Genomic DNA, 72,089 nt, shown 5'->3' with positions numbered 1-72,089 from the left:
TGTTGCAATTGAACTCTGAACTCTCAGTGCACCTGCGTATCCACTGCAATCTTTCATTTAATGATTTTTTATTGACCATTCAAAATACATCTTTCAAAGAACTCATCCATGCACCCTAACTTTCTGTTTTCAGCAATCAAAATCCACCAATCACTGTTACTGCTTCATTAACACAGAAACTCCACAGTTTTTTTCATTTTAAACTCTCATTTTTTCAACTGCCATTTCATTGCCACACTTCATCTGACTGCAGCAGAACCTTCTCTCACCATGTTTTCTGTCTGGATTGTTGGACATAGTTATATCCACTGGGCTCACAGGTATGCTAAGAACAGAAATTTACCTAACCTCAATTTACAAGATGTGGAAACTAAGTGGTTTGGCCACAGAGGATTAAAATGTCACCAATTGATACCATTGGTGAAAACCTTTATGCATTTGCCAAAACCTGACCTGTTAATTGTGCACTGTGGAGGTAATGATTTGGGCACTTTGACTGGGGTAGGTCTGGAAATGCTTTTAAAGGACACCTTTGAGCAATTGATGGCACTTTTTCCTCAAACTGCCTTGGTATATTCAAATATATGCCAAAGACAGAAATGGAGGTGGTCAAACCAATTTTGTCCACAAATTGAGAAGTCGAGGAAGCATGTAAACAAATCTGTTTCAGCTTACATGAGAGACCATGGAATGGGCTCCATGTACAACAATAACTTGCGTTACTACATGCAAGATATCTACAGAGGAGATGGAGTTCACTTCTCAGATGAGGGCAACAGAATTTTCATTCTGAATTTAAGACTGTGCATTGGTACCTACTTATAAGTACCTAAATGTACCATAAACCCAAAAGCTCTTCTCAGAGCTACCCTACATCTGATCACTCACAATTATTATTTTACTGTAACATTTTTCACTAATTTTCAACAAAGTACCTCCCTCTTTTTTTTTTATTTTTTTTTTTTCGCACATATAAGCCTCCTTAGCCACTCTCAGAAAACCTAGGGGGTCAAAATAAGTCTACCGTGCCCCCTTCTACCCATTCTGAACATTATTTGCCCTCCATCTTGTATCTTAATTCGACCGAAACACAAAATGGTGGACTCCCGTAACGCTTAAGGTTCGCGAACCGGGGCGCTCAACAGTTCGCGTACCGGGTCGCTCCCTGGGAAGCGCACCATCAAAAAAGGTGGGAAAGTAGTTTACAGAAAATCGACTGGAGACAATTTCACCAAATATAGATTAGCTCATACTACATACCAATCCCTACCATTTTCACAAATTTGATTGGAATTCCATTTAGCCATTTAGCCTGTAGACCTCTCTAAATACCCTGAGGTAAATTACTTCTCAAAACACATCTGAAGTGTTGGAATTGACAACCAATTAAAATGTTACTTTCATTTTCTACTTTTTTTACCTGACATTTGATTGGTTATGTACCTGAATATATATATATAAAGAAAGAGAGAGAAACACAGCCATTTTGACTACTACTTCCTGAACTATATTGCAAGATCATTTTCACTCACAACTTAAACTTGTTTTTAGAAGGTGAGATATTATTTTATAAATTTGAAAACATTTTCAGATAGTTATATACTATCCCTCTGTAAGAGTTAGACCTTGAGAAAGGCTTCTTTATTATAATTATGGATTGATTTAGGTTTCTGTGGTATAATTATGAATTTACTTAGGCTTCTTCACAGGCACTTTTTAATAGTACTACTTCACGCCTGAAACCATACAGTGCCCATAGATTACTTCTCTGTTATAAACTCACAAGTACCTGTCTGAACTTAAACCCAACATTGCCCTATCTCTACTGATATATTTATTTTTTATGCAAATTACAGCAATAAAATGGAAGGTGAGCAGAATGTTTCCTTCGAAATTGTTCTGGACAGCAACAATGAACAAGTTATGGAACCCATTGATGACTTAGAATTCATGGATGAGTCACGGGACTATGAATTACTTCAATGTGTAGAATCTGTCGATCATTTACTCCATTATGATGACAGTCAAATGTGGGAACTTATGTTCACTCAACAAGAGGACATATCGGACAGTCAAATGCTAGACGTTCTATTAAATTTTGAAAAACAATCTGAAAAATAAAATTGTATGTAATATTAAAAAATTGTTTGAGTCTTTAATCATTTTTATATGTAATTCATAAACTAGTTAAATGTTAGAAATGTTATTAAATTTTGAAACACAATCACAATAATAAATAATTGCTTAAAAAATAAAAAAATAAATAAATAATCAACTAAACCAACAATCAATTAACATACAGTATTTGAAAAGTCTATCATTCATTTTTCATTATAGTACGCTGCCCAGAACGCTTCCCGGTTCGCGAACCGGGCGCTACCCACGCAAAAAAAACAATTTTTTTTTAGTTTTTTTTTTGCCCCGCGGGGCCCTTTTAAAGCCTCCACATTAAACCTAGGGGGTCAGGGAGGATATACTATGCCCCCTTATGGTCATTTCCCCCTTTGTTTTGGCCTCCTCTTGTCTCTCAATCCTACCGAGAGACAAGATGGCGGCCGCTCCGGACTGTTTAGAATGTTGCCAGACACCGGAGAGCCAATCAGCTTCGCTACGCGAAGTTCCGGTACGCGTAAAGTCCGCGAACCGGAGCGCTGCCCGGTCCGCTGTTACAGATATATATCTTTTTTTGAACATTAATTTCTCAAAATCCACTGAAGCACATATATTGAGACCTAGCAAAGGCACATCGGGCTACCAGTCCCTACAATTTTGCCAAGTTTCGTGCAAATCCATTCAGCCGTTCGGGCTAAAAGTGAGGCCAACCGCCCTATGGAAAACTCAATGTTAAAAACACGTTTTGGGACCCCCCTTTTTTCTCGGCCCCCCCTTGACGATCCCCCCCCAAATTTCCAGGGGCTGCTCAGAAACAAAATGTTCCATTTTCCTGAAAATTACAGCCAATTCCGTCCACAAACGCCAAAGTTATTAGACATAGAATTTTCAAAAATCCCATATGGAAAAAATCCTAACTATATATACCTACTGGCGACCGCCAGTAGGTAATATATATATATATATAAAAGCTTTGAAATTCACTGAAAAAAACATAGGTTTCAGAGACATTATAGTTAAAAATTAGCATTTTAAGACACCTTAGAAACTCACAGAAAAAAACATAGGTTTCAGGGGTGTTATAGTTAGCTGGACATTTCACTCATACAAAACCATAGAAATTCCTCCGTTATAGTTAGTTCTGCTAACTATAACTCACGCACCCAGCAATGCACTGCTGATGATGTCACATATTACATCATTAATGATATGGTCAGTGGCATCACTGATGACATCACTGATGACATCACTGATGACACCATCCAGTGAATGTGGTTTAGTTTGAAATTTAAATATGTATTAGATATATACCAATCTGTTTCGAAGATTGAGTGGATATATAACTGTCTGGATGGAGGATTTACTAGCTGTCTGACTTAAGTGAAATGCCTGGTGGAGCTTTCCTATGCAGCTATAGAGGAGTCTGGCCCCTTGGCCGCCATCTACCCAGCCGGTTATCTGACATTGTCTTTCCTTGTCTCCCAATTTGTGTCTCTTTCCCTCCCCCTTCGAGGACCGCAAAACAGTTTTTACCTACCCCAGAGCCCGAGCAACCTTGGCCGATGCCCGGTGGAGCTGTCCTATAGAGCTATAGAGGAGTTCTGGCCCCTTGGCCGTCACCTACCCAGCCGGTCATCTGACATTGCTTTTCCTCGTCTCCCCGTTCGTGTCTCCTTCCCTCCCCCTCCTCCTCCTCCTCCCCCGTGATTCTTTGATTCAAATTGATGTAACTATTTAACCTGTAACTCGCTGATTCAACTGATATAACTATGTATCCTGTAACTCGCTGATCCTCATGTAAAGCGCTCTGATACCTCCGGGTCTAGCCAGCACTATATAAAACATTGCAAATAAATAAATGAATACATGGATTAGTAACTAAACTATGTAAATGTGTCCATCACTGTCTCTGTTGTTGTATAACATGCCGCATCAGTTGGTCACTAACTACATGAGTGTGTATATTAGTTATTGATTAGTTGGGTGAATATTTGTATGGGACACTGAGTTTGTATGTGGTTGGATGGGATGTGTGTAACTCTATGCATAGATGTGTGAATGGTTGATTGACTAGGTGTAAGGGTTTTAGAGTGCATGTGGAAACAGTTGTTTGGGTGACTGAGTGTATTTATTTGTGTGATGGTGAGCGAATATATGTTTTAGTTGTACCTCTTCAACAAAGTAAAAAAAATAAAAGGCATTGTATGTGAGAGTTGGTGTATATAAATAAGTATATGTAAGAGTCAGTGATTGTGAGAGTAACTATATGAATGACTGTATAATTGTAATGGTGATATTTTAACATATTACTATGAGTTACTATGTGTTTGAATAAATGAGGTGTTGTGTGTATAATTGTGTAAGTGAGTAAATGTAAGTGTGATACATTTTTTTCATGAGTAAGATGACTGCGTGTCCGACTAAGATGACTGCTGATTTGTCAATGCCTATATATGTGTATAAGTGCATTTGATAGTGTTCTATTAATTAGTGACTGCATGTATAAGTGATTCTGTTGTTGAATTTGTAGTTGTGTGGGTAGACTAGAATCAGTGAGTGGGTTTGTAGTAACTGGTATTGGTGTGTCAATGAGTTCAAATATGGTACCCTGTATTTTACAGTGAGTGATGAAAGATTATACTAGTGTGTGATGAAGTGTATCAAATTGTCACGTGGATGATGTCATCAGTGATGTCATCAGTGATGTCACTGACCATATCATAAATAATGTAATATGTGACATCATCAGCAGTGCACTGCGGGGGTGCGAGTTATAGTTAGCAGAACTAACCATAACGGAGGAATTTCTATGGCTTTGTACGAGTGAAATGCCCGCTAACAATAACTCCCCTAAAACCTATGTTTTTTTCTTTGAATTTCCAAGGTTTTTTAAATGCTAATTTCTAACTTTATAAATATTTTATTCATTAAATAACATTATATATTTTTCTGAAAATTGCAAAATTTTGTTTTAAAAAAAAATTCTAACTGAAATATTGTTGAATTTTTTTGTTTTATTTTTTTATTTTTATATATTTATATTATTTTCCTTTTTTTCCAAATTTTTATCGGATTCACGCACCCACTTCATGGTGGGTGTGCGGATTCTAGCTGCAGTTTTAGAAAAGTCGTGAAGGATCCGCGTACGGTGTGCGACGGCTGCATGTTTTTCAGTTACTTCATATACATTTAATATTACATGATGTGTGGGATTGGTATGCGACCAGTCCGTGACTCCTGCTTCCGCGCATTTGCAACACATGCGTATTACAGTACGCAGATCCTGCGTGACGTCATATACGTGCTGGAGCGCTCTGGGTGAGGGACTCTCGCAAAACATTTTTATGTTCTAAAATGATGTTTCTTTAATATACTTATTAGGGCAAGAGATTATCTAAGATATTCATAAAAATAATATATTTGTTCTTATAATAAACATATCATTTTAAAATATATTTTCGGGAAGTCACGTTGGGTGCCTGCTTCCTGAGCGCAGAAAGCACGGATCCCATGTGACCTAAAAAAAAAGATTTAATTGGTTCATAACATTTCCCACTGTAACTATTGAAGGACCCCAGCCATTTTATTCATTCTTGTTGGAGCATTTTTAGAGAGACATCTCTTTTCCTACAAGAACCCTTTTTGCTTGTTTTAAAAAAAAATATATAACAAAATGGTGACTGGACAGCAGCAGCAGCAGGAGGAAGTATATTCTGAAGAAGAATTCTTGCAGGAGGCACCACGTACACAGAGGCCGGAATCTGTTATGTGGAAATTCTTCACTTTTCCACCTGGAGAGTGGAGAGAAGACAGTAAATGCGAGAAAAGTAACGTGCAAAATTTGTGACCGAGTCTTGTCAAGAGGCAGTGAAAAAATTACTCTTGTGGCACTGCTTCTATGTACAAGCATCTCCGGACCACACATCCTCTGATTCTTGCCCAGGAGGAAATGAGGCGAGCTGCTTTGAACCCCTCACCTGCTGTGTCAAGTACACCTGGAGTGTCCTCAGGAACATCAGCAATGGACATTAGGCCAGAATTCCCCTTTCTCAAGCAACACTGCTTGAAGTGTAAGAAACTTATATGCTTCGGTGAGCAGTCGGTGAATGCAGTTTGTGCTGCGCAACGCAACCATCGTTGTTATTTTTTTGTGTTATTTTTGGAATGATAAGTAATTCCAAAAGTTTCCTGTTTTATTCGTTCTTATTTTTGTTTATTTTTTGAAAAAACACCCAAAAAATACAAAATTGTTAAAAAAAATACAAAAGAAAAAAAAGTTCTTATCAGAACTACCTTATCTGGTTAAAGAAAGAACTATAATTGCGAGGAAATGTGTGAATGTTTGGTTGAATATATGTATACAGCATGATTGACTGAAAGAATGCATTAGTAGTATATGGTGAATTTATAGGTGAAGATTTATGAGGAAGTACTGCAGCGTGACACTCTTTAGCTGCACTGCACTGTGGCACTTCTGAAGCACAGGATCTGACATTTGTACATGAATATGTTGCAACTCTCTGCTTCCCTCTGCACTGCTGCACAAACTGCAGCTATGCGGTGACACAGGAACCCTTGCACCATGGTACAAGGATGTCTGTGTCGTGCAGAGATTGTTTTTGTGGAGGAAGGGACACCTTCCTGCACAAAATCAATCATTAAAGGCATTTCTTCTTTCAATGTATGCTGTGGAATGCAGCATGCATTGAAAGAGGAAATAATGAGGAGAAATGAAAACAATTCTTCTTGTTGCGCCTTGCTACACCAACACTAGAATGGTGCAGCATTCACACACATCTCCTGATTTACGATTCCTCATAAATCTGGAGATGTGTCTTGTTCTATGGGTGTTGTGTGGGAACACCCAAAGCAACACCTCTGAAATGCCCCTTCAACGCAAAGTTCTGTGTATGAAGGGGTCGTATTTACAAAGAGAGTGAAAAACATGCAGGGTGGCTCTTCCTCTCCTTGTAAATATGAAGGAGTGCCTGGCGCCATGACTACGTTACAAAAAGTGATGTACTGGTGGCGCAGGGTGCTTGTAAATCTGCCCCATAAGTGCTTAGGTATTGGCAGACTGATACAATAAGAACATAGTGCTGGTTGGGTGATTGAAACATTGCATGAGACTGACAGGAGGTATCCTACGCTGCATGGGGACTACTTCAGTATTTAATGGAGTGGATCAATAGTATGTGTCTGCTTAGAGATTTGTAGGGAATATGCACAGAATAGTTTATGTGTACTTGTGTTGGTGCCTAGGTCATTTTATAAGAATACCACTAGTAACTAGAATGATGACAGTGCTGCAAACAGAGTGAACACTTAATTTATAAGTGCTTACATATTGGTGGAGTGATAGATTAGTAGATAATGGTAGATAAGTGATTAAAGAAGTGCATGGGACAGACTGGACGATTCCTACACTGCATGAGTACTAGCTGGGTATTTAGAAGAGTGAATCAATAGTATGCATCTAGTTAAAGGTCTGCTTGGATAGTGCACACAATATTATAGCTGTACTTGTGTTAGTAGCTAGGCCATTCCATAAGTTCATGACTAGTACCTAGAATAATTACAGTATTACAAACAGAGTGTATAGTGAATTTATAAGTGCTTAGGTATTGGTGGTGTAATAGGATAAGTAGATAGTGCTGGATGGGTGATTGGAGAAATGCATGGGACAGACAGTAGGATTACCACACTGCATAGGTACTAACTGGGTATTTAGAAGAGCGTATCAATAGCTTGTAGCTGCTTAGAGGTGTGCATGCATAGTGTACAAAATATTGTACCTGCACTTGTGTTATTGACTACGCCATTCCTTAAATATATGACTAATAACTGGAGTAATTTCAGGGTTGCAAAGAAAGTGCGTGCTGAATTTATAAGTGCTTAGGTATTGGTGGAGTGATAGGATACGTAGATAGTGCTGAATGGGTGAATGGAGAAGTGCATGGGACAGACAGTAGGATTCTTAGACTGCATAGGTACTAACTGGGTATTTAGAAGAGCGTATCAATAGTATGTAGCTGGTTAGAGGTCTGCATGCACAGTGCACGGAATATTGTAGTTGTACTAGTATTGGTTCAGATGATCATGTGGATGATGTCATCAGTGATGTCATTTGAGATGTCATCAGTGATGTCATTGACCATGTCATGAGTGATGTAATATGTGACCTCTTCAGCAGTGCATTGCGAGGGCGTGAGTTACAGTTAGTACAACTAACTATAACGGCCGACTTTCTCTTGTTTTGTACGAGTGAAATGTCCAACAAACTATGACGTCCCTGAAACTTGTGTTTTTTTCAGTGAATTTTATATATATGTATTTAATCTACTCTTACTCTTACAAGGAAGGAATAAGCACCCAGGTTGTAGTTTGGAAGCATTTAATCTGCAAAGGACGTGATCCACGTGTGTTGGCTTGTCCGAACCTTGATAACGATAGAAGACATCATTGTAGCATCCTTATTTAAAAATACAAATGCCTAAAGTTGCCAACATTAACAAATGACTACATATTACTTTAATCCAAAAAGCAGGCGGCCATATTGGCCTGGTCACAATGTGAACATTCAGAATTGATACAATAAAGAAAAAAAAACCAAGTGTTACTATGCACACAATGTCATTTCAGCATATCTTGCCCCGTGACTGCCATACTGTATGTTCGTCAACATGACTTATTCATAATAAACATACTTAGGATTGCAAACATCAACATAAACAATGGACTACACATTACTTTAAATTGAAAGGCTATCTGCCATATTAATCTGGGCACATTACGTATTATAATTGTTCTTACACAAAAGAAAAGAAAAAAAGGGGTGTTAATATACACACACTATCCCTCAATAAAGTTCTAGTGATTATAGTTCCATTCCATTCACAGCTCATTTGAGATGTCATGAGTGATGTAACTGATCATGCCATGAATGATGTAATGTCTGAGGTTATTACCAGTACATTGCGGGGGCGTAAGTTATAGTTAGCTCAGGTAAGTATAACTGCTGAATGTCACAGGTTGTGTAGGAGTGAAATCTGAGTCTAACTATACCGTCAAATTTCTAGTTTTTTAACGTTAAGTAAGATGCATATCACAATGGATGGTGGGGGATTGGAAGGAGTGCCTGGCATTGTGTTGCCCCATCCATGCTTGCTGCTCCTGCCTTCCCTCCTCCTAGCCATCCAATGTCCAAGTCCATGTCCCTGCTCTCTTATTATAGCCCCGTGTGGCCGTTGTTCTGCCACTGGCCTTCCCTCCTTCTTTAAACACTCAGATTGCTGCCCCATCCACCTCCTCCCTATCCTCTGTTGTCTGAATCCATGGACTAGACTCCTCCCTCCTGCCATGCATGGAATGATGTGCTGCCACTGCCTTCCATTGAGCATGATGTACCAGTCCACTCTTCCTGCCCGGATGTAGGTTGTTACAATGCATGCTTTTACTACGCATGCCTTTACAATGCAGGTTTTTCAACGGAAGTCGTTACAATGACTTGCGTTGGGGGTGCTGGATAGTGAATAGTTTAATTTACTATTCCAACTCCAGTCTCCGTGGATAGTATGGAAGGTGTTGGATAGTAAATTAAACTATTACCTATCCTAGAGCGCCCCCCAGCGCAATTGGTTGTAATGACTTGCGTTGAAAAACCTGAATTGTAAAGGCACTGCGTGGTAAAAGTTGCGTCGTAAAGGATGTTTCCCTTCCTGCCCTCCATTGCCCAATTCTATGCTCCATCATTGACCTCCTGCTTAGCCTCTGTGCTTAACTTGCTGTCCTATTCCCCTTCCCCCTGCCCTACGATGTCTGTGTGCAAGCCCCTGCTCCATCCTTTTTGCCCACCATGTTCAATGGACCTGCCACTCCTATCTACTCTTTGTGTTCTGTTGAGCTGCCACTCCCCTCCCACCTGCCTAGCATTGCCAGATGACTGTAACCTGTCCCTGCCACCTCCACCTTGCCTGTCCACATTGCATGCCCCTATCACCTTCCTCCTGTCCTCCATTGTCCATTTTACTGCCACACTCTTCTGCCCTCCCTGGCCTGTTGTGCTGTAACTGCTCCTCCTGCCTGCCCCACGTGGTATGTTGTGAGGCCCCTTCCCCCAAACTCTCTTGTCTGTGCCAAGGTCCTGACCCTCCCTTCTATCCTCCATGGTCCTTTGTGCATGCCCCTGCATCCTCCTTCTTGCCCATCATAGCCATTGTGCTGCCACTAACCCTCCGGCTTGCCATTCATGGTCTTCTGTGCTGCCACGGCCCCTCCCACCTTCCCTGTATGGTCAGCTAGCTGCCCCTGACTCCCTCCCACCTTCCCTCTGTGGTCTGTGAGTATGCCGTTATAGTCTCACTGTTGCTCTCCATTTTGTGTCTTGCTTCTAGTGCCCATCTTGCCAGACCTCCATGGTCATCTTGCTGCTCCTGCCCTACCCCCTTGCCCCCAGCCCTCTGTTTCCATGTGCAGACCCCTAATCCCTCCCTCCTGGCTTGTCTGTTCCATTGTAGTGCCCCTGATCCGTCCCTCCTGCCCTTTATGGTCCGTTATGCTGCAGCTTTCTATCTTGTCTGTCCATTATGATCAGCTAGCTACCATTGCCTCTTTCCCCTCTGTTCTCTGTTGTCCATGTGCATGGTCCTGTCCCTCCCTATTGCTTTCTATGGATTGTTGTTCTGCACTCCCATCCCACATGCCCTGTGTGATGTATTGTGCTGCTGCAAACACTGATGCCTGCCCTGTAGGGTCAGTTTGGTGCACCTCTCCATGTCCCTCCTGTCCTCTGTTATCCAAGCCAATGTCCCTACCCCTATTCCCCCTGCCTTCCATGATCCAATGTACCATACTTGCTAACATTTTGAACTTGGTAAGAGGGAGATTTTGAAAAAAACTGGGGTATTGATTTTCCCCTTTGACTTACATTGAAAAAGAGGAGATTGTAGACAGGAGACAGATCAAATAAAGCCCATTTGGGCTTAAAAACATTGGATGTTTCCAGGCTGAATCGGGTCTGTTGGCATGTATGGTGGTACTACCACTGCCTCTCCCTCTGCCCACAATGGTCTATTATATTGCCACAGCCTCTCTTGCCAGTCCAGTATTGTTGTTTGGTTGTCCCTGCCCCCTTTCCACTGCCCTCCATAGTCTGTTGTGCTGCCACTGCCCTTCCTGCCGGCCCAGTGTGGTCAAAGTGTTGCCTCTGCACCCTCCTACCTGCCTTCAATTTTCAGAGTCTGTGCCCCTGGCCTCTGCCTCTCAACAGTATCCTAATGAACAAATAGATTGCTAACATTCTATATTTATTAAATGTGGAAGGTCTGACGTCATCTTGATGTAATCACAGCTGAAATACCTAGAGCATTTCCTTTATAAATTACATATATGGTAGTGTCTTATTTGCATGAAAAGTATGGTTAGTGCACTAAAAAATAAAACGAGGGCATATTTTCTGAGTTTTCAAATAGCGACAAAGCACTTTTAAATTATTTGTTATCTTATTGTTTTTTATCCAGTTGACCACTTGATTAAATGTTGAACTTAGGGGAGAGGATGTGGTGTTACTTCCAGAGCTGCAGACTTTGCAACTGGGGAACCAGGTTGGAGTTTCTGCTTCAGCTCGACATTCTATGATTCTGGTCAATTCACTTAATCTCCCCATGTCTAAAACCAAAATGAATTTTTTCTTGTGTGATGTAACCAATGCTCATGTAAACACTCCAATACCTGACAAGTCTACCCTATATAAAACTGCAAAATCACAAAAAATAAAAAGTGTTTTGCACACTTCTGTCATTGGGCAACATGTGGGCTACATCTGGGTGGTATGCGTGCTACATTTGGACTCTTTTGTCTCTAGTGGCCATCTTGGGAGATTTATTTGTTTTGAAATTTCCTAATTCCCTCATTTACTGCAGTCTCCTCAGTAGGGGAATGCTTTCAGTTTTTTACTTTGATTCCATCAAGAAGGTATTCAGATATGTCACACATTTGCCATGAATTCTGAATGTTAGCACTCTAGTTGCTCATTAGATCACTGTAGTAAGGCTACTGCTCACCACAGAAGTCTGCTGCTGGTATTAAAAGTGCATGTTACAGTCTGCATGTCAGAATTTTTTAATGAAATGGAAGAGGATCTGAGAAGTCACTCAAAATGTGCCCTAATTTTTCTTTCTTCATCACTAAATATAATTTTTACGGCAAAATGAACCCCCTCATTTTGTTCCTTTTAAAATAAAATGTTTTCAGTGTTACCAGTTTATTCCAATCAAGATGGCTCCAGGGGTGCCATACGTTTGTCATAAATAACACAGTAAGCGCTCTAGTTGTTCTTAAGAACACTCTGGAATATTCTGTGATTGGGCTACAAATGGGCTACATCTAGATGATATGTGTGCCACATTTGAGCTCTTCTGTCTCTGGTGGTTATCTTGGGAGACTTATTTGTTATGGAGTGTCCTAATTTCCTCATTTACTACAGTCTCCTCGGTAGGAAATAAGTTCAGTTTTTTACTTTGATTCCATCAAGAAGGCATTCAGAGGTGTCACACATTTGCCATGAATTCAGAATGTTTGCACTCTAGTTGCTTATTAGATAACTGTAGTAAAGCTACTGCTCACCAGGGAAGTCTGCTGCTGGTATTGAAAATACTTCTTTCAGTCTGCATGTCTGAATTGTTTAATGAAATAGAAGAGGATTTGAGAAGTCACTCAAAATGTGCCCTCATGTTTCATTCTGCAGCACTAATCATACTTTCAATGGCAAAACAAACCCCCTCATTTTTTTCCTTTGTAAATTAAATGTTTTAAGAGTTACCACTTTATTCCAATCAAGATGGCTTCAGGTGTGCAATCCGTTTGTCATAAGTAGGACTGTTAGCGCTCTAGTTGCTCTTTACAACACTCTAAGAAGCTACAGTAGAACACAAAGGAATCAACTCACAGTCTCTGCCCTTGTTGGATATACATGTTTTACTGAGAATGTCAGTCTTCATTCTCACATGACTGAGAAAGATAATGTGAATTTACAGAAAATATGCTCTCAGTTTAGCTTATAGATCACCTTCCAAACCTCTGTGGGAAAAGTATGAGAAAATAGTTTTCTCCCAAACATGATTCTTGATATCGCAGCAGAAGGCTTTTTCACATGGTAAAATCACCTTAGAACACATCACAGTTCCTAAAATGAGTATGGTACCATCAACAAATTATTTATAATATAACTAAAGTCTTAAAACCTTCTATTAACTGCAATGCTTTTTAATGGCTGCCAACACTTCTTGGATGAAGTGCTGACAGGCATCAGGTCTTACAGTGAGATGTGTGCTTAGGATCCGCCCAGATATATATATTTATTTTTCTATTAATATTTAAAAAACTACAGAATGGATTTACACCATTTAACAAAAAGGGCTCTTTCTGAACCAAGAGCTACCTTTATGGCAAATTTGGTGTAATTCCGTTCAGCAGTTTGGGCTGCAGCCTTGTCTAAAGTTTCCTATGGAAAATTGCAAGGAGAAAACACATTTTTGAACCCCCTTTTTTCTCGTCCCCCGCTTACCGAATCACCACAAAACTTTCAAAATAGGAGCAGACCAAAGTGGGTCATAAGTTTTGAAAATTTCACGAACATTCGTCAATCAGCGCTAAAGTTATTGGGAATAGAATATTGCGATTTTCCTATGATAAGTAGGTCCTAACTATGACTACCTACTGGCGACCGCCAGTAGGATATATATATATATATATCATCAGTGATGTCATTAGTGATGTCACTGACCATGTCATGAGTGATGTAATATGTGACGTCATCAACAGTGCATTACGGGCGCGCACGTTATAGTTAGCTGAACTAACTAAAACGGGGGAATTTCAAAGGTTTTGTATGAGTGAAATGTCCAGCTAACTATAACATTTGTGAAACCTATGGTTTTTTCAATGAAGATGCAAGGTTTTTTATATGCTAATTCCTAACTATAACGTATGTGAAACCTATGGTTTTTTCAGTGAATTTGCAAGGTTTTTAAAATGCTAATTCCTAACTATAATGTGTGTGAAACCTATGGTTTTTTCAGTGAATTTCAAAGGTTTTGTAACAGAAAATGTTTAAATGTAATAATTGTTATATTACTTACTTTTCATACTAATTTCTTACATTTTTAATATGAATATTTATATTTATTTTATTTTGTAAATGATATTTCATATTCTTATTGTAAAATAATAACAAAACTAAATTGCACATTATTTTTTTGATTATTTTTTTTTCAATATATTAAAATTGAATTCTATTTAATTCCTTTTTCATTGTTTTTTTTTTGTAATTGTACCGTACGCGTATGGTAACGGAATCACACCAAATTTGGCAGCGAGGTAGAGTTCAGTTCACAGATTGTGCTTTTTGTTAAATGGTGTAAATCCGTTCAGTAGTTCTTGAGAAAACCCCTATAGACTATGCATGTAGTGTTCTATGCACCGGGAAACTTGTCTTTTATATCTTCAATTCCCCAATCTGTATCCTTACACCTCCAGTAAACACTATCACACTTCTGTTTCAGTAGTGTAGTGACCATACAGCACTATGTGTTTATCTATACACTGTTATAAAAGAATCCATTCACTACATTAAAACACTAATCAGCAGATGTACAATAAGTGGTACATCCCCAGAGATATGCCAGTTATTGTGTACTGTGATATCACCTCCTTCTGGCGCATGGCTTTATAATGTGATGCACCTTCCAGATGTGTCACATTGTAAATACTACACACCATGGCACATCATTTGCACCAACAGTGCATCACAAAAGTGACGCAACAGCTGTGTTAAAAGAGGCACAAGGGGGTTGTAAATCCACCCATAACACATAGAAATCCATCCAGGCAGTTTCACCAGCAGTGCAAATTGAAGCATAGACTTGTACCATATTTATGTGCATATGTTACATTCAAGTGCTTCGGAGGTACTACAGTATACTATATGTAAACTGCTTATAGATTTATGCTGTAGCAGTTCCTTATAGTTCTGCACTTTCACATTCACCGTACACTATTAATGTATTCATTCATTCATTTATGAACTACACATTCATTCTGAGAAACTTGTATACACTAACATAGAAATATAGTTCTTTCTTTGACCAGTGAAGGTAGTTCTAAAAAGAACAGTTTTTTTTGTGTTTTTAGTTTTCTATTTTTCACATTAAAATTCCCTTTTGACAGGAGTTTCGCAACTCAGTTTACGGTGATCAATCAAATGTCCTTTTGTTTGCTTCACCAAACATCCTTCAGGAGCAATCACGGCATATCGAGCAACAGCAATGGAATTGTCTGCAACGTATTGAAAATACTTTGACGTATACAAACAGAGTGCAATTGAAGTTGTGAACTCTGATGGCCGCAATGTTTATACAAGGTAAGCACAGCGGCCTAGATATACAAGGCCTCCTATTAAATGCATTAGAAATAAATCAGCGTATTTACAATCCCGTTGTACCACTTTTGTGTCAGTAACGCAGTAGGCACTTCCATATAGACACCACTTGAACGCGAGACTATAACAGAAGTGAAAACATACTTTAAAAAAAATTTAAAAAATTAAAACCCCAAGGGGTTGGCGTTCCCTGGGGCTGCGGGGGCCTTACAAGCCCCCCATTATGGAAAAATATTGCCCCTAGGATTTGGCCCGAGGGGGCTAATTAGGAATAAAACGGACTTCTAGTTTTTTTTTCCTTTTCCACCGCGTACGATACGCGTACCCCGTGATTTCTTATTTTTAAAAAAAAACATTTTGGGCCTAAAGGTCCATGTGGGAACCCCTGAGCAGGCCTAGAGGGTCAGGATGTTTCTACCCTGCCCCCTTTCCTTATTTTTCAACTTTGTTTTACTGTTTTCTTGTGACTTGGTTCTACCGAGGCACAAGATGGCTGCCAACACTTCCTCGTTTGCAGTTTTGACAGACAGTTGACATCCAATCAACATGCAGCTCGTGCTCATAATTGTACGGATTTCCGTACGCATACAGTACTTCATCTCTAGATATCACTATGATTTTTGGTGTAATTCCATTCAGCCGTTCGGGCTGTAGCCCTGGCTAAAGGTCCCTATGGAAAATTGCACGTTGAAAACACATTTTGTGACCCCCCTTTTTTCTCGGCCCCCACTTGACGAATCACCCCCAAACTTTCAGCAGAGCGGCGCAGGCCATTTTCTTGGGGAAATTCACTAGGATACGTCCACCGGCGCCAAAGTTATTCCAAATAGAATGTTGTGAATTTCCTATGGAAAGAAGGTCCTAACTATAACTACCTACTGGAGACCGCCAGTAGGTAATATATATATATATATATATTCACTGAAAAAACCATAGGTTATAGACCATATATAGTTAGGAATTAGCATTTAAAAAACCTTATTTTACTCACACAAAACCAATGAAATTCCATATATAGTTAGTTGTACTAACTATATATCACGCACCCGCAATCCACTGCTGATGATGTCACATATTACATCATTCATGACATGGTCAGTGACATCACTGATGACATCACTGATGACATCTCAAATGACATCACTGATGACATCACTGATGACAACATCCAGTGACTGTATTTTTCTGTAAAGTTAAAATATGTCTTACATATTTAAGAATGAGTGGATGTATAAGTGTCTGGATGAAGGATTTAGTAGGTGCATGACTGACTGTATGAGTGAGTGGTTAAATGTGTCTCACTGAGTGCATGGGTTAGTGACTAAACTGTCTTAATTTGTGCATCATTATGTCTGTTGTTCTGTAAACTGCTGCATGTGTTGATCAGTAGCTATATGAGTAACTATATGGGTTATTGATTGGTTGCCCAAGCATTTGTATGGGAGACTGAGTGTGTGTGTGGGTGGCTGGGAGGTGTATGACTCTGTGCATAGATGTATGGGTTCAAAAGTGCATGTGGAAACAGCTGTATGGGCGGTTGACTGTGTGCATGACTGTATTGGTGAGTGAATGGATATCTCAGTGCTACATGTCGAAGTAAGTACATATGTAAAATACAGTACATGTGAGAGTTGACATATATAAATAACTGTGCATAAGAGCCAGTGAATGTGTGAGTGGCTGTATGGATCATTGTGCTCTTGTATCCAGGATTGTATAAGTGAGTAAATATGTTTTAGTATATGTTTGAATAAGTAAGGTGTGTATAACTGTATAGTTGTGAAAATGGAGGTGTGATTGATTCTTTGCATGACTGACTAGGTGTGTAAGTAACTCCATGGATGAGTGACAGTCTGTGAGTGTCTGTTTACACTGAGTGTATCTAAGGTTATATTAGAGTCTGAAGAGGTTCATCGTATTATCACATGAATGATGTCATCAGTGATGTGATCAGTAATGTCAAATGAGATGTCATCAGTGATGTCATCAGTGATGTCATTTGAGATGTCATCAGTGATGTCATCAGTGATGTCATTTGAGATGTCATCTGTGATGTCATCAGTGATGTCATTTGAGATGTCATCAGTGATGTCATCAGTGATGTCACTGACCATGTCATGAATGATGTAATATGTGACATCATCAGCAGTGGATTGCGGGTGCATGATATATAGTTAGTACAACTAACTATATATGGAATTTCATTGGTTTTGTGTGAGTAAAATAAGGTTTTTTAAATGCTAATTCCTAACTATATATGGTCTATAACCTATGGTTTTTTCAGTGAATTTTCAAGGTTTTGTAAATGCTAATTCCTAACTATATATGGTTTATAACCTATGGTTTTTTCAGTGAATTTCAATGTTTTTTTAATAGCAAATATCTATAGCTGTAAAATGTATTCTTATTTAAATCCAAAAATATATTTTATATGTTTATTAATAATTTTTTTTAAATATTTTTTTGTTTCGCTCCCGGTCCGCGAACCGGGAAGCTTCCCGTTAGCTCAATTTGATGCCGCGACCCGGTCCGCGAACCGGTAAAAAATCAACATAGTGACGGTATCGCGTTGCCGCGTAATGCGTCTTGTGACGTACCGCGTTAGCGCACCCGGATGTGTCCCGGGGCGCGGACCGAGGCGCGAAGCTTAGCGACCCGGAAGCTAACCGGGGCGCGTTCCGCAGCGCGTAACATGAGCGTGAGAGGTCATGTGACTTGTTAATAAAACTTTTCATTGGTTCATTTCACTTTTGGTTTCATAATGATGTAAGGCTAGGTCAGGTGACCTAAAAATAACACTTTTCATTGGTTGAGAAGTATTGTTTTTCCCAAATGATGAAAACCCCTCCTTCTTTCCTCACTCTGACTTTCATCATTGTGAGAGGAAGACCTATTTTGCTTGTTGGAAAATGGCTTCATTGGTAGCTTCAGCTGGTGGACCCCCACCACCACCATCACCTCCTCATGGGAAGAGAGGACCACCTCCCCAGGTCCTGACCAACACTGAGGAGGAAGAGGAAGAAATGGATGAGGAGGGAGAAGAACCACAGTTCTTAGAAGAGGTGCCCCGTGTTTCCAGAAAGAAAGCCAGTTTCATCTGGCAGTTTTATTCGATCCCTCGTGGCCAAAAAAAAGTCAATGCGAGGTATGTCACCTGCCTCATATGCAAAGAACAATTGTCCAGAGGGACGGACAAGAAATATAGTTACGGAAATCACACAATGCACAGGCACATGACAAGGAAGCATCCGCTCAATTACAGCCGGGCGGAAATAAGGGATTTACAGGACAATCCAAGACCAACTCCTGTGGCCAGACCAAGAATACAAATTTCATTAACACCAGAAGAGGCACGGGAAACTGTGCCAAATATTCAAGAACATTTTGGGCACATGATTCACTCTTGTATGCACTGTCGTGCATTGTTAGCTTGTGGCAACATGAGCATCAATGCTATAAACCTGGCGTATGAACACCATGATTGCCCTAACCGCCCCCAGTAATTTTTTTTTTGCTCCTGTTGAGCCCTTTTCAACGCCTGTTTTTTGTTGTTTCCCCCCCCCAAAAAAACCCCCAAAAATATAAAATTGTTCAAAAAATACAAAAAAAACAACAACAAAAAATAAAATAAAAAGAAAATATAAAACAACAAAAATATTTAAAAAAAGGTCTTTTCAGAACTACCTTCCCTTTCAAAAAAAATTGCTAGAATGTTTAGCACTCTGGCAAGCTCTATTTCTTTTGGTTCGCTCCCGGGTTAGCTTCCCGGTACGCGGACCGGGAGCTAACCCAAAAAAATTAAAAAAAAAAAAAAAGTGTAAGTATAAGGAAAGTAAACAGAGAGTGATGTTAAAAGAAAGACAGCTATAGGGAGTAAAGAAGAGATACTGTTTAATAGATCTATTTACCGAAGAAAAGACGGAAGAGGGTATAATTGTGAAAAACAAAATAGATAACGAAGTGAAAGAAAAAAAAAGAGAGTATAACATTAACAAAGAAGAGTTTCTTGGAGAATGTGAGTGAATGTTCAAAATAAGATTAAAACATGAGGAATAACAGAGAGAAAAAATAGAAAACAGAAAACAAAAAATAACAGAAAAAGATTAATTGAAACAGCAAAGAAATGTAAGTAACATAGAGCCATATCATCAACATAGGCAATACAAGTTTTGCAGCTTTTATTGGCAGAAATGTGTCGCTAAAGCTGCTTTTAGCGGCAGAAAACTGCCGCTAAAACCACTTTTGCACCAGTTTTCTGCCAATAAAAAGAGCAATAATTTTATTGGCTGTATTCATAATATGCCCCTTAGTGTGCTTCAACTACACAGAGAAAGCATTATGAACAAGTAGTGATAGAGTGATCAGTCAAAGACACTAAGAGTAATAGAGACGGAGTGAGTGAACAAGAGTGAGGAACTATGAGAAGAGAGGGACTGAGAAAAAGAGTGGAAGGAGTTGAGTAAGTAGGTAATAGAGAAAGGAATGAGGGAAGTAGCAAAGGCAGGAAACTGAGGATTAAAGAAATGAAGCAGTGGAACTAATAGTAGGTGAATGTGATAGAAATGTAACGAAAAGAGTACAAAGCATTTACCTTATAATTGTCGTTAAATTACTCACTGTTTGTTTTTATACTTTCAATCTGTGAAAGAGAGAACAAACATTTCAAAAATATTAAAACATGTATTTAAAAATTACAAAAGACAAGGGAAAAGATTGAAGGACAAACAGTTTTTCAACAACTTTGACACTTACAGAAGCTTCTGCTTCTCCAGGCCCCCTACACAGTCCTAAAGATATACATTTTAAACTAACAGTATCTTGATGCAGATGAAGTGAGGCCTATCTTAAAACATGGTGCATCTTTTGCATTGCTGTTGTCTCAGAAAAGTGTCGCAAGACACTAAAATTTTAAATAATTGCTTCAGGATGCCAATAAGATGTGTCCTATCCAGAGGTTTGTTTGAGGTGAGGCCTACTCAGGGTTGCAGATGAAATTTCGAGTTGTTGAAGAGAATAGAGGACATAATACATGTAAAGGTCTACCAATGAAGTGAGTCATGTCCACTGCACTCTTGAACAAAGTCCAAACCTCCTATGTTTCCCTGGACAGACCTAAACTTGATCTGCACAATGTGATTCGTAATGATAGGAAACACAGGTGATGTAATTGAAATACGTGCAATTTATTTTGCTAATTTCACAATCACATCACTTGTGTTTCCTTTGCTTAGGTATCTCATTGTGCAGATGTAGTCTAGCATATGAAAGAATACGCAGAAGTGCAGCACTGCATGCAACAACTTTGACACTTACAGAAGCCTCACCTTCTCCATGCCTCCTACACAGTTCTACATATACATCATAAATGCAAACAGTACAGAATTAATTATACATGTTAAATGGTTTATTTTTGCTGTTCTCAGAATGTATCAAAATTCACTAAAAACAGTGACTTGAAGGTATTCATCATATAACAGCGGGGAAAAAAGAAACACAATCAAAATGATTGTGTTTAAAAAACCCATACAACATAAGAAATCAGAATTCAGAACTCCTTAAAGTTAACTTACTTTCCATGACGTCGAAGGATGTCCTATGAACAGCTTACACTCTGTTGTGCTGTTATTACTTTCAGCCCGCCACTTTCTGAAAGAAAACCTCCATCGTTTTTAAAAACATGTTACATGCAATAAATGACTTCTTGCTCTCTACCACAAGTTTCCACAAGGCCAAATCTTGTCAGACCCATTTATAACTCTTGGATTTCTTGTAAGCCAATCCCGTCATTTGGCATTTCCGCAACTTTCAGAATTAAAATGTTGAAGATCATTTTCACAATCCTGGAATAGTAATATCTTCCCCTTCTTGCTCAGTCATGTTCTACATTTCCTATGACACTGATACTGCTTACTATGAAGCAGACTTACACTAACTCTATGACTACTACAATTATTTAATTCTCTACATCACTTTCAATCACAAAGCAATGTAAAACAGTAGACAGCGTTGCAGACTTACATTCCCTCTACTCTATGTTTTGATTGGCTGCTTCAATTAGCTTATAAAAAGAAATAGTTTTTCTGAACTCATTCAAAGTGCATTTATTTCTCCATGACGTCCAGTCTTATGGTTAGAACTTATGTCTCTGAACTACACTTATCCTCAAGGCCAAATTGTGTAGGAGACATTAGAACTTCTTGAAATTCCACAGAGCACATCCCAAGATTATTTCCCTAAAAGTTTGGTTTTAAAAACACCAGGTAAGAGTTTTTAAGGTCATACGGCAATTTTTTTTTGAAAATTAAAACAGAATCGTTGCAGAATGACCAGCCATTTCTAGACTTTAAATAAGCTGTGTAATGTCCTGATGTTATTGAAGGGCCGTCATGATATATAATTGCTGCAGTTACAAAAGTCCTTCCTGATATTGACAACTGCGAAGCTACAAAATTTTTAATTAAAGTTGTCAATTTTGTTCCATCAGGCCTACATCGTTGGAACATTAAAATGACATACTGGCCATATGTTCGTATAAATAATGTGGACATCATTTCAGATTTACATTGGCTACACTCCATGTTGTGATCAGCTGCTTTTACTAGCTTATTAAAGGAGACTGATTTACTGTCTGGCAAAGTTAAATATATAAATCTTTCTGAGTCTACACTAGTAGTACTTGATACCATACAGTTCTCGCAGTCATGCTGCCATTGATAAGAAAGCCCAAACAGCTGATCTACATCTACACCTTCAGCATGCAATACATCAAGCATATACATTAAAAACTCCTGACAATCTTGCTGAATATTTTGAGAGAATTGTGTTTGGCCTGAACATCTGTCTAACAGATTTCGAATTTCAGACACACTTTCTATGTTTCTTCTATCAGTGCTACATTTCTCTAACACAGAATTTAACAAACTGCAAAATCTTTGATCAGAATTGACCACAATCTCTTCTTTTACATTTTCTAGAGAAAACAAAACATTAACCACTACATTAGCATAGCAGTTGACACCAGAACTGTTTTCAAATTGAAAACCAACAACATCTTCAACAGAATCCTTTTTGTTTCTGCTTGTAATTTTAGGTTCATCGACTGTTCGTCTTTTTGCTACAACCTCCCCAGTATTGGTCACATTTCTTCGTTTCCGGCCTACCACACGTTTCTCAAACAAAGGATACTGAGGCAAATGTGACGCATATTCTCTTCTTAACCTATTGTATTCCTTAACACAATCTAGATCCGCACAAATGTTTGTGACATCACACTCAATCAAGTACAATCCCGATAAAGTTCTAACTCGTGACAATGCCACGTATGCCATACCCTCCTTGAACACAGAACTGCCAATATTCACCAATGCACAGTCTACACTTAAACCTTGCGATTTATGGATTGTCACTGCATATGCCAAGCAAACAGGAAACTGCTTACGGCGAACATATAAGTCTTTTACAAGCAAAAATCTAGCAGAGCAACGACCAATTAGCTGTACTTCCTCAATGCCATCAAATTTAATTTTTAAAAATTCAATTCCATCTCTATTTCTGTATTTTACAAAATCAACAACATTACCCATTGATCCATTTACCAGACCTCTTTCAACATGTAAATTCCTTCTTAAAATTATACGGCAGTTCAAGCACACATTCAGAGTCTTTTCAAAACCTGCAGTTTTAGATATACTCTTCTCTAATGAATCCAATTTTGTTTTCAGATTCTCAGACAAAATAATTGTTGATCCCATATGCTCTACTCTGTCAATAGCTTCCAGTTTCACAATCTCTTGCTTTTCTAAATGCAACATTTTGTTGTTGAATTTGGCACATTCTGCAAGAGTTGGCATCAAACATATTCCAGATTTCTTATCAGTAATTTTCTGAAAAATATTCTCAGGCACAACATCTTGTTCTGGATATAAATTTGACAGTAATCGTGCATGTAAAGCTTCTTTCCCATGCTCGGTCACTTTTCCAATTCTAACATCTTGTAGAATAGTCTTGTAAACTTCATCCTTCGCCTGACGCATATTTTCATGCAGTTCAGCATAATTGAAGTTTAACCATATATTGACGTTGCCAATGCTGCCTAGGCACTTCCTGGTATCTTCATGCGTGAGCATTTTGAATACAGGTTGCCCTTTCACTGGTGTCAGCTGCAGAAGATCTCCGAAAACAATGATGTGTTTGCCACCAAATAACACATCATACTCTGTTTTGAGAACTTCTTGCATTCTCAAATGCACAAAGGCAAGCATGACATTGGAAACCATGCTTACTTCGTCAATGATGAGAAGTTTCATTTTCCTCAAGATTCTTGAAACTTCAAAACAAGCATCTCCAGATAGCTTGTGATATTGTAATTTGTTGTCATGCTCCACTGGCAGCATCAGTAAACGATGTAAAGTAATCCCTTTAATGTTATGTGCTGCCAGTCCAGTTGGAGCGGTGACAACACAAGACAGCGATGACTCTGTCCTTTCCTGCAAATAGCATGAAATTGCTTTAATGAGGAAACTTTTTCCAGTTCCCGCTTCTCCACTCACGTACAGTCGGACAGGCTTCAACGACGTACATGAGCACTCTTTCTTGTCATGACTTAATCCATGATCAATTTGCATGGTAACTTCGTCATATATTTTCCTCTGCTCAACGTTGAGTTGTCTTTCCAACTCTTCTAAGTTAACCGCATCCTCCTGAGCATGTGCCATGGCTCTTTCCACTTCATTCATGGCAGTGGCAGCTTCATTTTCGATAACAGGTCCTCCTAGTGGATCCTGACTCAATGAAGCAGAACTCTGACTGTCCTGAGAACTGTCTCTGGCAATCTCGGCTGCAATCGTTGCTTCCTGCTCAATTTCCGCATTCAACATTTCTACATATTTGGGAAAAGCAGGACATTCTATGGTCTCCTTGGCGGCATTGAAAGAGTCTTCGTAACAGAGGAAATCTCCAAGCAGTTCCTCTTCTGCACGCCAAGGCTTGAAAAGTTGCAAAAGTGCTAAATAGAAAAACTCCTTTTTTTCAGGAGATTCGCCACTCAATTTTCGATGGTTTACCAAGTGGCATTTTCTTTGCTTGACCAGACATCCCTCACTTCCTATTACAGCATACACTCCTTTCTCAGTATCTTCTTTGATGTTCCTCTTGAATATGTAATTTTGAAGAACCTCATACAGACAAACATTGTCGAGGTGACTGCTTCTATTTGGATAATATGTATCCAACATGTTGGTCTTCAAAATGTCGGTACTGTTTGGCTCCTTTTCCGCCAAATACTCAATTTCCCGCACAGGTTTCAGAACTCGATTACGCGTTGCAGCAAGACCAAGACTCGCCCAAACGATACTCCTGGACTTAGCATAGAGACTTGCTGAAGACAACCGGTCAGAGCATTCATAAGCTCCAATTTCTCGATGCGACAACATCTTCAGACTGAAACTGTACAACTTCTTGCTGAGGCTCTTTTCATGGGAAATGTCCTCCCACATATCCTTCAATTCTGTCTTCTCTTTTTTGGTGATGTAAGACGTCACATACCGAGCCACAGCCATACAGTTATCAGCCACAAACTGTATATCCATGTTAGCATTCCACATGGACAAAATCACCGGGTTGTAGTCGTTGATGTACTTGGACTCTTCGTTCCTCTTCAAATTGTATGTGTTTTTAGGTGATTTCTTCATGACATTATGTCGCAGCGAAGACATCAAACTGTTTACTCTTCCTTTAGAAATCACCGGTCGTGGAAAGCCGAAACGACATTTGGTGTAGAACTTGTCCTTGTTTCGGAATTTACGACGGCAGTACTTTCCACATCGATGGCTTTGGAAACGCAGAACTTTTTCTCTTAGGCTTTTCTTCTCCTTTGCGTTTGGAACAGCACACGTAGAATACTGTTGGATGAAACTCATCACTGATTCTTCTGGATCCGTTCCAAATTTAGGTGCATCCTTGATCCACAGCAACATATGTATATGAGGAGCACCTCTTGCTTGGTACTCCTTTCTCCAGAAGAAATCCAACACCTCTCCAAGAGGTGGATTCTTCTTATTCATGATGAAAGACATCATAGCTTCAAATCTATGATTGAAGTACCTACATACATTGACTGGATCCAAAGAGCACAGTTCTCCGGGTGTCTTGAATTCGATGTATCTACGTTAGCATTTGCCTCTCGTAGAAATTCAAATAAGTCTTCCCAGCCATACTCGGCACAGCTCAGAGTGAGGAACCATGTGGGAGTACCTAAGTTCCTCAGCATACATTTTAAATCACCATGACGACGGTACCAGTACTCATTAGTACCACGCTGACACGCCATGAGATTAATCAGGTGAGAATCCAAAATACTGTCTTGGACATTGACTTTATCCATAAAGTCACTTGCCGAGATGTTTTGCATGTGTATACCACTTTTCAAGATGTGGTTCACTGCATATGACAGTCCAGACAGATCGCTTTCAAACAGGAGATGAAACAAATAGGGAATGCATTGTCGAAACCTAGCATCTCCTGCATACAATCGCAAAGTCCGGTATTCAGAAGCAGGAATTTGATGAGGTCGCTCATCATATCTTCCTCCCTGACCTGTTGGAAAAAGCTGTGGGAAACACCGAGCTTCCAAACTTTCCTCCCAAACACTAATGGGACTCCCTTTGGCTTGTTTCATTTGAAACAACTCAATAGCATTCCCCATGACTTCCTTGGAATGCAAAGGATGAACACTATAATGTTCATATATTTCTTCACTAGTAGAGGGTTCTACTTTCTCAATTTGACCAGCACACAAATCGCTATCCTCTTCCTCACTTACTTCCTCTTCTGCAACATATACATTCTTATAGTATTTATTATTTTTTTTCAAATACAATGTTGCCTTTTTAACTTTCCTAACATCTACTAAATCTTGCCATATTTTCTTATTCTTTGTCGGAACCCCATTAACTAAGATAACCAGAGGTTCCTCTTCCACTTTTTCTACTCCAATTGTGTTAATGTTTTTCTTCAAATCTAGAGGCAAATAAACAACTCTTCCCTTTAATCCTCTCGGTAAATCTGATGGAGGCAATTTCCCTGTCTTTGGCTCCATTCTTACAATAGCCTGAAAGGGATGGATACTTTGAATCAAAATAGATTCATAAGTATTTAAATCCTTCAATTCAGAAGGAATCTCAACCAATTCCAGATTATTATGAACTGCTCTAGCAGGCATCTGGTTTTGATTTAATTTGCAACAACAATAAGTACACACACGTTGATCAAATCCCAAATCAAAACAATTTTCTACCATCAAGTATGTTGCAAAATCCTTCCATTCACTATTATTTTCCCTTTCACTTTTTGCATATAAATCCACTAACTTAGTCTGATTCTTATAATAAGTGCGTCGACAACACACACAAGTGAAATTAGGCCTCTCACTTGATTTCACCTGAAACGTCGCAATTTCCCTCTGGAAATTATCTGTACTGGAAACCTGTACACTATCTTCCACATTACCCTCTTCTTCTGGGTCAATTTCAACATTCTCCTCTTTACTTCCAAAGTAACAAAACTCAATTTCTTCACATATGTTCTTCACATCTATTTCAGAACCATGCAAAAGAGCAGCGCATAATTGTTTAAGCATAATTGCTGGACTCTTAGCATAATACAACATTCTAACTAATTTCCTCACTTTATTATGATGCACTGCTAGCATCCTGAAATGATGAAAAACACTCTGGCATACTCTCCTGGAAAGACAAGCCAGTGAATGACCATGCAAACCTGTCACTTCTCTCACTCTGCAAGGATCTAATTCTTGCAACAACTTCATTTTCTGCTTCAAACTTTTCTTATTAAATGACCGTACAAAATCACAAAGCAAATTGATGGAATCCTGTCGCACACTGCAAATACTACTACACTTCCAGGTGTACACAGGACCCTTAGCACGTCTTCCTAAAACCTCATTACCTAACACCTCTTCTGCCTCTGTTGTCACAAGTTTTTCTTTTTCAACTGGACAACCATCTTTCACTTCATAAGCACGACCACTGGTGTCAACTGCATGCACCAAATCATTATCCTGGAAATAACTCTCCTCATTAAAAAATGCCTCACAGCTTGAACTATGCATCCATTCTCCAGAAAAAACTTCACAAAAATTACTACGATTAACTATTCTCTTCCATCTACTATTTCTTTTGAAATCATAAATTGCCTTGTTTAGCTTCCTAATTCTATTGATTATCAAAATAAATAACTTACGTTTAATTTCAAATGCCTGATCAATAACTTTCTCAACTTTTTTTTTTCTCTTATAAAAAACCAGTTTCTGTTGACCTTTCTTAATATTTTTTAACAAATTGCCAATTATCCTGTTGCGGAACATTCGTTTACGAATGTCCCTAAACTGTTGTTTCCTTCTACTATCGTGCACAGAGTTATCTCTTGCTCTAGCAGTAACATTTTTGATTGGCCTTTCCTTTCCATTTGATTTGCTTATCTTTTTATGGACTGAAACATTTTCTGTAGTAATATTTTTTTTACTACACATATTTCTTATGAAATATTTTGTGCTCTTACCCGGTGCTTTCTTCGTGACTTGACAAATCTTTTTGTTAGAGGACTGCTGCTTATTTTGTTTCACCTGCTGTCTTTGACGTTTTGCAGCCTTTCTCTGTCTTTCTATTGTTGGCATGGTGAAATCTTGAAATGATCTGCAGTTGAATCTGTGGTAAAATATAATAAAAAATGTTATTAACCATTATTACCAAACAGTAAATCAATAACAATGATCAAAAACTTAACACACTACTTGACATTTTAAATAGAAGATTTTTTAGTCCATGGCAAATTTACAATACAGAAATAGCAGAAAAGAAATGACATTTATATTTATGTTACCTGTGCTATTTTATATGTGAATCTGATCTAATTTTATGAGCATATTTTAATATTTTATTGAAGACACTACACATAACCTGTTTTTGAAGGTGTCTTTATTTTTAAATTAAACGGTTTACATTTTTACTTTTTATTAATTATACATTTTAAAAATAAATGTTTATATTTCCATAGGCTCAAGCAGGTCAGCTTCCCACCCTATGTCATATAATTCGGACAAATCTGCATCCTCATCACGCTCTTCTTCATCCTCAGGATTTAAATCATCCAATGGATCAACATCCACTGATGTTTCAATTACAAGTTCAATGATGAGGTCAAAATCAACTGATTGCAGATTGTCACTCATGTTGATGTTGTCTTTATCTTTAAAGAAAGATAACAACAATGAGATGTTGCAGAGTAAGAGACAAATCTCAGAGATTATAATAGTAAAATTGTTTAACAAGAGTAATATTTTGCAGCTATTATTTAGCCATGTCCAGCAATGCTGATCAGGTGAAGACTATGTCTAATTTTTCAGTGAACAGGACTCATCTCTTCTGAACCTTGGATAAGCCTCACCGACTCTGTGTGTCCTGCACATATTTAAATGTAAAGGGGCAGATTTATGTTAAATGGCACATCCCCAGGCATGCACCAGTTAACGTGCACCGCTGCTCTGCCACCCATGGTGTGCCGTATTTACAATCAGATAGGAGAAAACTGCGTCAAAACCCTGCGCCTGCTTTAAGCAGGCATAGGTCTTGACGCAACATTGTGGAGATGGGGCACCCCTGAGCCTTGCTTGAGCTGCATCGCACTTGCGATACAACTCCAGCAATCACTACCTTTACATCACAGATACATCACGCATCTGTGCCATTTTTGCCCCATGATGCCCCGCATTGTAAATGCAGCACACCATGGGTGGCGGAACAGCGGCACAGGATGACTGACACATCCCTGGTGATGCACCAGTCATCATAAATCTATCCCTAATCTTCTTATCTTGTTACAGATGAACCACCATATGTACCATCAAACTATTTTGCATTTCCTAAATAGCGAATTTTAAGGAATAAATAGCAATTCTTTACCATTCCTAATTTGCAATGAGCAAATTGCTAATTGCAAGTTACCCATTCATTTCCATGGGCTAGGAGCCTCATAGGAATGAAGGTTTAATTTGCGATTAGCAATTTGCTCATCACAAATTAGGAATTTTTCCAAGGGTGCAGGGGTGTCTCAAGAACACCCTGCTGCACCCCTGAAAAAGAAATTTTGGGGCATATGGCACACATACATGCCCTAAGGGCATGTGTTGGCGTCATATGGGACCTTTTGTTTTTTTGAAAAAAAGCTTTTTGAAAAGAATTCACAAATTACCACCAATTTACCACAATAGTTTCCAAATCCTTAATGTCATTTTTTACATATTTTTTGTTTGATACATTGCATTTAAGTAATCGCAACATTTGCAAATCCTTCAGTGCAATCGCAAAATAAGGAATAGCAAATTTTGCTATTCCTTATTTTGCATCAAACTTGTTTGATACATACCATTTGTCTAATTAGCATTCGCAAAGGCCGAAATTCGCAGAATTTTGATCTTTGCGAATGCTAATTAGCTTGATACATATGGCCCCAAGTGAGGCCTGTCTTGCAACATGGTGCATCTTTTGCATCACTGCTGCATCGGTTTCATGTGGTACGTTTTTTTTACACCATGACATATCTGCCTAAAAGCATCAATTTGTAATTTTGTCGCCTCATAGCAAATCTTTTGCACCGCCGCTGCATCATAAAAGTGACGCACAGTGGCGCAAAAGAGGCATACACCTATCATAAATCTGTCCCTAGCATTTTAAATGATTAATCCAGGATGACGATAAGGTGTGGCCTATCCAGAGGTTTGTTTAAGGTGAGGCCTACTCAGGATTGCAGATTAAAGTTACGCTTGATGAAGAATACAGAAGAGATAATACATGTAAAGGCCTACCAATGAAGTAAGTGATTTGCACTTTATTTCGCCAGTCATCATAAATGTATCCCTAAGCTTCTTATCTTGTTACAGATGAACCACCATATGTACCATCAAACTATTTTGCATTTCCTAAATAGCGAATTTTAAGGAATAAATAGCAATTCTTTACCATTCCTAATTTGCAATGAGCAATTTGCTAATTGCAAATTACCCATTCATTTCCATGGGCTAGGAGGCTCATAGGAATGAAGGTGCAATTTGCGATTAGCAATTAGCTCATCACAAAATAGGAATTTTTCCATGGGTGCAGGGGTGTCTCAAGAACACCCTGCTGCACCCCCTGAAAAAGAAATTTGGGGGCATATGGCGCACATACATGCCCTAAGGGCATGTATGGGCGTCATATGGCACCTTTTGTTTTTTGGAAAAAAAGCTTTTTGAAAAGAATTCGCAAATTACCACCAACTAGAAGTTGGTGGTAGTTTCCAAATCCTTAATGTCATTTTTTTACATATTTTTTGTTTGATACATTGCATTTAAGTAATCGCAAAATTTGCAAATCCTTCAGTGCAATCGCAAAATAAGGAATAGCAAATTTTGCTATTCCTTATTTTGCATCAAACTTGTTTGATACATACCATTTGTCTAATTAGCATTCGCAAAGGCCGAAATTCGCAGAATTTTGATCTTTGCGAATGCTAATTAGCTTGATACATATGGCCCCAAGTGAGGCCTGTCTTGCAACATGGTGCATCTTTTGCATCACTGCTGCATCGGTTTCATGTGGTACGTTTTTTTTACACCATGACATATCTGCCTAAAAGCATCAATTTGTAATTTTGTCGCCTCATAGCAAATCTTTTGCACCGCCGCTGCATCATAAAAGTGACGCACAGTGGCGCAAAAGAGGCATACACCTATCATAAATCTGTCCCTAGCATTTTAAATGATTAATCCAGGATGACGATAAGGTGTGGCCTATCCAGAGGTTTGTTTAAGGTGAGGCCTACTCAGGATTGCAGATTAAAGTTACGCTTGATGAAGAATACAGAAGAGATAATACATGTAAAGGCCTACCAATGAAGTAAGTGATTTGCACTTTATTTCGCCAGTCATCATAAATGTATCCCTAAGCTTCTTATCTTGTTACAGATGAACCACCATATGTACCATCAAACTATTTTGCATTTCCTAAATAGCGAATTTTAAGGAATAAATAGCAATTCTTTACCATTCCTAATTTGCAATAAGCAATTTGCTAATTGCAAATTACCCATTCATTTCCATGGGCTAGGAGGCTCATAGGAATGAAGGTGCAATTTGCGATTAGCAATTAGCTCATCTCAAAATAGGAATTTTTTCAAGGGTGCAGGGGTATCTCAAGAACACCCTGCTGCACCCCTGAAAAAGAAATTTGGGGGCATATGGCGCACATACATGCCCTAAGGGCATGTATGGGCGTCATATGGCACCTTTTGTTTTTTGGAAAAAAATGCTTTTTGAAAAGAATTCGCAAATTACCACAAACTAGAAGTTGGTGGTAGTTTCCAAATCCTTAATGTCATTTTTTACATATTTTTTGTTTGATACATTGCATTTAAGGAATCGCAAAATTTGCAAATCCTTCAGTGCAATCGCAAAATAAGGAATAGCAAATTTTGAATTAAGGACATTTTAAGTCATTTCCACATGTGCAGTGTTTTCAAATTATGATTTGAAAATCGTTTTTGGGGAAAAGTAATGGTTTGCAAATTTATGACAAGGACATAATGGTGTATGCTTCTCTATAAGGCATTTCAGTGTCTCTGATGTCATTTTTCCCATATTACATTATAAGACCTTTCCCCATGGAGCACATTCCTTGTAAATATGCTCCCACCTGTGCATGGTGAATTTAGATTTTGACTGTTTGAGTCACATAGCCATGTTAAAAGTGACCCAAAAAAATTGCAAACGCTTTAAAAAAACACATTCATGTGTCTTAAGGACATTTTAAGTCATTTCCCCATGGACAGTGTTTTGTAAGTGGCGCAAAAGAGGCATACACCTATCATAAATCTGTCCCTAGCATTTTAAATGATTAATTCAGGATGACGATAAGATGTGGCCTATCCAGAGGTTTGTTTAAGGTGAGGCCTACTCAGGATTGCAGATTAAAGTTACGCTTGATGAAGAATACAGAGGACATAATACATGTAAAGCTCTACCAATGAAGTAAGTGATGTCCACTTCATTCCGCCAGTCATCATAAATCTATCCCTAAGCTTCTTATCTTGTTAGACATCAACCGCCATATGTATCATATAACTATTTTGCATTTCCAAAATAGCGAATTTTAAGGAATAAATAGCGATTCTTTACCATTCCAAATTTGCGATGAGCAAATTGCTAATTGCAAATTACCCATTCATTTCCATGCGCCAGGATGCCCATATGAAAGAAGGTGCAATTTGCAATTAGCAATTAGCTCATCGCAAATTAAGAATTTTTCCAAAGGTGTAGGGGTGTCTCAATAACACCCTGCTGCACCCCTGAAAAAGAAATTTGGGGGCATATGGCGCACATAAATTTTAACAACATTCCTTTACCTCAAAAACGATTTTCAATTCATAATTTGAAAACACTGCCCACAGGGAAATTACTTAAAATGTCCTTAAGACACATTAAAGTGTTTTTTTATTGCCTTTCCAGCATGGTTGGGTCACTTTTAACATGGCTATGTAACACAAACATTTAAAATCTAAATTTGCCATGCACAGGTGGGAGCATATTTACAAGCAATTTGCGCCACAGAGAAAGGTCTTACATTAAAATGGGAAAAATAACATCAGGGACAGTCAATTGCCTTATAAAGAAGCATACACCATTATGTCCTTGTCATAAATTTAAAAACAATTCCTTTTCCCCAAAAACGATTTTCAAATCATAATTTCAAAACACTGCACATGGGAAAATTACTTAAAATGTCCTTAAGACACATAAAAGCGTTTTTTAATTGCCTTTGCAGCATGTTTGTATCACTTTTAACATGGCTATGTAACACAAACATTAAAAATCTAAATTTTCCTTGCACAGGTGGGAGCATATTTACAAGCAATTTGCGCCACATAATTCATAATTTTCTCCTTAAAGCACACTATTCTCTATCTAAATTAAAGAAATATTTTCTCACCTTAGCAAATACTTTGAGTTTGAAAACAGTCTCAGAAACACACCAATTTGTCTTCAGCAGAGCAAAAGGTATGCACTCCAGAGTCTGCAGCTATCAAAAGCACAGAAATGCTGTAATTCTTCACACATATCTCTCATGTCACCCAATCAAAACTCTTCCCTCACTTTTTTTCAAATGAAAACCCTTCCCCCCTCTGCCCTTTCTGCCTTTTCTGCATGGCAACCACCTCTTGGAAGACTTCTGGTGTTTGCAAGTTCACACAACAATGTTGCAATTGAACTCTGAACTCTCAGTGCACCTGCATATCCAGTGCATTCTTTCATTTAATGATTTTTTATTGACCATTCAAAATACATCTTTCAAATAACTCATCCGTGCACCCTAACTTTCTGTTTTCAGCAATCAAAATCCACCAATCACTGTTACTGCTTCATGAACACAGAAACTCCACAGTTTTTTTCATTTTAAAATCTCATTTCTTCAACTGCCATTTCATTGCCACACTTCATCTGACTGCAGGAGAACCTTCTCTCACCATGTTTTCTGTCTGGATTGTTGGACATAGTTATATTCACTGGGCTCAAAGGTACACTGAAAACAGGAATTTACCTAACCTCAATTTACAAGATGTGGAAATTAAGTGGTTTGGCCACAGAGGATTAAAATGTCACCAATTGATACCATTGGTGAAAACCTTTATGCATTTGCCCAAACCTGACCTGTTAATTGTGCACTGTGGAGGTAATGACTTGGGCACTTTGACTGGTGTAGGTCTGGAAATGCTTTTAAAGGACACCTTTGAGCAATTAATGGCACTTTTTCCTCAGACTGCCTTGGTATATTCAAATATATGCCAAAGACAGAAATGGAGGTGGTCAAACCAATTTTGTCCACAAATTGAGAAGTCGAGGAAGCATGTAAACAAATCTGTTTCAGCTTACATGAGAGACCATGGAATGGGCTCCCTGTACAACAATAACTTGCGTTACTACATGCAAGATATCTACAGAGGAGATGGAGTTCACTTCTCAGATGAGGGCAACAGAATTTTCACTCTGAATTTAAGAATGTGCATTGGTACCTACTTATAAGTACCTAAATGTACCATAAACCCAAAAGCTCTTCTCAGAGCTACCCTACATCTGATCACTCACAATTATTATTTTACGCTAACATTTTTCACTAATTTTCAACAAAGTACGCTCCCTGGGGCGCTACCCGGTACGCGAACCGGGAGCTAACCTCGCGAAATTTAAAAAAAAACATTTTTTTTTTCGCACATATGGGCCTCCTCAGCCACCCTCACAAAACCTAGGGGGTCAAGATAAGTCTACCGTGCCCCCTTCTACCCATTCTGAACATTATTTGCCCTCCATCTTGTATCTTAATTCGACCGAAACACAAAATGGTGGACTCCCGTTACGCTTAAGGTTCGCGAACCGGGGCGCTCAACGGTTCGCGTACCGGGTCGCTCCCTGGGAAGCGCACCATCAAAAAAGGTGGGAAAGTAGTTCACAGAAAAGCCACTGGAGACAATTTCACCAAATATAGACTATCTCATACTACATACCAATCCCTACCATTTTCACAAATTTGATTGGAATTCCATTTAGCCATTTAGCCTGTAGACCTCTCTAAATACCGTGAGGTAAATTACTTCACAAAACACATCTGAAGTGTTGGAATTGACAACCAATTAAAATGTTACTTTCATTTTCTACTTTTTTTACCTGAAATTTGATTGGTTATATACCTGAATATATATAAAGGAAGAGAAGAAAACACAGCCATTTTGACTACTACTTCTTGGTGTACATTTCAATAGGATTTTCACTAATTCCTTCAACTTCTATCTAAAGGTAAATTTTTATTTTTAAAACTGAAGTATATTGTGCACTATAAGTTAATATGGTAAACTTTTTCTGATAGTTATATACTATCCCTCTGTAGTAGTTATAGATTTAGATAGACTTCTCTGTTATAGTTATGGATGGAGTTAGGCTTCTCTTGTATAATTATGAATTTACTTACGTTAAATCACATACACTTTTTTATATTCCTACTTCCACTCTGATACTATACACTGCCCAAAATTAATCCCAACAGTGCCCTATCTCTACTAATATATATTTTTTTAATCTAAATTTCAGGCAAAATGGAAGGCGAACAGAAAGTTGAATTTCAAATTGTCCTGCAAGAGAGCAGCCAAGAAATCAATGATGAAAATGATATTGAATTTTTCGATGAAACTTTAGACAAAGAACTACTGCAATGTGTACAAGCAGTAGATAACCTCCTTGAAAATGAGGACATTTTACACCCTCAGAGACTACAATGTATATTCAATGATAATTATGAAATTTCTGACAATGAAATGTTAGAAAGTTTAATAAATTATGAAACACAATCACAATAAAAAAAAATGCTTAAAAAATAAAGAAAATAAAAAACAATCAACAAAACCAACAATCAATTAACATACAGCATTTGAAAAGTCTATCATTCATTTTTCATTGCAGTACGCTGCCCAGAACGCTTCCCGGTTCGCGGACCGGGCGCTCCCCACGCAAAAAAAACCCAAAAAATGTTTTTGTTTTTTTTGCCCCGCGGGGCCCTTTTAAAACCTCCACATTAAACCTAGGGGGTCAGGGAGGATCTAGTATGCCCCCTTATGGTTATTTCCCCCTTTGTTTTGGCCTCCTCTTGTCTCTCAATCCTACCGGGAGACAAAATGGCGGCCGCTCCGGACTGTTTAGAATGTTGACAGACACCGGAGAGCCAATCAGCTTAGCTACGCGAAGTTCCGGTACGCTTAAGGTCCGCGGACCGGAGCGCTGCCCAGAGCGCGCTTACAGATATATATCTTTTTTTAAACGTTAATTTCTCAAAATCCACTGGAGCACATATATTGAGACCTAGAAAAGGCACATCGGGCTACCAGTCCCTACAATTTTGCCAAGTTTCATGCAAATCCATTCTGCCGTTCGGGCTAAAAGTGAGGCCAACCGCCCTATGGAAAACTCAATGTTAAAAACACGTTTTGGGACCCCCCTTTTTTCTCGGCCCCCCCTTGACGAACCCCCCCCCAAATTTCCAAGGGCTGCTCAGAAACAAAATGTTCCATTTTCCAGAAAATTTCAGCCAATTCCGTCCACAAACGCCAAAGTTATTAGACATAGAATTTTCAAAAATCCCATAGGGAAAAAATCCTAACTATATATACCTACTGGCGACCGCCAGTAGGTAATATATATATTACCTACTGGCGGTCGCCAGTAGGTATATATAGTTAGGATTTTTTCCCTATGGGATTTTTGAAAATTCTATGTCTAATAACTTTGGCGTTTGTGGACGGAATTGGCTGAAATTTTCTGGAAAATGGCGGTCGCCAGTAGGTATATATAGTTAGGATTTTTTCTCTATGGGATTTTTGAAAATTCTATGTCTAATAACTTTGGCGTTTGTGGACGGAATTGGCTGAAATTTTCTGGAAAATGGAACATTTTGTTTCTGAGCAGCCCCTGGAAATTTGGGGGGGGTTCGTCCAGGGGGGGTCGAGAAAAAAGGGGGGTCCCAAAACGTGTTTTTAACATTGAGTTTTCCATAGGGCGGTTGGCCTCACTTTTAGCCCGAACGGCTGAATGGATTTGCACGAAACTTGGCAAAATTGTAGGGACTGGTAGCCCGATGTGCCTTTTGTAGGTCTCAATATATGTGCTCCAGTGGATTTTGAGAAATTAACGTTTAAAAAAAATACATATCTGTAACAGCGGACCGGGCAGCGCTCCGGTTCGCGGACCTTACGCGTAACAGAACTTCGCGTAGCGAAGCTGATTGGCTCTCCGGTGTCTGTCAACATTCTAAACAGTCCGGAGCGGCCGCCATCTTGTCTCTCGGTAGGATTGAGAGACAAGAGGAGGCCAAAACAAAGGGGGAAATAACCATAAGGGGGCATACTAGATCCTCCCTGACCCCCTAGGTTTAATGTGGAGGCTTTAAAAGGGCCCCGCGGGGCAAAAAAACTAAAAAAAAATTGTTTTTTTTGCGTGGGTAGCGCCCGGTACGCGTACCGGGAAGCGGTCGGAGGAGCGTACTATGAGGAGAAAAGAAAGACAGGGTATAAACATTTTGGCAATTTTGTTATAAATGGAAGGTAGTTCTGAAAAGAACTGTTTTTTTATTCTTTTTCTTTTTTTTCTTTTTTTTAATGAATTTTCTGAACAATTTTTTGATTTTTTTTTGGATTTTTGAAAACTATTTTGTGTTTTTTTTGTGTTTTGTAAGGGGGAAATAACAAAAAAGCAGGGTTAGAACATGTCTCAACAGGAGCAAAAAAAAATAAAAAGGATTCATTGTTTTCTCATCTTGTAGCATTTATGATTTTCTCCAGCTCGGTTAATCAAAGTAATACTCTTCTCTCCATAAGCAATAGTTCCTCCACAATATATACAAACTATTTTGTAGTGTGCAAAAGGAGCTTGAATATTAGGGATTATTTCTCGGCCTTCTGGTCCGGCGAATGAGCTTTGTCCCCTGTTGGTGCTGGGGATGACATCTGGGGGGTTGGCAGCAAGATCCCTTACTTGTGCTTGGGAAAGATTATTAGGATGCCATCGCTCCATGTGGCGAATCATTGTATGATTGCCAAAGCTGTATTTCTTGTTGGGGTTGCCACGAGAAAGTATATTTTTGCAAATCAAACAAGACACCTGGGGTGCATTGACCTTCTTTTGTCCAGGTGGAATTTTAAAGAATTGCCATATGTAGTGCTCTTTAATATGGCTCTGCCTTGGTGTTTCTGGCAGGAACTGCCTTACTTGCTCTTCCTCCTCCTCCTCCTCTTCGTCCTCATTATCTTCCTCTCTACCAAAGTCCAATGTTGGTGGTGGTCCTTTTGGTGGTGGTGGTGGTGGTGGTTGCTGAGAAGCACCAGCTGCAGCTATTACAGAAGCCATTGTGAAAAATAGGTCTTGCTCTCTGGAAATAGAAAGTAAGAATGAGGTAAAAAGAAGGAGGGGTTTTCATCATTTGAGAAAAAAAAATAGTTCTAAACCAATGAAAAGTGTTATTTTTAGGTCACATGACCAAGCCTAACAACATTATGAAACCAAAAGTGAAATGAACCAATGAAAAGTGTTATTAACAAGTCACATGACCTCTCACGCTTATGTTACGCGCTGCGGAACGCGCCCCGGATAGCTTCCGGGTCGCTGCGCTTCGCGCCTTGGTCCGCGCCCCGGAGCACTTCCGGGTGCGCTAACGCGGTACGTCATAAGACGCATTACGCGGTAACGCGATACGTCGCGCTTTCGCGACGCGCCGCGGATCGCTTCCGGGGAGCTGCGTTTCGCGCCTCGGTCCGCGCCCAGGAGCACTTCCGGGTGCGCTAACGCGGCGCGTCATAAGACGCATTACACGACAACGTGATACGTCACGCTTCCGCGACGCGTCACGATAATGATTTCTAACGTGGCAGTTGCGCTAACGGAACGTTTACCGGTTCGCGGACCGGGTCGCGGCATCAAATTGAGCTAACGGGAAGCTTCCCGGTTCGCGGACCGGGAGCGAAACAAAAAAAATATTTAAAAAAAAATTATTAATAAACATATAAAATATATTTTTGGATTTAAAGAAGAATACATTTTACAGGTATAGATATTAGCTTTTAAAAAACCAATGAAATTCACTGAAAAAACCATAGGTTATAGACCATATATAGTTAGGAATTAGCATTTACAAAACCTTGAAAATTCACTGAAAAAACCATAGGTTATACACCATATATAGTTAGGAATTAGCATTTAAAAAACCTTATTTTACTCACACAAAACCATTGAAATTCCATATATAGTTAGTTGCACTAACTATATATCGGGCACCAGCAATCCACTGCTGATGATGTCACATATTACATCATTCATGACATGGTCAGTGACATCACTGATGACATCACTGATGACATCTCAAATGACATCACTGATGACATCACTGATGAAATCTCATTTGACATCAATGACCACATCACTGATGATATCATTCATGTGACAATACAATGCATCTCCTCACATTTTAATATAACCTCTGTTTCACCCAGTGTTAAAAAGAGTATAATTTTTGAAACCATTGACACACCAATACTAGTTACTACATACGCACTCACTGATTGCTACGTCTACACACACCTTCACTCATTCACCCATACAATCATTCATACATACAATCACTCATCTTTACAACACTATCATATGCACTCATACACCTATACAGACACTCACAGTCTGCCACTCATCCATGGAGTTACTCACACACCTAGTCAGTCCTGTAAAGAATCAATCACACTTCCATTTTCTTGTCTATACAGTTAAACATAGAGCACCTTACATTTTCAAACATATACTAACACATACTTACTTTCTTATACAATCATTGATACAAGTACACATTGATCTGCACAGAGTCACACACCTCCCAGCCAGCCACACACACACACTCAGTCTCCCATACAAATACTTGGACAATCAATCAATAACCCATATAGTTAATCATATAGCTACTGATCAACACATGCAGCAGTTTACAGAACAACAGACATAATGATGCACAAATTAAGACAGTTTAGTCACTAACCCATGCACTCAGTGAGACACATTTAATCACTCACTCATACATTCAGTCATGCACCTACTAAATCCTTCGTCCAGACACTTATACATCTACTCATTCTTCAATATGTAAAACATATTTAAACTTTACAGAAACACACAGTCACTGGATGATGTCATCAGTGATCTCATCAGTGATGTCATTTGAGATGTCATCAGTGATGTCATCAGTGATGTCACTGACCATGTCATGAATGATGTAATATGTGACATCATCAGCAGTGGATTGCGGGTGCGCGATATATAGTTAGTGCAACTAACTATATATGGAATTTCAATGGTTTTGTGTGAGTAAAATAAGGTTTTTTAAATGCTAATTCCTAACTATATATGGTGTATAACCTATGGTTTTTTCAGTGAATTTTCAAGGTTTTGTAAATGCTAATTCCTAACTATATATGGTCTATAACCTATGGTTTTTTCAGTGAATATATATATATATATATATATATATATATATATATATATATATATTCACTGAAAAAACCATAGGTTATAGACCATATATAGTTAGGAATTAGCATTTACAAAACCTTGAAAATTCACTGAAAAAACCATAGGTTATAGACCATATATAGTTAGGAATTAGCATTTACAAAACTTTATTTTACTCACACAAAACCATTGAAATTCCATATATAGTTAGTTGCACTAAATATATATCGCGCACCCGCAATCCACTGCTGATGATGTTACATATTACATCATTCATGACATGGTCAGTGACATCACTGATGACATCACTGATGACATCTCAAATGACATCACTGATGACATCACTGATGACATCTCATTTGACATCAATGATCACATCACTGATGATATCATTCATGTGACAATACAATGCATCTCCTCACACTTTAATATAACCTCTGTTACACCCAGTGTTAAATACAGAGTATAATTTTTGAAACCTTTGACACACCAATACTAGTTACTACATACGCACTCACTGATTCCTACGTCTACACACACATTCACTCATTCACCCATACAATCATTCATACATACAATCACTCATCTTTACAACACTATCATATGCGCTCATACACCTATACAGACACTCACACTATGCCACTCATCCATGGAGTTACTCACACACCTAGTCAGTCCTGTAAAGAATCTATCACACTTCCATTTTCTCATCTATACAGTTAAACATAGAACACCTTACATTTTCAAACATATACTACACACATACTTACTCTCTTATACAATCACTGATACAAGTACACATTCATCTGCACAGAGTCACACACCTCCCAGCCAGCCACACACACACTCAGTCTCCCATACAAATACTTGGGCAATCAATCAATAACCCATATAGTTACTCATATAGCTACTGATCAACACATGCAGCAGTTTACAGAACAACAGACATAATGATGCACAAATTAAGACAGTTTAGTCACTAACCCATGCACTCAGTGAGACATATTTAATCACTCACTCATACAGTCAGTCATGCACCTACTAAATCATTCATCCAGACACTTATACATCCACTCATTCTTCAATATGTAAGACATATTTAAACTTTACAGAAACATAAAATTACTGGATGTTGTTTTCAGTGATGTCATCAGTGATGTCATTTCAGATGTCATCAGTGATGTCATCAGTGATGTCACTGACCATGTCATAAATGATGTAATATGTGACATCATCAGCAGTGGATTGCGGGTGCGCGATATATAGTTAGTGCAACTAACTATATATGGAATTTCAATGGTTTTGTGTGAGTAAAATAAGGTTTTGTAACTGCTAATTCCTAACTATATATGGTCTATAACCTATGGTTTTTTCAGTGAATTTTCAAGGTTTTGTAAATGCTAATTCCTAACTATATATGGTCTATAACCTATGGTTTTTTCAGTGAATTTCAATGGTTTTTTAATAGCAAATATCAAAAGCTTTAAAATGTATTCTTCTTTAAATCGAAAAATATATTTTATATGTTTTAATACAATTTTTTTATATATTTTTTTTAATAATTTTTTTTGTTTCGCTTCCGGTCCGCGAACTGGGTAGCTTCCCGTTAGCTCAATTCGCTGCCGTGACCCGTTCCGCGAACCGGTAAACGTTCCGTTTGCGCAACTGCCGCATTAGAAAACAACATCGTAACGCGTCGCTTAACCGCGATGTGTCGCGTAACCGCGACGTATCGCGTTGTCGCGTAATGCGTCTTATGACGCGCCGCGTTAGCGCACCCGGAAGTGCTCCGGTGCACGAAGCGAGGCCCGAAGCGCAGCTTCCCGGAAGTGATCAGGGACGCGGCGCGGAGCGCGTAACGTAAGCATAACAGGTCATGTGACTTCTTAATAACACTTTTCATTGGTTCATTTCACTTTTGGTTTCCTAATGATGTAAGGCTACGTCATGTGACCTAAAAATAACACTTTTCATTGGTTTAGAACTATTTTTTTTCCCAAATGATGAAAACCCCTCCTTGTTTCCTCACTTTGACTTTCATCTTTGTGAGAGGAAGACCTTTTTTCATCACTTAGCAATGGCAAGTGTTGTAGCTTCAGCTGGTGCACCCCCACCACCACCACCACCTTTTAGGAAGAGAGGACCACCTCCTAAGGTTATGGTTGAGCAAGAGGAGGAAGAAGAGGAAGAAGAGGAAGAGGAAGAAGAGAGGCATTTTTTGCGAGAAGAGCCTAGGAGGTCCCGTGTCAAAGTGAATTTTATTTGGCAATTTTTTAAATATCCCCAGGGCCAAAAAAAAGTGAATGCTCGGTATGTAACTTGCCTTATTTGCAAGAAAGATCTGTCCAGAGGGACAGATAAAAAATTATAGTTATGGCAATTATACGATGCATCGCCATATGGAGAGGTGGCACCCTAACAACTACAGTGCTGCGCAGGTACGTGACCTGCAGGATAACCCCCCTCCTGTGACCAGAAGATCAAATGTAGAGGAAGTGACGGGACCAGAGGCGAGGGAGACGGTCCCAAATATACAGATGAGGTTCGGGACAATCAAACAAGTGTGCGTGCGTTGCGGTCAGTTGATTTGCTACAGAGAAAGTAGCATCAATTTAATCAACTTAGCAATTGACAATCATGATTGTCCAAACCGGCACAGAAAATAAATTATCTTTTGTTTTTTGTTGCTACTGTTGAGCACTTTAGAATGAATCGTTTTCGTTCGCCCCCCAAAAAAAAAAAAATATATAAAACCGTTCAAAAAATACAAAAAAAGTAAAAAAACATTCAGAAAAAGAATAAAAAAAATATAAAACAACAAAAATAATAAAAAAAAGTTCTTTTCAGAACTACCTCCCCTTTATAAAAAAATTGCTAGAATGTTTAGCACTCTAGCAACCTCTATTTCTTGTGGTTCGCTTCCCGGTTCGCTCGCCGGGACTCGAACCGGAAGCGAACCATAAATTTTTTTTTTTAAAAAAAGAAGAGTAAGTATAAGGGAAGGAAACAGAGAGTAATGTTAAAAGAAAGATAGCTATAGGGAGTAAACCAGAGATACTGTTTAATAGATCTATTTACCGAAGAAAAGATGGAAGAGGGTATAATTGTGAAAAACAAAATAGATAAGGAAGTGAAAGAAAAAAAGGAGAGTAGAAGAATAATAAACAAGAGTTTCTTAGAGAATGTGAGTGAATGTTCAAAATAAGATTAAAACATGTGGAATAACAGAGAGAAAAAACAGAAAGCAGAAAAGAAGAAGTAACAGAAAAGGAATGATTGAAACAGCAAAGAAATGTAAATAACATAGGGGCATATTATCAACATAGGCGATAAAATTATCGCTGCTTTTATCGGCAGAAATCTGCCGCTAAAGCCGCTTTTGCGGCAGAAAACTGGCGCTAAAGCCGCTTTTGCGGCAGTTTTCTGTCGATAAAAGCAGCGATAATTTTATTGCCTTTGTTGATAATATGCCCCTTAGTGTGCTTGAACTACAGGGAGAAAGCATAATGAACAAGTAGTGAAAGAGTGATCAGTCAGAGACAGTGAGAGTAATAGAGACGGAGTGAGTGAACAAGAGTGAGGAACTATGAGAACAGAGGGACTGAGAAAAGGAGTGGAAGGAGTAGAGTAAGTAAGTAATAGAGAAAGGAATGAGGGAAGTAGCAAAGGCAGGAAACTGAGGGTTAAAGAAATGAAGCAGTGGAACTAATAGAAGTTAAATGTGATAGAAATGTAACGAAAAGAGTACAAAACACTTACCTTATAATTGTCGTTAACTTAGTCACTTGTTATTTTTATACTTTCAATCTGTGAAAAAAAAAAAAATTTGAAAAATATTAAAACATGTATTTAAAAATTAGAAAAGACAAGGGAAAAGATTGACAATCATCCAATTTTACAAAGAAATAAAGTTAGAGATAAACATGCAGAAAAAAAAGAGAAAGAAACGGTGATAGACAGTCAGACACAAAAAGAAATTTAAATAGAGTAAATTACTTAGAGAGAAGAAGATACTTTCAGTGACAGAAAAGAAGGATAGAAGAGTAAACTAAATTGAAGTTGTGTAAGCTACTAAAAGAAAGTGAGTAAAGTAAACTATATAAGGAAAGGGTGAATAAGGAAAAGAGAGTGAGAGAGAGAGGAGACAGAGGAAGTGAAGGAAAGAGTGTCAGATACAGACTGAGTGAGGCATCTACACAATGTGATTTGTAATGTTAGGAAACACAGATAATGTATTTGAAAAACGTGCAATTTTTTTTGCTCAATCCACAATCACATCACTTGTGTTTCCTTTGCTTAGGTATCTCATTGTGCAGAAGTAGTCTAGCATATGAATGAGTACGCAGAAGATGAGCACTGTATGCAACAACTTTGACACTTACAGAAGCCTCAGCTTCTCCATGCCCCCTACACAGCCCTAAATATATACATTTTAAACTGACGGTATCTTGTTGCAGATGAAGTGAGGCCAATCTTGCAACATGGTGCATCTTTTGCACTGCTGCTGCGTCACAAAAGTGACGCAATGGTGGCGCAAAAGAGGCTCACGGCCATCATGAATCTGCCCCTAACATTTTAAATGATTGTTTCAGGATGCCAATAAGGTGTGGCCTATCCAGAGATTTGTTTGAGGTGAGGCCTACTCAGGGTTGCAGATGAAATTTAGGCTTATTGAAGAGTACAGAGGAGATAATACATGTGCAGGCCTACCAATGAAGTGAGTCATGTCCACTGCACTCTTGAACAAAGGCCACACCTCCTCTGTGTCCCTGGACAGGCCTAAACCTCATCTGCACAATGTGATTCGTAATGTTAGGAAACACAGGTGATATAATTGAAAAACGTGCAAATATTTTTGCTCATTTCACAATCACATCACCTGTATTTCCTCAGCTTAGGTATCTCATTGTGCAGATTTAGTCTAGCATATCCAAGAGTACGCAGAAGGTGAGGACTGTATGCAACAGAGCAATGTACATTACTCACCTCCCTTGACACTTACAGAAGCCTCAGTTTCTCCATGTTATGTTATGTTATGTTATCGTTATTTGTTATGCGCACAGCTGCCCCAGCTAAGGAGCGTCCTGGCGCAGTGACAAGGTAGGACATAACACAACAGGAACAAAGAAGGGCATTTAAAATAACTGGATTAAAACAGGAAGGTTTTAATAGCTCTCCTGAAAAGCATAAGGTCCTCCATCAGGCGGATGTCTGCCGGAAGAGAGTTCCAGATGGTGGCCGCTTTGACGCAAAAGGAGCGTCCTCCCGAACGGCAAAGCCTGAATCTGGGGACCACAGCCAAAGCCTGACCTTGGGAACGTAGGGCACACGTGGGTACATAGAAGTACAAAAAGCTGGACATAATTTGGGGGCCAATAACTTTCAAAATTTTAAAGGCTAAGCAGAGAACCTTAAAATGAATTCGCTTCCTCACTGGAAGCCAGTGCAAGGAGCGAAGAACATTTGACACAGAGCAAAATCTGGGCAAGCCAACGATCGCTCTGGCCGCAGCATTTTGTACCCGTTGTAGACGGGTAATTTCTGCCTGGTTAGCTCCAACCAGGAGAGAGCTGGCGTAATCCAGGCGCGAGATGACAGTGGCCTGGATCACCAGCTGCCTGGTAGGGGCATCAAAATATTTGAGGACAGGTCGTAATCCTCGCAACAGGCCGAAACAGCAAGCGGCTTTTTTTTTTAGTGTGGCCAACAAAGGTAAGACCGGCATCCAACCAGACTCCCAGGTTTTTTAATTCAGACACCGGAGTCGGAGTTGGTCCCAGCTCCGGCGGCCACCATTGCCTCCTACACAGTTCTAAATGTATATCATCAATACAAAAGGGTATAGAAATAATTATACATGTTAAATGGTTTATTTTTGCTGTTCTCAGAATATATCAAATTTCACTAAAAACAGTGAGTTGAATGTATTCATCATATAACAGCGGGGGAAAAAAACCACAATCAAAATGATTGTGTTTAAAAAACCCATATAACATAACCAATCAGAAATCAGAACTCCTGAAAAGTAACTTACTTTCCATGACGTCGAAGGATGTCCTATGAACAGCTTATACTCTGTTGTGCTGTTATTATTTTCTGCCCGCCACTTTCTGAAAGAAAAGCTCCATCGTATTGACACATATGTTACATACAATAAATGACTTCTCGCTCTCTACCACACTTCTCCTCAAGGCAAAATCGTGGAAGAGCCATTTATAACTCTTAGAATTCTTCTAAACAAATCCCGTCATTTTCTTTTTCCGCAGATTTCAGAAAGAAAACGTCCAAGATCACTTTCACAATCCTGTACTAGTAATATCTCACCCTTCTTGCTCACTCATGTTCCACATTAACTTTTCACTCTGTACTACACTTATCCTCAAGGCCAAATAGTGTAGGAGCCATTAGAACCTCTTGAAATTCCTCAGAGCAAATCCCGAGATTCCTACCCTAAAAGTTTGGTTGTAAAAACACCAGGTAAGAATTTTTAAGGTCAAAAGGCAATTTTTTTAAAAAAGTTAAACCAGAATCATTGCAGAATGACCAGCCGTGTCTAGACTTCAAATAAGCTGTGTGATGTCCTGATGTTGTTGAAGGACCGTCATGATATATAATTGCTGCAGTTACAAAAGTCCTTCCTGATATTGACAACTGCGAAGCCACTACATTTTTTATTAAAGTTGTCAATTTTGTTCCATCAGGCCTACATCGTTGGAACATTAAAATGACATACTGGCCATATGTTTGTATAAATAATGTGGAGAACATTGCAGACTTACATTGGCTACACTCCATGTTGTGATCAGGTGCTTTTACTAGCTTACTAAAGGACACTGATTTACTGTCTGGCAAAGTTAAATATATAAATCTTTCAGACTCTACACTAGTAGTACTTGATACCCTACAGTTCTCGCAGTCATGCTGCCATTGATAAGAAAGGCCAAACAGATGATCTACATCTACACCTTCATCTTGCAATACATCAAGCATATACATTAAAAACTCCTGACAATCTTTTTTTTTTTTTTTGTCCTCATGTGCCTTTCCTCACCCGATATTGTCGCGGATCCGCCCTGGGGTGTTTCATCTCATATAGCAAGCGTAGTGTTGTTAAGGAGCATCTTGTATCTTGTTCGCCCTTCCTCCTTACAACAGGACTCCCACCGAGATTCGAGAAAAGCTTAATCATAGGACTATTATTACCTCTAAGTTTTTATCTTTGTCATCCCCACCATCACCCATAGTGTTGTAAGAACGGAGTCCAAAATTTGCATCTCTTCTTATTCCGACCAGCCAAATCTAGCTTTGCTATAGCTCTCATAGCCCTTAACCAAGTCAGCTCAGACGGAGGGACCACAGATATCCACATTCTGCAAATTTCCCTTCGAGCAACCAAGATACCATAAAACAGCAACTTCACTTTATCGTTGTAGCCCTTACCTTGTAGGTCTGCCATTCCTGTCATAACAAGTTCAGGGCTTACCTCCAATTGTTGGGCCAATGCAGTGGACAAGCATTTACTCACTGCTTTCCAGAATTCTTCTATCCCTGGGCATGTAACAAACATGTGTAGGTCGTCTTCGTTCGGACTGTTGCATTTGGAACACCTCACTGTACCGCCATCTTTGAATTTCGCCAGTTTTTTTGGTGTCCAATACGCCCTGTGGAGAGTGAACAAGTGGTTTCTCCTTAAATTTGCAGGTTTAACCACCTTGTATAGAATCCACATAGATACTTGCCATATATCCTCTGTCGCGATCCTCGGCAAGCACTCTCCCCACAGGGTCTCTGGCAATACGAAAGGTCCATCTTCAAGGTCCACTATCGACCAATACCACATCGCCACCTCTTTTTTAATCAAAGTATCCAGAGCAAGTTTCTCTTCAAAAGCATTATAGTGCCCAAGTAAATTTTCCTTCCCTGCAGCCCAGCTTTGTATCTGCAGGAACTTAAATTTAGAAAACGTATTGCCCCACTTCTGTTCACAGAAGCTCCATGGTACCAAATTCCCTTCTAAAAACAGATCCCCCCATCTCTGAGGACCTGCTATTTTTAATGGTGTTGCCAAAGCATCTTCAGTCCAACTCGGAGCTCCCGGCGTATCCCAAATTGGTGCCATTGCACTAAAATATGGTATCTTTGTTACCCTCCTAACTCTATACCATAGCATAGCCAGATCTTTCAAAACCTTTAACCTTATTTTCTTAAAGTATTTTGGGTCGGCAAATTTGTACATAAAAGCGTTCTGATTGGTCTTCTCCATTCTTAACAATGCTGAAAGTAATATGCCAATGTCTGAACTCCCTGGGGTTCCCAAAAGCATTCTGCAGTTCTTTAACAAAAAAGCCCAAGAGTAAATCTGTAGATCTGGGGCTGCCAGACCTCCTTTCAAAAGTTTCCTCCTCATTTTTTTCCAGGATAAACGTGATCCTTTAGATGCCCAGATAAAAGACCCAATCTCACTTTGCAGCTTCTTAATCTGCTCCCTCTCGAACATAAGTGGGATAGAGTCAAAGAGAAAAGTCAACTTGGGTAGCACCATCATTTTCACAAGGTTGACTCGGCCATACAGTGTTAGCGGTAAATGCGACCAGCCGTTCATGGCGTGAGAAATTTCTTTCCTTACTTTAGCAATATTTACTTTAGTAAGATCCTTGATGTTCTGTGTTATTTGCACCCCTAGATATCTTATCTCTGTTTTGCATCCTGTGTCTCCTGCATTTAAGTTCCAGGCCATAATCTCAGTTTTATCCCTATTTAGGCGATATCCGGAAACCTCACCAAATTCCTTCGTTATAGTTTCTATGCAGCTTAGTGATTGATGTAGTTTAGGGGTTAAAATAACTATATCGTCCACATATAGCCCAATCTTTCTGGCCCAACCCTGAAACTCAAAAGAAGGAATCAACTCTGCCTCTCTTATTCGACACGCCAAAGGTTCTATATAGAGATCGAACAAGAGAGGAGATAAAGGGCACCCCTGCCTTGTGCCCCTCATTACTTTTATTGGTGGGGTTAAATTCCCATTTACTAATACCCTCGACGTGGGTGACTGATATAGCCGTGTCAAGACTGAACCAAAGTAGACCCCGATCTGTATATGGGCTATTAACTCTTTCAAATACACCCAATTAACACGATCAAATGCCTTGGCGGCGTCCAAGGCAATCACCGCCAAGGGAAGATTATATGTAGCTGCTGCATCTATACTACCTATAAGGGAAAATGTTAACTCCTTTAAATACCTCCCTTTAATAAACCCCTTCTGATCTGTGTGTATTAGGTGGGGGGCAGCTCTAGCCAGCCTATCTGCCAGGATCTTGGCAAAGAGCTTATAATCGCAATTTAACAGCGAAATCGGCCTGTAAGAGTCCATATATTTTGGTGATTTCCCAGGTTTAGGAATAACAATGATATTTGCCTCATTCCATGACGCTGGGAGAGCTGCTTTGCCTAGGAAAATATCGTTAAAAAGCTTTGTTAATAAGGGTGCTACACTCGTTGCCACTGCCCTGTAGACCTCGGCAGGAAGCCCATCTGGTCCTGGCGCTTTCCCTTTTTTCACATTGCTTATAGCCCTCTCAACTTCTCCCAATGTTATATCTTCATCTAATAGTTCCTGGAGCTCTTCTGTCAATGGTTTTAAGACCTTCACCCAATTGTCTATTGCATGTTTAGCCGGAACAAGGTCCTCCCTATACACCTCTTCAAAATATCTGTAAAAAGCCTCCGCAATATCCTTTGTATCAGTGACAAATTGTCCTTGTTCACCATCTTTCACTTCTTTAATTATGCTACGTACCCGCTCACTCCTAGTTTTCCAGGCTAGTAGTTTACTTGACACCTCACCATACTCGAAATGCGCTAGTTGACTAGCCTCGTATTTTTCCCTAACCCTGTAAGAAACCACTGCAACAATTTCTCTTTTTAGTTCTTCCAAATCTTGAACAATCTTTTCTTTAGTCTCGCCACTCATTGACTCCACTAGCTCTCTCTCCTTCTGACGGACCTCTTTTTCCAGAGATTCTATCCTGCCAAAGTATGCTCTTCTTTTACTAGCCGCCAGAGCTCCCAATCTCCCTCGGAGAAAAGCTTTACAAGCCTCCCAAACAACCTCGATATCCGCTGACCCCACATTATGTTCTACAAATCCATCTAATTCCTGCCTGAGATTCTCTATCAACCCAGAGTCATATAATATGGTTCGATCCAACCTCCAGACCGAACCCAAATCGCTCACCCCTGTCCTGACCACTAGGGTAACTGCTGAATGGTCTGAGAGATGTACCCCAACATGAAGGATCTGTTTCGCTCTTCCCAACAACCTTAAATCTATTAAAATGTAATCGATCCGTGATCTGTGACGGTATTTTTTATTATAATAGGTATAGCCTAGTGCTTGACCTGACCTTTGTCTCCACACATCGCATAAACCGAACTGATCCATTACCCCTTTAACCCTTTTTGACATTTTGCTATTTACCTGCGCCCTATTGTTTGAAGATCGGTCCAGTTTATGATCCAGTACCGTGTTAAAATCTCCGGCAAGAATAATATTACCTGTAAGGCCTACCATCTCTTTGATTAATTCATCCAAAGGCCCCACATCGTCCTGATTTGGACCGTAATACCCTATGATATTGTATACAAGGGTACTAATTTTCATGGTAACAATCAGCCATCTTCCTTTAGTGTCAGCTACCTCCCCCTCAATGGTACAATCAATCCCCTGTCTTACCAGCACTGCAATCCCTTTTGTTACCGCCGATTGTGGAGTGTAAAAGACATGCTGCAGCCATCGCTGTGATGAAAAATATCTCTTGCTCTCTTCCCCAGTTAAATGAGTCTCCTGTAGGATCATAATATGTGCTGGAAGATCCCTTAAATACTTCATTATCAAATCCCTCCTGGACCTCACTCTTAAACCGTTTACATTCCACGAAGTCAAGATCAGCTCTGCAACACTACCCCCCATCGTCACATATCCCCTCGGAGCTCACTGACACCCAGGTGAAAAAATAGCGCATGAGAACCTTTTTAAATTTTTCTTTCCCTGCTCCCCTCTCTCCCGCCCCCTCCCCTGCCTTCCTCCCGGTTCCCCCCAATCTCCCCTCCCTGGAAAACCCAACCAGCTTCCTTAGGCCCTACCAAGGCCTTTGAGTACCCGTGGGAGGTATGGCGTTTTCTTTATTATTTTCTTGTACATGGAATTTAAGCCTCTATGCGTCCAATGGATACCCATTCATCTAGAGCCATCCCCAGTTACACAAGTCCAGCCTGACATTGATCCAAAAAAGCATCAACATCCTCAACAAACCTAAAAGTGTGCATTCTGTTCTTCCACATGACTTTTAAAAAGGCCGGAAATTTTAGTTGCACAGTAGCTCCCATACTTCTTAATGGCTCTATCCTTTTGCCCAGCTCCCATTGTCTGTTTGCTGTTACCACCGATAGGTCTGACCTGACCTCAACTCTAGAGTTATCTACCATCAAAGCTCCTTTTTTCAAAGCCGCGACCAGAAGTTTTTCCTTTAAGCTATATGTCAGGAAGTTAATCAAAATCCTTCTGGGTTTTGAGCGATTTGGGTTTAATCTGAAGGGATCACGATGTATTCTCTGAATATCCAGCGAGATCTCCTCCTCTGCTTCTTCTATCTGTAGCTCTGTTTTCAATAAATGGACAATATAGCCCTTTATATTTTCACCTTCTTTCCCTTCTGGCAATTTCAAAATTTTTAGATTATTTCTCCGTTGCATGTTCTCCAATCTTTCCAGCCTATCTTCATGTACCCTCTCCCTGGATCTAATCTCTTCCAATTCCTTGCTGTTTTCCTCTACCTTGTCTCTAATCTCCTGAACTCCTAATTCGAGAGCTTCTGTACGCTTGCTCAAATCATCAAACTTAGCCTCCAAAATTCCACATACCTCCCTGATTCCCTCCTGATTTGCTTTTGACTCTTCGAACCCCCTATGTACATCCAAGTCAAGTTTTCTTAAGAGGGCTATAACCGTAGTATCTAGATTTTCAGCCTCAAATAAACTCTCACTAGCCCTCCCCACACCCTCCACTTCCTCTCTAGTGCCTGATTCTTCTGTCAAAGGGGGTTCGCTTTCCAGTAAGCTAGTGGGTGCCATATTAGCTTCCTGCCCTAACTCCTGCTTGATATCTGTTATATCTTGATTCTCTTGAATTACATCCTCCATCTCTAAAACCTGGTATCTATTCGGGCTTAATTGATCTGCCCAGTCTGTCAAGCTATTTTCTATCCCAGGCGTTTTCAACCCAGTGACAACTTCAACACTCTCCCCCTTCGTCTGTTCTTCCTTCAAATTGCCACTATTATTCAAACTGACGCTGTCTGGGACAAAATCCTTTGATAATATTAGAGTTTTGGGCAGTGGTTTAAAGTATTCACTCAAAGAGGGTTTTATTAATAAGGTTTTACCTGCTAATCCTGCTCTGTTATTTTGCCTACTATGCTTTTTACTATTATTCCTGTGATCTGAGCCTAGATCTTTTTTATAAGTCTTCTGTATGTTGGCCTGTTTTCCCTCTCTCCCCAGTCTCTTACTTCTCAGAGCATATCCTTTATTTTCCTCCTTCTTAATATGTACTAAGCCCTTTTTTCTCTCACTCTCACTAAAATTGTTTTGGAAAACCTTTGATCGCGCCCCCTTCTCCTTATCTCCCCTGCCTGTGTTCTCAGCCCCCACCCCAGAGGCGCTCCTTTTAGAATTGGAGTTAACCTGTGACACTAAAGCTTCTCCCACCTTGACTTTGTTTTCTTGCTTCAAGCCCCCAGCACCGCGACCAATAGCCCCTCCCGCGCTATACTGGAACCTAGCTGCTGCTCTCCTACCTCTACATAGCTCCGCAGCCGCTCTCCCCCAGCGTTCTCCTCGACCGGTAGACTGCTCCTCCGATGATTCTGCCGGAGGCTCCTCCTCACCTCTCCTCTGCCTGGGTGATCGCTCGTTATGACCCACCGCCATGCAGTGCCTGCGGCTGCCGCCACCCTTCACTCGTAGTATCCCCCGCCCTTCACTCCTCCACTAGCCGCTTCCAGGACGGGACTGAACGAAATCCGGCACCGTGAGATTAGGTGAGGGAACTGGACGCCCGCATGTTTAACGCGTTGAACGCGTAACAGGCTGTTTGCTTGTCAGATGAAACGCCGCTCTTCCTCCCCGGGCACTCGCGACCAACTACCTAGCTGGCCGCCATGTTTTCCCTTCCAGTTGCATAGACTTGTCTGGAGTCCTGGGTTGCCACTTGTCTGGAGTCCTGGGTTGCAATACATCAAGCATATACATTAAAAACTCCTGACAATCTTGCTGAATATTTTGAGAGAATTGAATTTGACCTAAACATTTGTCTAACAGATTTCGAATTTCAGACACACTTTCTATTTTTGTTCTATCAGTGCTACATTTCTCTAACACAGAATTCAACAAACTGCAAAATCTTTGATCCGAATTGACCACAATCTCTTCTTTTAAAGTTTCTAGAGAAAAGACAACATTAACCACTACATTAGCATAGCAGTTGACACCAGAACTATTTTCAAATTGAAAACCAACAACATCTTCAACAGAATCCATTTTTTTTCTGCTTATAATTTCAGGTTCATCGACTTTTCGTCTTTTTGCTACAACCTCCCTATTATTGGTCACATTTCTTCGTTTCCGGCCTACCACACGTTTTTCAAACAAAGGATATTGAGGCAAATGTGGCGCATACTCTCTTCTTAACCTATTGTATTCGTTAACACAATCTAGATCCGCACAAATGTTTGTGACATCACACTCAATCAAGTACAATCCCGATAAACTTCTGACTCGTGACAATGCCACATATGCCATACCCTCCTTGAACACAGAACTGCCAATATTCACCAATGCACTGTCTACACTTAAACCTTGTGATTTATGGATTGTCACCGCATATGCCAAGCAAACAGGAAACTGCTTACGGCGAACATATAAGTCTTTTACAAGCAAAAACCTAGCAGAGCAATGACCAATTAGCTGTACTTCCTGAATGCCATCAAATTTAATTTTTAAAAATTCAATTCCATCTCTATTTCTGTATTTCACAAAATCAACAACATTACCCATTGATCCATTTACTAGACCTCTTTCAACATGTAAATTCCTTCTTAAAATTACATTCAGAGTCTTTTCAAAACCTGCAGTTTTAGATATAGTCTTCTCTAATGAATCCAATTTTGATTTCAAATTCTCAGACAAAATAATTGTTGATCCCATATGCTCTACTCTGTCAATAGCTTCCAGTTTCACAATCTCTTGGTTTTCTAAATGCAACATTTTGTTGTTGAAGATGGCACATTCTGCAAGAGTTGGCATCAAACATATTCCAGATTTCTTCTCAGTAATTTTCCGAAAAATATTCTCAGGCACAACGTCTTGTTCTGGATACAAATTTGACAGTAATCGTGCATGTAAAGCTTCTTTCCCATGCTCGGTCACTTTTCCGATTCTAACATCTTGTAGAATATTCTTGTAATCTTCATCCTTCGCCTGACGCATATTTTCACGCAGTTCAGCATAATTGAAGTTTAACCATATATTGACGTTGCCAATGCTCCCTAGGCACTTCCTGGTATCTTCATGCGTGAGCATTTTGAACACAGGTTGTCCTTTCACTGGTGTCAGCTGCAGAAGATCACCGAAAACAATGATGTGTTTGCCACCAAATAACACATCATACTCTGTTTTGAGAACTTCTTGCATTCTCAAATGCACAAAGGCAAGCATGACATTGGAAACCATGCTTACTTCGTCAATGATAAGAAGTTTCATTTTCCTCAAGACTCTTGAAACTTCACAACAAGCATCTCCAGATAACTTGTGGTATTGTAATTTGTTATCATGCTCCACTGGCAGCATCAGTAGACGATGCAAAGTAATACCTTTAATGTTATGTGCTGCCAGTCCAGTTGGAGCGGTGACAACACAAGACAGCGATGAGTCCTTTTCTGCAAATAACATGAAATTGCTTTAATGAGGAAACTTTTTCCAGTTCCCGCTTCTCCACTCACGTACAGTCGGACAGGCTTCAACGACGTACATGAGCACTCTTTCTTCTCATGACTTAATCCATGATCAATTTGGTTGGTAACTTCATCATATATTTTCCTCTGCTCAACGTTGAGTTGTCTTTCCAAGTCTTCTAAGTTAACCGCATCCTCCTGAGCATGTGCCATGGCTCTTTCCACTTCAATCATGGCAGTGGCAGCTTCATTTTCGATAACTGGTCCTCCTAGTGGATCCTGACTCAATGAAACAGAACTCTGACTGTCCTGAGAACTGTCTCTAGCAATCTCGGCTGCAATCATTGCTTCCTGCTCGATTTCCGCATTCAACATTTCTAGATATTTGGGAAAAACAGGACATTCTATGGTCTCCTTGGCAGCATTGAAAGAGTCTTTGTAACAGAGGAAATCTCCAAGCAGTTCCTCTTCTGCACGCCAAGGCTTGAAAAGTTGCAAAAGAGCTAAATAGAAAAACTCTTTTCTTTCAGGAGATTCGCCACTCAATTTTCGATGGTTTACCAATTGGCATTTTCTTTGCTTGACCAGACATCCCTCACTTCCAATTACAGCATACACTCCTTTATCAATATCTTCTTTGATGTTCCTCTTGAATATGTAATTTTGTAGAACCTCATACAGACAAACATTCTCAAGGTGACTGCTTCTATTTGGATAATATGTATCCAACATGTTAGTCTTCAAAATATCGGTACTGTTTGGCTCCTTTTCGCCAAATACTCAATTTCTCGCACAGGTTTCAGAACTCGATTACGCGTTGCAGCAAGACCAAGACTCGCCCAAATGATACTCCTAGATTTGGCATAGAGACTTGCTGAAGATAACCGGTCAGAACATTCGTAAGCTCTGATTCCTCGATGCGACAACATCTTCAGGCTGAAACTGTACAACTTCTTACTGAGGCTTTTTTCATGGGAAATGGCCTCCCACATATCCTTCAATTCTGTCTTTTCTTTTTTAGTGATGTAAGATGTCACATACCGAGCCACAGCCATACAGTTATCAGCCACAAACTGTATATCCATGTTAGCATTCCACATGGACAAAATCACTGGGTTGTAGTCGTTGATGTACTTGGACTCTTCGTTCCTTTTCAAATTGTATGTGTTTTTGGGTGATTTCCTCGTCACATTATGTCGCAGCGAAGACATCAAACTGTTCACTCTTCCTTTAGAAATCACCGGTCGTGGAAAGCCGAAACCACATTTTGTGTAGAACTTGTCCTTGTTTCTGAATTTACGACGACAGTACTTTCCGCAACGATGGCTTTGGAAGCGTAAAACTTGTTCTCTTATGCTTTTGTCTTCCTTTGTCTTTGGAACAGCACATGTAGAATACTGTTCTATGAAACTCATCACTAAGTCATCCGGATCTGTTCCAAATGTGGGTGCATCTTTGATCCATAGCAGCATATGTATATGAGGAGCACCTCTTGCTTGGTACTCCTTTCTCCAGAAGAAATCCAACACCTCTCCAAGAGGTGGATTTTTCTTGTTCATGATGAAAGCCATCATAGCTTCAAACCTATGATTGAAGTACCTGCATACATTCACTGGATCCAAAGAGCACAGTTCTCCGGGTGTCTTGAATTCGATATTTTCAATGTTTCCATTTGCCTCTCGTAGAAATTCTAGTAAGTCTTCCCAGCCATACTCGGCACAGCTGAGAGTGAGGAACCATGTGGGAGTTCCTAAGTTCCTCAGCATACATTTTAAATCACCATGACGACGGTACCAGTACTCATTAGTACCACGCTGACACGCCATGAGATTAATCAGGTGAGAATCCAAAATACTGTCTTGCACATTGACTTTATCCATAAAGTCCCTTGCCGAGATATTTTGCATCTGTACACCACTTTTCAAGATGTGGTTCACTGCATATGACAGTCCAGGCAGATCGCTTTCAAACAGGAGATGAAACAAATAGGGAATGCATTGACGAAACCTAGGATCTTCTGCATACAATCGTAAAGTACGGTATTCAGAAGCAGGAATTTGATCAGGTCGCTCATCATATCTTCCTCCTTCACCTGTTGGAAATAGCTGTGGGAAACACCGAGCTTCCAAACTTTCCTCCCAAACACTAATGGGACTCCCTTTGGCTTGTTTCATTTGAAACAACTCAATAGCATTCCCCATGACTTCCTTGGAATGCAAAGGATGAACACTATAATGTTCATATATTCCTTCATTTTTAGAGGCTTCTACTTTCTCAATTTGACCAGCACACAAATCGCTATCCTCTTCTTCACTTACTTCCTCTTCTGCAACATATACATTCTTATAGTACTTATTTTTTTTCTTCAAATACAATGTTGCCTTTTTGACTTTCCTAACATCCACTAAATCTTGCCATATTTTCTTACTCTTTGTCGGAACCCCATTAACCTAGATAACCAGAGGTTCCTCTTCCACTTCCTCTACTCCAATTGTATTAATGTTTTTCTTCAAATCTAGAGGCAAATAAACAACTCTTCCCTTTAATCCTCTCTGTAAATCTGATGGAGGCAATTTCCCTGTCTTTGGCTCCATTCGTACAATAGCCTGAAAGGGATGGACATTTTGAATCAAAATAGATTCATAAGTATTTAAATCCTTCAATTCAGAAGGAATCTCAACCAATTCCAGATTATTATGAACCGCTCTAGCAGGCATCCGGTTTTGATTTAATTTGTTACAACAATAAGTACACACACGTCGATCCAATCCCAAATCAAAACAATTTTCTACCATCAAGTGTGTTGCGAAATCCTTCCATTCACTATTATTTTCTGTTTCACTTTTTGCATATAAATCCACTAACTTAGTCTGATTCTTATAATAAGTGCGTCAACAACACACACAAGTGAAATTAGGCCTCTCACTTGATTTCACCTGAAACGTGGCAATTTCCTTCTGAAAATTATCTGTACTGGAAATTTGTACACTCTCTTCCACATTACCTTCTTCTTCTGGATCAATTTAAACATTCTCCTCTTTACTTGCAAAGTAACAAAACTCAATTTCTGCACAAATATTCTTCACATCTACTTCTGAACCATGCAAAAGAGCAGTGCATAATTGTTTAAGCATATTTGCTGGACTCTTAGCATAATACAACATTCTAACTAATTTCCTCACTTTATTATGATGCACTGCTAGCATCCTGAAATGATGAAAAACACTCTGGCATACTCTCCTGGAAAGACAAGCCAATGAATGACCATGCAAACCTGTCAGTTCTCTCAATCTGCAAGGATCTAAGTCTTGCAACAACGTAATTTTTTTTTTCAGACTTTTCTTACTATATGTACGTAAGAAATTACAAAACAAATCAATTGATTCCTGTCGCACACTGCAAATACTACTACACTTCCAGGTGTACACTGGACCCTTAGGACGTCTCCCTAAAACTTCATCACCTAACACCTCTTCTGCCTCTGTTGTCACAAGTTTTTCTTTTTCAACCACACATCCATCTTTCACCTCATATGCTCGACCACTGGTGTCAACTGCATGCACCAAATCATTATCCTGGAAATAACTCTCCTCATTAAAAAATGCCTCACAACTTGAACTATGCATCCATTCTCCTGTAAAAACTTCACAAAAATTACTACGATTAACTGTTCTCTTCCATCTACAATTTGATTTGAAATCATAAATTGCCTTGTTTAGTTTCCTAATTCTATTGATTATCAAAATAAATAACTTTCGCTTAATTTCGAAAGCCTGATCAATAATTTTCTCTACATCTTTCTTTCTCTTATAAAAAGCCACTTTCTGTTGACTTTTCTTAATATTTTTTAACAAATTGCCAATTATCCTATTGCGGAACATTCGTCTACGAATGTACCTAAACTGATTTTTCCTTCTACTACCATGCACAGAGTTATCTCCTGCTCTAGCAGTAACATTTTTGAGTGGCCTTTCCTTCCCATTTAAATTGGCTCTCTTTTTCTGGACTAAAACATGTTCTGTACTGATACTTTTTCGTCTGCAAATGTTTCTTAAAAAAGATTTTGTTGACTTACCCGGAGCTTTCTGTGTAGAGGACTGCTGCAAGCATTCAGTAAGCTGCTGTGTTTGACGTTTTGTAGCGTTTTTCCTCCTGTCCTTCGAAGGCATCGTATAATTTTGAAATGATCTGCAGTTGAATCTGTGGTAAAATATAATAAAAATGTTATTAACCACTATTACCAAACAGTAAATCAATAACAGTCGTCAAAAAATTAACAGACTAGTTGTCAATTCTACATACAATAATTTTTAGTGCATTAGCAAATTTAAAACTCACAAATAGTAGCAAAGAAATGGAATGCTTCTACATTTGACCTGTGCTCTTTTATATGTGAATCTGAACTAATTTTATTAGCATATTTCACTATTTTAATAAAGACACTTCACACAATCTGTTTTTGAAGTTGTATTTAATTTTAAATAAAACGGTTTACATGGTTACTTTTCATTTCGAGTAACTTAAATTTATTTTTAAAAGTCTTTATAGGTTAATAGGCTCGAGCAGGTCAGCTGCCCACCCTATGTCATACAATTCTGACAAATCTTCATCCTCATCATATTCTTCCTCATCCACAGGATATAAATCATCCAAGGGACCTACTTCCACTGGTGTTTCAATAACAAGTTCAATGATAAGATCGAGATCAACAGATTGGTCATTATCACTCATGCTTGATGTTGTCGTGATCTTTAAAAAAAGAGAACAACAATGAGATGTTGCAGAGTAAGAGACAAATCTCGTGGACTATAATAGTAAAATTGTTTAACAAGAGTAACATTTTGCAGATATTATTTAACCATGTCCAGCGATGCTGAGGAGGTGAGGCCTATGTCCAAGTTTTCAGTGAACAGGACTCATCTCTTCTTAACCTTGGATAAGCCTCACCAACACTGTGTCCCCTGCTAATACTTAAATTTAAAGGAGCAGATTCATGTTAACTGGTGCATCCCCAGGGATGCACCATTTAACGTGCGCCACTGCTCTGCCACCCATGATGTGCCGCATTTACAATGCAGAGCACCATTGAGCAAAAACAGCACAGATGCGTCACGCATCTGTTCCACAAAAACGGCGCATTGCAGGAATCACGTCATAAGCGCGACATATCTACTGCAATGCACAGGGGCAAGCCACACATTGCATGGTGCATCACTCCTTATGCCTGTTTCAAACAGGCGTAAGGATTTGATTCAGCAATGCCATAAAGGTGACTCAGTGAAATCTTCTTAATTTTACTGTGTTAGTTTTACAGGGCTTTCATGCAAATGACTGCCCACCCTACAACAAAACACTCACATGAAACCTGACGCAGGTTTCATGTGGCACAGGACTTTACAGCATGACACATCTGCCTAGATGCATCAAGTTGTAAATATGTCGCAACATAGCACATCTTTTGCACCGCCGCTGCGTCACAAAAGTGACGCACAGCGGCGCAAAAGAGATGCACGGCTATCATAAATCTGTCCCTAACATTTTAAATGATTGATTCAGGATGACGATAAGGTGTGGACTATCCAGAGGTTTGTTTGAGGTGAGGCCTACTCAGGGTTGCAGATGAAATTTAGGTTTGTTGAAGAGTACAGAGGAGATAATACATGTGCAGGCCTACCAATGAAGTGAGTCATGTCCACTGCACTCTTGAACAAAGGCCAGACCTCTTCTGTGTCCCTGGACAAGCCTAAACCTCATCTGCACAATGTGATTCGTAATGTTAGGAAACACAGGTGATGTAATTGAAAAATGTGGAATTCTTTTCCTCATTTCACAATCACATCACCTGTGTTTCCTTTGCCTAGGTATCTCATTGTGCAGATGGAGTCTAGCATATCAAAGACTACGCAGAAGGTGAGCACTGTATGGAACAATTTTGACATTTACAGAAGATTCAGCTTCTCCATGCCCCCTACACAGTCCTAAATGTTTACAGTTTAAACTGACGGTATCTTGTTGGAGATGAAGTGAGGCCTATCTTGCAACATGGTGCATCTTTTGCACTGCTGCTGCGTCACAAAAGTGACGCAATGGTGGCGCAAAAGAGGCTCACGGCCATCATAAATCTGCCCCTAACATTTTAATGATTGTTTCAGGATGACGATAAGCTGTGGCCTATCCAGAGGTTTATTTGAGGTGAGGCCTACTCAGGGTTGCAGATGAAATTTAGGCTTATTGAAGAGTACAGACAAGATAATACATGTGCAGGCCTAACAATAAAGTGAGTCATGTCCACTGCACTCTTGAACAAAGGCCAGACCTCTTCTGTGTCCCTGGACAGGCCTAAACCTCATCTGCACAATGTGATTCGTAATGTTAGGAAACACAGGTGATGTAATTGAAAAATGTGGAATTTCTTTTGCTCATTTCACAATCACATCACCTGTGTTTCCTTTGCTTAGATATCTCATTGTGCAGATGGAGTCTAGCATATCCAAGAGTACACAGAAGATGAGGACTGTATACAACAGAGCAATGTACATTACTCACCTCCCTTGACACTTACAGAAGCCTCAGTTTAATATTTCTCAGTTCAATATTTATTTAAAGAAGCAGAAACCAATATAACCTTCTCATAAATGTGAAAAGTGTTTTAAAAAAAAAAAACTATTTTCTGGTCATAATTTGAAAACACAACACAGGTCCTATGTAGAAGCACACCCTGTCAGTACTTAAATTTGCCAAGCACACATGGGGGCGTATTTACAAGGACCTTGCACCACGGGGAATTGTCTTAAATTAAAATGGGAAAAATAACATCAAAGGGACTCAAAGGCCTTGTAAATATGCCCCAAGCAGCCTATGAAACTCTAGCAGTACATATGAAGAAACCTAATTGATTTAAAAAAACGTTTTTAAACACATCATGTTAAGCAATTATATACCTACATTCATGGGGAAGTGACTTAAAATGCCCTAAGACACATGAACGTGTTTTTTAAGGCCCTTGCACCATTTTAGCGTCACTTTTAACATGGCTATGTAACTCAAAGAATCAAAATCTAAATTTGCCAAGCACACATGGGGGCGTATTTACAAGGACCTTGCACCACGGGGAAATGTCTTAAATTAAAATGGCAAAAATAACATCAAAGGGACTCAAAGGCCTTGTAAATATGCCCCAAGCAACCTATGAAACTCTAGCAGTACATATCAAGAAACCTAATTGATTTCAAAAAACTTTTTTAAACACATCATGTTAAGCAATTATATACCTACATTCATGGGGAAGTGACTTAAAATGCCCTAAGACACATGAAAGCATTTTTTTAAGGCCCTTGCACCATTTTAGCGTCACTTTTAACATGGCTATGTAACTCAAAGAATCAAAATCTAAATTTGCCAAGCACACATGGGGGCGTATTTACAAGGACCTTGCACCACGGGGAAATGTCTTAAATTAAAATGGCAAAAATAACATCAAAGGGACTCAAAGGCCTTGTAAATATGCCCCAAGCAGCCTATGAAACTCTAGCAGTACATATCAAGAAACCTAATTGATTTCAAAAAACGTTTTTAAACACATCATGTTAAGCAATTATATACCTACATTCATGGGGAAGTGACTTAAAATGCCCTAAGACACATGAAAGCGTTTTCTAAGGCCCTTGCACCATTTTAGCGTCACTTTTAACATGGCTATGTAACTCAAAGAATCAAAATCTAAATTTGCCAAGCACACATGGGGGCGTATTTACAAGGACCTTGCACCACGGGGAAATGTCTTAAATAAAAATGGGAAAAACAACATCAAAGGAACTCAAAGGCCTTGTAAATATGCCCCAAGCAACCTATGAAACTCTAGCAGTACATATCAAGAAACCTAATTGATTTCAAAAAACGTTTTAAAACACATCATGTTAAGCAATTATATACCTACATTCATGGGGAAGTCACTTTTAACATGGCTATGTAACTCAAAGAAACCAAATCTATTTGTAAAACACTTGACACAAAGCAACATTTTAAATACACAACTTTCTTCATAATTTTCTCCTTAAAGCATACTAATCTCTATTTAAATTAAATGAATCTTTTCTCACCTTAGCAAATACTTTTTGAGTTTCAAAACAGACTCAGACACACACCAATTTGTCTTCAGCAGAACAAAGGGTATGCACTCCAGAGGCTGCAACCAACAATGGCACAGAAATGCTGTAATTCCTCACACATATCTCTCATGTCACCCAATCAAAACTCTTCCCTCACTTTTTTCAAATCAACACCCTTCCCCCCTCTGCCCTTTCTGCCTTTTTTGCATAGCAACCACCTCCTGAAAGACCTCTCATGTTTGCAACTTCACACAACAATGTTTCAATTGAACTCTGAACTCTCAGTACACCTGCGTATCCAGTGCAATCTTTCATAAAATGATTTTTTCTTGACCATTCAAATTACATCTTTCAAAGAACTCATCCATGCACCCTAACTTTCTGTTTCCAGCAATCAAAATCCACCAATCACTGCTACTGATTCATTAGCACAGAAACTCCACAGTTTTTTTCATTACATACTCCTACTGTTTCAACTACCATTTCATTACCACACTTCATCTGACTGCAGCAGAACCTCCTCACACTATGTTTTCTGTCTGGATTGTTGGACATAGTTACATCCATTGGGCTCAAAGGTATGCTGATAACAGAAATTTACACAACCTCAATTTACAAAATGTGGAAATCAACTGGATTGGCCACAGAGGATTAAGATGTCACCAATTGATACCATTTGTGAAAACCTTTTTGCCTTTGCCAAAACCTGACCTGTTAATTGTGCACTGTGGAGGAAATGATTTGGGCACTTTGACTGGGGTAGGTCTGGAAATGCTTTTAAAGGACACCTTTGAGCAATTGATGGCACTTTTTCCTCAAACTGCCTTGGTATATTCAAATATATGCCAAAGACAGAAATGGAGGTGGTCCAAGCAATTTTCTCCACAAATTGAGAAATCGAGGAAGCATGTAAATAAGTCTGTTTCAGCTTACATGAGAGACCATGGAATGGGCTCCATCTACAACAATAACTTGCGTTACTACATGCAAGATATCTACAGAGAAGATGGAGTTCACTTCTCAGATGAGGGGAACAGACTTTTCATCCTGAATTTAAGACTATGTATAGGTACCTACTTATAAGTACCTAAATCTACCACAGACCCAAAAGCTCTTCTCAGAGCTACCCTTACTATGATCACTATAAACAAATTTTAAATGTAAATTTTTTTTTACTAATTTTCACAATTTACGCTTTCCGGAGCGCTACCCGGTACGCGCACCGGACGCTAACCGCGCGAAAATTAAAAAAAAAATGTTTTTTTTCGCACATATGGGCCTCCTCAGCCACCCTCAGAAAACTTAGGGGGTCAGGATACATCTACCGTGCCCCCTTCTACCCATTCTGAACATTATTTGCCCTCCATCTTGTATCTCAATTCTACCGAAACACAAAATGGAGGACTCCCGTAACGCTGCCGGTTCGCGTACCGGGGCGCGCACCGGGAAGCGCTCACTGAAAAAAGGTGGGAAAGTAATTCACAGAAAAACCACTGGAGACACTTTCACCAAATATAGATTAGCTCATACTACATACTACATCCCTTCCATTTTCACAAATTTGATTGGAATTCCATTTAACCATTTAGCCTGTAGACCTCTCTAAATACCCTGAGGTAAATTACTTCACAAAACACATCTGAAGTGTTGGAATTGACAACCAATTAAAATGTTACTTTCATTTTCTACTTTTTTTTACCTGACATTCGATTGGTTATGTACCTGAATATATATAAAGAAAGAGAGAGAAACACAGCCATTTTGACTACTACTTCCTGAAGTACATTGCAAGAGCATTTTCACTGACATCTTAAACTTGTTTTTAAAAGGTAAGATGTTATTTTTAAAACTAAAGTATATTGTGCACTTTAAGTTAATATGGAAAACTTTTTCTGATATTTATATACTATCCCTCTGTAATAGTTATAGATTTAGATAGACTTTTCTGTTATAGTTATGGATGGATTTAGGCTTGTCTTGTATAATTATGAATTTACTAAGGTTTCATCACATTTTTATATTTCTACTACCAGTCTGATACTATACACTGCCCAAAGATAAATTCACTGTTAAATTAATCCCAACAGTGCCCTATCTCTACTGATATATATATATTTGTTTATGCAAATTTCAGGCAAAATGGAAGGAGAACAAAAAGTGTCATTTGAAATTGTCCTTGAAGAGACCAATCAAGAAAACATTGAACCAAATGACATTGAATTCATGGATGAATCACAGGACCATGAACTACTACAATGTGTACAATCTGTAGATTTCCTCCTTCAAAATGAGGACATGTTGCAAGTTATGTTCACTCAAAATAAGGACATTTCGGACACTCAAATGTTGGAAGTTATGTTCACTGAAAATGACGACATTTCGGACAGTCAAATGTTAGACGTTCTATTAAATTTTGAAAAACAATCACAAAAATAAAAAAAAACAAAAAAAAAACAACAAAACGAACAATCAATAAACATACAATATTTGAAAAGTCTATCATTCTTTTTTCCTCATAGTACGCTCCCCGGACCGCTTCCCGGTGCGCGTACCGGGCGCTCCCCACGCAAAAAAAACGAGAAAAAAAAGTTGTTGTTTTTTTGCCCCGCGGGGCCCTTTTTAAGCCTCCACATCAAACCTAGGGGGTCAGGGAGGATCTACTATGCCCCCTTATGGTCATTTCCCCCTTTGTTTTGGCCTCCTCTTGTCTCTCGATCCTACCGAGAGACAAGATGGCGGCCGCTCCGGACTGTTTAGAATGTTGACAGACACCGGAGAGCCAATCAGCTTCGCTTAGCGAAGTTCCGTTACGCGTCAAGTACGCGAACCGGGGCGCTAATCGGGGCATGATTTGAAGTGCATGTAGTTCGAAGAATAAAAGTCAAGTTCATAAGTGGTTCACCAAAGTTGGTGCGAGTAGGTACTCGTTGTTCCCAAAATCTCTAGACCCAAGACATGGCTCGGGTTTCGGGATAGTTTCCCTCATCAGTAGAGAACAAGTATGGGGTGGATGAGAAGGCCGCCAAGTAACCGTCACAGGCCTCGATGCCTCTCTGGCTCGCAGGGCGTCTCCAGAAGCTCGTCAGCTTGGCGCTCAAGGGAGCGATAAGTAGAATTCTGCAATGGATCGCACTCCGCTAGCCCCTCCTCCGGGTCGCCCCTAAGCACTCTGGTATTTGAAATGCATGTAGTTCGAAGAATAAAAGTCAAGTTCATAAGTGGTTCACCAAAGTTGGTGCGAGTAGGTACTCGTTGTTCCCAAAATCTCTAGACCCAAGACATGGCTCGGGTTTCGGGATAGTTTCCCTCATCAGTAGAGAACAAGTATGGGGTGGATGAGAAGGCCGCCAAGTAACCGTCACAGGCCTCGATGCCTCTCTGGCTCGCAGGGCGTCTCCAGAAGCTCGTCAGCTTGGCGCTCAAGGGAGCGATAAGTAGAATTCTGCAATGGATCGCACTCCGCTAGCCCCTCCTCCGGGTCGCCCCTAAGCACTCTGGTATTTGAAGTGCATGTAGTTCGAAGAATAAAAGTCAAGTTCATAAGTGGTTCACCAAAGTTGGTGCGAGTAGGTACTCGTTGTTCCCAAAATCTCTAGACCCAAGACATGGCTCGGGTTTCGGGATAGTTTCCCTCATCAGTAGAGAACAAGTATGGGGTGGATGAGAAGGCCGCCAAGTAACCGTCACAGGCCTCGATGCCTCTCTGGCTCGCAGGGCGTCTCCAGAAGCTCGTCAGCTTGGCGCTCAAGGGAGCGATAAGTAGAATTCTGCAATGGATCGCACTCCGCTAGCCCCTCCTCCGGGTCGCCCCTAAGCACTCTGGTATTTGAAGTGCATGTAGTTCGAAGAATAAAAGTCAAGTTCATAAGTGGTTCACCAAAGTTGGTGCGAGTAGGTACTCGTTGTTCCCAAAATCTCTAGACCCAAGACATGGCTCGGGTTTCGGGATAGTTTCCCTCATCAGTAGAGAACAAGTATGGGGTGGATGAGAAGGCCGCCAAGTAACCGTCACAGGCCTCGATGCCTCTCTGGCTCGCAGGGCGTCTCCAGAAGCTCGTCAGCTTGGCGCTCAAGGGAGCGATAAGTAGAATTCTGCAATGGATCGCACTCCGCTAGCCCCTCCTCCGGGTCGCCCCTAAGCACTCTGGTATTTGAAGTGCATGTAGTTCGAAGAATAAAAGTCAAGTTCATAAGTGGTTCACCAAAGTTGGTGCGAGTAGGTACTCGTTGTTCCCAAAATCTCTAGACCCAAGACATGGCTCGGGTTTCGGGATAGTTTCCCTCATCAGTAGAGAACAAGTATGGGGTGGATGAGAAGGCCGCCACCCCTAACCATTTATCTACTGATGAGGGAAGTTATCCCGAAACCCGAGCCATGTCTCGGGCGATACCCAAAAACCCGGGAAATGTATCGGGTCTAGAGATTCATCAATCCAACAAGTACCGACTTGCACCCACCTGCGTGATCCACTATTGAACTACAAGTACCAGAATCCCGAGGGGCGATCCGGAGGAAGGGCTAGCGGTGTGCGCTCCATTGCTGTGGTTTCTTTCAATTGGCTCCCTTGAGCATTGAGCCGACGGGCTCCTGGATGCTGCCCTGCGTGCCGGTTCGGGCATCGAGGCCATTGACGGTTGTTTGGCGGCCTTCTCCTCCACCCCTAACCATTTCTCTACTGATGAGGGAAGTTATCCCGAAACCCGAGCCATGTCTCGGGCGATACCCAAAAACCCGGGACATGTATCGGGTCCAGAGATTCATCAGTCCAACAAGTACCGACTTGCACCCACCTGGGTGATCCACTATTGAACTACAAGTACCAAAATCCCGAGGGGCGATCCGGAGGAAGGGCTAGCGGTGTGCGCTCCATTGCTGTGGTTTCTTTCAATTGGCTCCCTTGAGCATTGAGCCGACGGGCTCCTGGATGCTGCCCTGCGTGCCGGTTCGGGCATCGAGGCCATTGACGGTTGTTTGGCGGCCTTCTCCTCCACCCCTAAACGTTTCTCTACTGATGAGGGAAGTTATCCCGAAACCCGAGCCATGTCTCGGGCGATACCCAAAAACCCGGGACATGTATCGGGTCTAGAGATTCATCAGTCCAACAAGTACCGACTTGCACCCACCTGGGTGATCCACTATTGAACTACAAGTACCAGAATCCCGAGGGGCGATCCGGAGGAAGGGCTAGCGGTGTGCGCTCCATTGCTGTGGTTTCTATCAGAAAGTATAAGGCAGAAATAAAAAACGCAAGCAGCATTTTATGAGGGTAGGATGAATGCAGCCGCTAATTTCCGTAGGGAAATCTTCCGGATTGCCAAATCGCTCATTAATGTCCCACAAAAAAAACCCGACCCTAGAGAAGCCCAAAATCGCTGCGAAATGCAGGTTGGATATTTCGATCAAAACATTCAGCTGATCTCCCTCTCTTTCACCTCGCCACAGGACAAACCCACTCCTCTTTGTGCCGATAGTTGCCCTTCACTTACGTATTGCCCTCTAATGGATTCCCCCCTTCTTGACGAGGGACTACTGAACACTCTAATGTCGAGAGTATCATCTGGTTCTCCGACTGACTCAGCCCCGCCGCGCCACCTTATGTTAGTCTCTGATGTAATCCGGCCAGTGATCCTGAAGGTTCTAAACACCTCCATCACCGCAGAATAGGAGCCGCTGGCATGGAAATGTGCCCAAGTCAAAGCATTATTGAAGAAACCCAGTCTGGATCCTTCCATCATGGCCACCTATCGCCCGATCTCCCTCTTTCCATGGTTGGGCAAGCTGCTTGAGAACCATATTGATACCATCCTGGTTCACCATCTGGAGTCTAACAATTTACTCCATGACTCTCAAGCATGTTTCCGCCCGAAGCTCGGGATGGAAGCAGCCCTCTTGGATGTGACAGAGAGCGCTCCGAGGTATCTGGATCAAGGCAGGACTGCAGTAATTATCATGTTGGACCTCAGCGCCGCCTTTGACACGGTAGACCATAACATACTGCTCTCCCGTCTAAAACATCTTGGATTGACAGGACTGGCCTTCTCATGGCTGCAATCCTTTCTGGAAGACCGGTTCTTTCAGGCCTCGGAGGGTGCTACTCAATCCAAACTCTGGCCCCTCAGACGTGGGGTTCCTCAGGGATCCTCCCTGAGTCCCACCCTTTTCAATAACTATATGGAGCCTTTGGCTGGGATAGTGCGCCCTTTCGGCATTTAAATTGTCACCTATGCCGATGACACCAGACTGGTGGTTGCTTTCAACCACCCTGAGGGATCATCTAGCACCCTGGGCAGTTGACTAGGGGCAGTGGCCGACTGGATGGCTCTCCCACCTAAAGCTAAACGGGGACAAGACAGAACTTATGTTCTTGGGTAAGTTCCCTCCACCCAGAGCAGCTATAGACTGGCCGACATGTAGGGGCACTATGCCAGAGCCTAAATACCATATTAAGAGTATCGGAGTATGGCTTGATAGCACTCTCTGCTTCAACCATCAAGCTATCAAGCTCTCCGCCACTTGTTGTGGCCTGATGAGGTTGTTGAGAAAAATTCTGCCCCTCTTCCCTTTTCAGGCCCGTAGGATTATGGTGCAGGTTCTGATCTTGTCCCGCCTGGACTACGGGAACGCCCTGTACCTGGGTGCCCCGCTGACCACCATCAAAAAACTTCAGGTAACCCAGAACTGTGCGGCACGTTTACTCCTGAAGCTGCCTCGGAGACACTCAGGGTCAGCCGCTCTGGAAAAACTCCACTTTGCCTATCCAGGCCTGGATTCGATTTAGGTGATGTGTATAGCCCACAAAGCTATGTGGCATGCTGTCCCTGCTATGATTTGCTCCTTAGTGACCCCCTACCACCCTTCCAGAAATCTGTGCTCCAGCACATCCTTTCTTGCAGTCTCACGGAAAGTGCAACGGGCTAGATGGGGAGGTCGCTCTTTCTCCTGGAATGCTGCTTCCTTATGGAACTCCCTGCCCCCCACCATATTCAGCGAACCTGATCTACAAAAGTTCCGCAAACTTTTGAAAACCTTTCCTTTCCACTAACCTGCGCAGCCTGATTGTTGTCTCTGCCTACCTGTCCTAAGCGCTACGAGGCCTAGAGGGTAGAAGCGCGCTTTAGAAAACTGATTTTCATTCCATTCATTTCAAATACTCTGCCTAAGTCCTACTGATGTTGCCGCTAAAAGTGATATTCTGGTCATTCACGTTGAGTTTTTCAATAAACTTCCTTGCTTCATCTTCCGACCCTCTCCAGATAATGAACAGGTCGTCGATGTAGTGAAGCCACATCCACACATGTTCCTAGTCGGATTGGAGAGCCGGGTGGGATCGTATTTTCTCTTTCCAATGAAAAACGTCGGTCATGATGTACTAGTCCATAACTAATAATTACACCATGAGATGTATAGTAGTAGATGATATGCAATTATAAAATCAGCCAATGGCTCTCACAGACATAATCAAAAAGTTGCATGTAAAATGTTCCCAGTGCTCATCTAATCATCTACAAGTTTAAATACTTAATTACAGTGATTACAACCTTCTACAAACAGATGTTTCAACGTGATGTATAAAATCAATGAAATGTATTACCTACTACAAAAATATTAAGTTAACTTTGGAACCTAAACTGACGGCCATGTATCATACATCTTTCTATGATAAAACTTCCAGGAAAGCATTTTTAACTTTATTAAATAGTTTGCTTTGAATCTTTTGTAAGGTTCAAAGTGAAATTGATGTGAAGTCTCTCAATTTCATATATATATATATATATATATATATTTGGAAAATCGTCACACCGCAGACTCAACTGCTCCCATCCAAACTGACGAAGAGTGGGCCCAAAAGTTGCTGGTGCAAATAAGTAAATTTTATTTCATGCTTGCCAGCGCAGTATATATATATATACTGATAAGGTATCCTACTAGTTAGGACCTAGTTTCCTATTTTTTTAATTTGCCTATATCTTTGGTGCTTGTTGACAAATCTTTGCGAAATTTTCAAAAGTAATGGGGTGCTCCGGTCAGCTCCTGTCTTAAAAGTTTCAGGGTGATTCGTCAAGCTGGGGCCGAGAAAAAAGAGGGTCCTAAGCACATTTTCTTCATGTTAATTTACGTAGGAGACATTAGACAAAGCTACAGCCCGAAATGCTGAATGGAATTACACCAAATTTAGCAAAAAGGTAGGTCTTGGTCTAGAGAGCGTGCCTTTTTTTAAATGGTTTAAATCTGTTCAGTAGTTGCTGAGAAATAAAAAATATGTATATATATTGATATATGAGCACCG

The sequence above is a fragment of the Lissotriton helveticus genome, chromosome 8, assembly GCF_964261635.1.
Source record: "Lissotriton helveticus chromosome 8, aLisHel1.1, whole genome shotgun sequence".
NCBI lineage: Eukaryota > Metazoa > Chordata > Amphibia > Caudata > Salamandridae > Lissotriton > Lissotriton helveticus.
Note: the sequence above shows the minus strand (reverse complement) of the source record.